This window comes from Miscanthus floridulus, chromosome 3 (genome assembly GCF_019320115.1).
Source record: "Miscanthus floridulus cultivar M001 chromosome 3, ASM1932011v1, whole genome shotgun sequence".
NCBI classification, from domain to species: domain Eukaryota; kingdom Viridiplantae; phylum Streptophyta; class Magnoliopsida; order Poales; family Poaceae; genus Miscanthus; species Miscanthus floridulus.
The window spans coordinates 118,312,299-118,373,246 of record NC_089582.1 but is presented as its reverse complement, the minus strand read 5'-3'; the positions used below and the strand labels follow the sequence as shown (position 1 = coordinate 118,373,246).

The window sequence follows — 60,948 nt, the reverse complement described above, 5'->3', positions numbered from 1 at the left end:
AAGGTAGGGGCGAATGTGCTCTCCAGCTGCTGCAACAATAGACTCTATGTTGCACACCCTCTGAGATCTAAAAATAGCTCTATTGTTAAGATATGTATTGTAGAAATCCTCCTACAGTGATATGTAGAAGCCATCTGATGCACGCTCATCTTGCCTCGGCGGAAACCACTGCTCAAACTCCACAAATCTGAGCTGCTGCACCTACTTGGCCGTGGTGGCCCTTAGATCTGGATGAGTCACTAGAGGCGGACCTTGTGGTCTGGGCGGTGGATGAGAACCCCTCCACTGTGTATCTACCCTCGGTGTGACTAGAACACGGGTATGACCAGAGTGGTGAAGCTGTGGCTGAGGTGCCTGCCCTATCTCCTATGCCTGTTGTTCCTCTAGAGTCTGCTCTGCTGCCTATGACTCCTGCTGCTATGACTCCTCCTAAGGCTAACCCTCATCAATGGCAACATGCCATCCTCCAATCATGAGAGTCCTAGGTAGACCACCATGAAGGTGCTCAACCTGCTCAAGTGTAGCCCTCGCTTCTGGTGAAAGCTGATCTACGATCCAGACTCCACTACGAGCACCTCCTCTCTCGGCACGCTCTATAGCCTCTGCAACTGTGGCTGCTCTAGCTATATTTGCATCTAGATACTTATGCTTCTTTGTTGCCAGCTTCTTTATCGCCTTGCCTTTTGGATCTATAGGCAAGCGAGGCGGACGCTTCGGATCCTCATCACTCGGACCGCCTCCAACATTCTTGACATGAACCATCGGTTGGATCTGAAAAGAACAACTGCCGGTGATAAGAAACAACTGCCAACTATCACTTCCGAGGCTTGGCCTCAATCTGTACTCGCGAGCTTGGCCTCGAGTTGACTGATAATTGCAAGTATGACCTCAACGGCACCGACTCGCTGCACGATAGAATAGAGGATATACATATAATCTTAATTAATCATTTAGAGATACGAAACCCTAAGAAAGTAAGCAATTAGGTATGAAATAGAAACTGAGGGCTTGCTACCTGATGAACCGATGATCCAAGAAGCAGAGGAATGATACATGAGGGAAACCATCGGGAATCCTAGGGTTAGGGTTGCGGCGAAGCAATGTAGCTTGGGATCGGCCATGAAAGAAAAATAGATGGCAGTGCAGGTGCTAGGGCTTGATCATGGCGACGTTGGATTGTTGCAGGCACGAGCGTGGATGGCGCTGGAACTTGGGCAGGTCACTGACACGGTGGTGCACGGGGGCAGCGTGGGCGAGCGGTGGTGCGGTGGTGCGCGGGAACAGTGCTGAAGCACGACGCGGCGGCGAGCGGAGTGGAGGCGCTGAGGCACGGGCACGCAGCAACGCTAGGGCTGTGCGGGCAGCGGCGTGCGACGCGCGGAGGTAGGGCAACGCATCGAGCGGCGCGGGCAAGGATGGTGGTGATGTCAGTGGGTTAGGTCAAAAAGTGTGCGTGGCGATTGAGTTATATGGGTCCCCCGACAGATTAGATTAGGAAAGAAGAAAGAATCTGGGTCCCAAATGTTTCCTATTGACCGAACGCTCCAGCGCCAGCGATTGGACGCTGCCACCTAGCGTCCGGTCAGTATTTGACCCTCCATTCACTTTCAACTCTCGATCATACGTGAATGAAGTTTACTCCATTGGATTTAAGGGCTATTTTGGAGCTACCTAGTGCTTGATTTAGCAAGTGTGCACCACACCTAACTCACTAGACTCACATAGGTCAAGCTACCCATCCATACCCCCCCCTTAATAGTACGACCAAAGGAAAAATAATATCCTAAACTACTCTAAGTGTCTCTTCAACTCCAGACGACACTTAGAACTAGTCCATCCTTAACCTTGTCATCCATCCTTTGAAAACCGAAATGATTTTTATCGTAGGGGCATGACCACCATGATTGCCCAATCGATCTCATTACCGTGACCTAACTCAATTGCCTCTGTAAAAACACACGTTAGTCACAGTAATCATGTATTGTCATCAATCACTAAAACCTAACAAGGGGCATAGATGCTTTCACTCACAATAGGTGATTATTATTATCACTTATGATAAAATGGTGAAAGGAAATGGAGACCAGGCAGGGATATGGTATGGGTATTGGTGGGTGCAAGGTGTTATGTCCCGCGGCCAATGGGGCATAGCTTAGTTACATTGTTTTTCCTATCCGTGTCGGTTAAGGACCGGCTGTGGCATTGGATTCTAGTTGGGTCACAAATTTATTATCCTAAGCACATACTTGTTTATGGGAGCAAGGAAGCCTCGTTGCTCTCTTGTCATGGGTTCCAACTCTTTTTGGACTGACTGAATGGAGGTGGAGATGGTGGATGTCTAAGAACCACACTGAGTCTGGGACTTAGGTGTGGGAGCTTAGAGTCCAAGTTTGAATGGGGATCTAGACCCCTTGATAGGGGTGTGATGGGTTGGTCCTGTTTGTGCCTGGGGTACAAGCGGAGCGTGTGTTTTGGGGTACCCAGCTGGGCACATTGATTCGCTAATCACCGTGTAATCCGGTATGACTTGTCTAAAATCTAGCACCGTAGTAAGAACTAGAATATGAAAGATGGTGAAATGGATCTGTTTGCTCAACTCTTTCTTGAAAGTAGAATATGTGCTTACCTAGAATGGTTAGATAAAGAACTAATCATGACTGCTAATAAGAACCATAGATAAGGATTCACTACTAGTATTGCTTTCCGGAAAAAGAAAACCCATCAACCCAAAGAGCTTATCATCTTCTTTGGAGTCATGAAATTATTCTCACTAGTCGGATAAGTCTTGCGAATACATTGTGTACTCATAGTTTATTTACCCTATTATAGGTGCAACATTTAAGAGTAGCTGTTGTGTGGAGGATTCTTCTGGTGGGCATAAACAGATCATCGTATTCTACCGTTAGATGTTTATTGTAATTTCGTTGTTTAAATTCTGCACTCTAAATTTGGTACTGTAATAATGTATTTCTAAGAACTCTATTGGTATGAAATGGCCTAAGTATTGTAAACTCGTTCTCATTATTGAATTCTGGAGAAAAAACGTGGATTATTCGAGTTCTTCCTTAGGGTGTGCTCAACGGAACCCGCCCGATGTAGCTTGCTTTCGGGGTACTTAGGTTGGATTTATTATGGGCTAGGCCCATTTATATATCTAATAAATCAATAACTCTATGGCTTGTAATTGTGGGTATTATTATTTGTACCGGATTGGAAGTTAAAAGGACGTTGACTCAACTTAAATGATTGGAAGAGATCCGTCTAATTTGAGAAGTTGAGAAACGGACAAGGGCGTGCCACACGCGCGCGCGCGCGGCCGCCGCCACCGGCCGGGCCGGGCTCGGGCTCGGGCTAGGCCGGGGCGTGGCATGGCGTGGCATGGCGTGGCGTGGCAAGGCAAGGCGAGGCAGGCAGGCAGGCGGGCAGGCAGGCGGGCGTGGTGTGGTGTGTTAATTTTTTAGCACCCACTAACTCATCCTGACACTTGATCTCCTTGAGGCTCTCGATCTTCTTGGCGCATGCCTCCGAGGCTTCTCGGCTTCTCTTATGATTCTTCCATCTCTAGATAAAAGAGAGACTCATTCCAGAAACACGGTTCAGTTGTTCGATAGCTTTCCTCATCTCGTAATTCTGCACGCACGGAGGAGTGAGAGGGCAGGTGCCTCTAAAGCCCTTGTCGTTCGGGACCTTACACGGGGGATCAGCAATTAGGTTTTTGGGGAGCGTCTACGTGACTGTCCAAGAGTCTTCGTCTTCTTCCCGATCACCGGCGTCTTCTTCGTCGAGGATTCTTCTCCTACAGCATGTCGACTTCAGAATCACGGACGGGAGGGTATGATCGTTTCATCCTCTCTCAGTCTGTTCCCTATGTCTAGTATTACCAGTCTGTTTCTGTCAAATATATGCTCCATGTATGTGCTTTATCGTTACAGTCATGTTGCTTCATATGTAGCCTTATGCTTGTTGCAAATCTAAGATGTATATATCATGCCAGTTTCTCTCTATTATGATTTATGAATCAAGTTCACATGTTTCTGTTTTTATATGTTTCACATGATACATGATCTAGCATGTATTTTCACCATGGAGATAATCAAAATCATGATTTCAATGATTAATATTTCTTTATATGTCATCATCATGCTGTTAAATTATGGAATTAAAATGACATGGAAATTGCCTATTATTCTAACAATCCAAAAACCTAATTATAGGCATTTTTCTATCAGAGGTTTTGCTGCTGTGTTAAAGCCTGATCCTTTTGATGGTAAAAACTTCTTGGTTTGGAAAGCTAAGATGGAATTGTGGCTCACTGCAATGTCATGTTATCACATCTCTGATGGCAAACCTGCTAACTTGCCTCCTGAGGATGAGGCTAAGTTTAAGGTTGATGACAACCTCTTTCGAGGTGCAGTGATTAGCGCACTTGATCCAAAATTCCAGAAAAGCTATATCATCCTTCCTACAGGGAAAGAGCTATGGGATGCACTTGTGGGAAAGTTTGGAGTTACCGATGCTGGTAGCGAGCTGTATCTCATGGAGCAGCTGTATGACTACAAGATGGTTGAGAACCGATCTGTAGTGGAATAGGCTCATGAGATTCAGGCACTAGCTAAGAAACTTGAGCTCTTTCCATGTGTCTTACCTGACAAGTTTGTGGCGGGTGGTATAATCGTCAAGTTACCACCTTCTTGGAAGGACTTTGCTACCTCACTCAAACATAAGAGACAGGAGTTCAATGTTGAAGAGCTCATTGGTACTCTTGATGTTGAGGAGAGAGCGAGAGCAAAAAACAATGGAAAGAGTGTTGAGACCTCTACTGCTAATGTGGTACAGAAGAGAAACTCTGGATTCCGCAAGTATAAAAAGAAGAAAAACCAGAACAAGCAAGAGAACACAACTAAGCCTGTTCAAACAACACAGTTTAAAAAGAAGAACAACAACAAGAGAGATGGAGGCTGCTTTGTTTGTGGTAGTGAACAGCACTGGGCAAGTGAGTGTCCTGTGCGCAAGTTCAAGTAGGAAAAGAAATCAGCAAATGTTGTCACTACTGATACTGGAGAAGGAGCAACTGGGTATGGTAATTCTTTACCATTTGTTCTTTTAGTATGTAATTCACCTGAGTGGTGGATGGATAGTGGTGCAAATATTCATGTGTGTGCTGATGTTTCTCTGTTTTCTTCCTACCAGGTCAAGAGGTCTGGCGCCTTGTTGATGGGAAATGGGTCGCGTGCTCATGTTCTTGGTGTTGGTACGGTCATTCTGAAGTTTACTTCAGGAAAGACGGTGCCATTGAAGAGCGTGCAGCATGTGCCCTCCATCAAGAAGAATCTTGTTAGTGCGTCTATGCTATGTCGAGATGGCTACAAAATTGTTCTAGAGTCGAATAAATGTGTTGTGTCGAAACATGGTTCCTTTGTTGGTAAAGGATATGATTGCGGAGGCTTGTTCCGCTTATCACTGCATGATGTGTGTAATAAAATGGTGAATTGTGTTAATATTTCTGATGAGTCGAATTTATGGCATTCACGTTTCTGTCATGCAAGTTTTGGCTGTCTTATGCGGTTAGCAAATCTAAATTTAATTCCTAAATTCAATTTGGTCAAAAAGTCTAAGTGCCATGTATGTGTTGAATCAAAACAACCCCACAAGCCTCACAAGGCTGCTGAGGCGAGGAATTTAGCACCTCTAGAACTTGTCCATTCTGATTTATGCGAAATGAATGGAATTTTGACTAAAGGCAGTAAAAGATACTTCCTCACGTTTATAGATGACTCCACTAGGTTTTGCTATGTGTATCTCTTAAAAACAAAATATGAAGTGTTTAATTATTTTAAGACCTATAAAGCTGAAGTTGAGAACCAACTTGAGAGGAAAATAAAGCGGTTAAGGTCCGATCGAGGTGGAGAATATTTCTCTAATGTTTTCGATGAGTTTTGTGTGGAACATGGTATTGTTCATGAGAGGACACCGCCATTCTCACCACAATCCAATGGGATTGCTGAAAGGAAAAAACCGCACTCTAACAGAGTTAGTGAATGCCATGTTGAGTATAGCGGGATTATCTAAGGAATGGTGGGGTGAGGCAATTTTGACAGCATGTCATGTCCTGAACAGAGTTTCAACAAAGAACAAAGAGATCACACCATTTGAGGAATGGGAAAAGAGAAGATTAAATCTCTCATATTTGCGCACTTGGGGTTGCCTGGCTAAAGTAAACGTGCCAATCAACAAAAAGCGTAAACTTGGGCCTAAAACTGTTGATTGTATTTTCCTTGGTTATGCATTTCACAGTGTTGGTTATAGGTTCTTAATTATAAAATCTGAAGTTCCTGATATGTATGTTGATACAATCATGGAATCTAGAGACGATATATTCTTTGAGAATGAATTTCCAATGAAGAATACACCTAGTGAAACAAGTCATGAGACTATAATTCCCCATGAACACGAACTATTTATTCCAACAGATCATGCTGAAAATTCTCATGTGCACATCCCTGAGGAGGATGACACTATAGTCACTCGAAAGAGCAAGAGACAGAGGGTTGCAAAATCCTTTGGTGATGACTATTTAGTGTACCTTGTGGAAGACATACCAACCACCATTAGAGAAGTATATTCTTCTCCTGATGCTGACTTGTGGAAGGAAGCAGTAAGGAGTGAGATGGATTCTATTATGTCTAATGAAACTTGGGAGGTCGTTGACCGTCCTTATGGTTGTCAGCCTATAGGTTGCAAATGGATTTTCAAGAAAAAGCTTAGGCCTGATGGTACAATTGAGAGGTACAAGGCAAGGCTTGTGGCCAAAGGATACACCCAGAAAGAGGGTGAAGATTTCTTTGACACCTATTCACCAGTTGCTCGATTGACTACAATTCGCACCTTAATTGTCGTGGCTGCCTCTTATGGTCTTATCATTCATCAGATGGATGTTAAGACAGCTTTCCTGAATGGAGAGTTAGAAGAGGAGATCTATATGGATCAGCCAGAAGGGTTCATTGCGGATGGTCAAGAGAACAAGATGTGCAGGTTGTTAAAATCATTATATGGCCTAAAACAAGCACCAAAGCAATAGTATGAAAGGTTTGATAATACTTTAACATCTAACGGTTTCTCTGTGAATGAAGCTGACACGTGTGTGTATTATCGATATGGTGGGGTGAAGCTGTTATGCTGTGCCTATATGTTGATGACATCCTGATCTTTGGATCAAATCTCAATGTGATTATGGAAGTAAAGAAACTTCTGTCGAGCAATTTTGAAATGAAAGATTTGGGAGAAGCTAATGTTATTTTAAACATCAAGCTTATTAGAGAAGGTGATGGTGGGGTAACTCTGTTACAGTCCCACTATGTGGAAAAGGTATTAAGTCACTTTGGTTTTAGTGACTGTGATCCTGCTCCCACGCCTTATGATCCTAGCGTGCTATTGAGGAAAAATCGAAGAATAGCAAGGGATCAACTGACATACTCCCAGATCATTGGCTCACTCATGTACCTTGCGAGTGTGACAAGGCCTGACATCTCATATGCTGTGAGCAAGCTGAGTCGGTTTGTGTCAAACCCGGGAGATGATCACTGGCGTGCTCTTGAGAGAGTGTTGCGTTATCTGAAAGGTACTATGACTTATGGTATTCATTATACTGGACATCCAAAAGTGCTGGAAGGCTATTGTGATGCCAACTGGATTTCTGATGCTGATGAGCTGTATGCCACGAGCGGATATGTGTTTCTGCTTGTAGGTGGCGCTGTTTCCTGGAAGTCTTATAAGCAGACTATCTTAACGAAGTCTACAATAGAAGCAGAACTCACTGCATTAGACACTGCTGGAGCTGAGGCCGAGTGGCTTCGTGATTTCCTGTTGGATTTACCGATAGTTGAAAAACCGATACCGGCTATTTCAATGAACTGTGACAACCAGACTGTGATTACAAAGGTCAACAGTTCTAGGAATAACATGAAGTCCACAAGGCATGTTAAACGAAGATTAAAGACTATCAGAAAGTTGAAAACCTCCGGAGTTATAACGTTGGACTATGTCCACACGTCGAATAATCTGGCAGATCAATTCACTAAGGGACTGTCACGAAATGTGATAGAAAGTGCATCGAGAGAGATGGGTATGAGACCCACGTGAAAGTCTACTGTAGTGGTAACCTGCTCTATGCGATCGGAGATCCCATGAAGTAGAGTGGTGAAACAAGCTATAAGTAGATTGAGAGGAAAGTTCCCTATGAACCTATCTCTGATGCATATCTTTCTTTCTATAAGGCAGGATGGTGTTTACCTTAATGTATTTCGAAAGTCTAATAAAGATGAGATGTTGTCCTACAGAACATCTTTTGAGAAGTACACCTATATGAGTCAGTCTATTGGACCTGGGTTATCCCTAAACACTCATGAAAGGCATAGAAGTGTGACTTATATGCTTCAAACAGCGGGGATGCTTGTTGCAACCTAGTACCAGCAAAGGACTTGAGTGAATCTCACCTCACACAAAACTGTCAATTCAAGGCATAGTCCATTGTTCAGTTGTGACTGAGTGAAACTCTTGTTCTAGGTAGATGTTCAACTTAACAGTCTTCATCGAAACACTGGTATATCAAAGAATTGTGATTCTGGAACTATACAGTTACAAACCCTAGAGTTTGGTGGGGATTGTTGGATTTATTATAGGCTAGGCCCATTTATATATCTAATAAATCAATAACTCTATGACTTGTAATTGTGGGTATTATTATTTGTACCGGATTGGAAGTTAAAAGGACGTTGACTCAACTTAAATGATTGGAAGAGATCCGTCTAATTTGAGAAGTTGAGAAACGGACAAGGGCGTGCCACACGCGCGCGCGCCGCCGCCGCCGGCCGGGCCGGGCTCGGGCTCGGGCCGGGCCGTGGCAAGGCGGGCGAGCGGGCGTGGTGTGTTAATTTTTTAGCACCCACTAACTCGTCCTGACGCTTGATCTCCCTGAGACTCTCGATCTTCCCGGCGCATGCCTCCGAGGCTTCTCGGCTTCCCTTGCGATTCTTCCATCTCCAGATAAAAGAGAGACTCATTCCAGAAACACGGTTCAGTTGTTCGATAGCTTTCCTCATCTCGTAATTCTGCGCGCACGGAGAAGCGAGAGGGCAGGTGCCTCCGAAGCCCTTGTCGTTCGGGACCTTGCACGGAGGATCGGCAATTAGGTTTTTGGGGAGCGTCTACGCGACTGCCCAAGAGTCTTCGTCTTCTTCCCGATCACCGACGTCTTCTTCGTCGAGGATTATACGCTACTGCCCAAGAGTCTTCGTCTTCTTCCCGATCACCGATGTCTTCTTCGTCGAGGATTCTTCTCCTACATCATGTCGACTTCGGAATCACGGACGGGAGGGTATGATCGTTTCATCCTCTCTCAGTTTGTTCCCTATGTCCAGTATTACCAGTCTGTTTCTGTCAAATATATGCTCCATGTATGTGCTTTATCGTTACAGTCATGTTGCTTCATATGTAGCCTTATGCTTGTTGCAAATCTGAGATGTATATCATGCCAATTTCTCTCTGTTATGATTTATGAATCAAGTTCATATATTTCTGTTTTTTATATGTTTCACATGGTACATGATCTAGCATGTATTTTCATCATGGAGATAATCGAAATCATGATTTCAATGATTAATATTTCTTTATATGTCATCATCATGCTGTTAAATTATGGAATTAAAATAACATGGAAATTGCCTATTATTCTAACACTTAGTGTCTGATGGAAGACGAGCGTCTCCAAAAATATGTTATTTCGAACGGTTCTACCATAGTTAGCAACGCTTAGTCCAGATGCCAGCAAGCAGTAGGCCAGTCGTCTTTGGCCGGATATTTAGGAAAGTATCAAGATATTTCCTCGTGATCTCGCATATCTAAGTACTTCTACTTGTCAATCGGCGCCACCAGAGAGAACCGAGGAGATATTTTCCTCATCGTTCGGTGGCGTATCTCCGGAGATATGCGGTGTGGAGCGATCAAGCACTCACCCCGTAAGCAATAACCACCTATAAAGTGTGTGTTTGGTTTACTGGAAGCGGTCATGATTCCAAAATAAACCCCTCTCCTCCACGTTTCCACTCATCACGCACGCACGGATCGCGCGATGGACCGATGGTGGCCAGACGCCAGAGTCCGGGCCAGCCACAGGCAGCGGCCCGACGCAGCTCCACCTCTCGTTTCGCCCTCTTTTTCGCTGGTCTGCGCCCGGATCCGCTTTTGCCTCCGCCTGTCCAGCCTCCTCCTCTGCTCCTCTTGAGACTGAACGTTCGATGCTCGGACGGCAGACAAGTCGACGAAGCCCCTGGCGTTCTGAACCACGGAAAGTGTAGATATGGCCCGGCCTCGGCTTCTACTTCTACCACGATGGCGACGTCCAAAGCCAGCTCTTCCACCAGTCGACCCTCGACCCGTCCGTTCAGAAGTGCCGGAAAAAAGATCTTGCGCCCGTTAGGGGAAAAATATCTCTGCGCGAACTTTCAAAAAAAAATAAAAAACATCTGCGCGCGTCCACGGAAGCCGATGCAGCTGGGTGAGCGTGAGCGTGAGCCTTGGGCACGAGTGCCGCCCTGGAGGCCGGAGCGCCACCCACTGCCACGGTTTGGTTCCATGATTCGTCTCCTCATCATCTACGAGGCCACCCCCGAGATATTTCCCATTTTCCCGCGAATGCCAGCTGCCGGGGCGCGCGCGATCGTGCGCTTGTGTTCGTGGGCGCTCGGGCACGGCGCCGCGCATATGCTTGGCCTGTGGTCCAGCGTCATCCACGGTGCTCCACACGAACGCCGCGGTCGAAACGCAATCCACAGGGCCGGAAGGGTGGAAGTTACGGTTTGCTTGGCGCCGGACACCAGCGGAAGAGAAAACTTTCTGAACCCCTCTCGCGTCTGGCCTGCAGTTTCTCACACAAACAGATGGTCACGGAAAATTGAGAAATTTATCAGAGCGACAGGTCCACGCCGAGCCACGTGAAGGCACTAGGCGTCCCTAGCTCCTATCCGACGACCGATCTCTCGGCGAGATCTCAAATCAGGTAGGCTTGGGAACAGGATTCTCACGCACATACTCCGTAACAATGAGTGACATGATATATCCCATCGCGACCGATTGGTCCGTCTTAATTTGCCGCAACTTGCAGCGGCCCATGCGGAAGGCAGGCAGTCGGGGACCGCGACGACGACTATGCAGCACAGAGGAGGGAGATATTAGTGCGCCACGTCGGAGCCCGTGATACTTTGGAGAATCAGAAATGACCAGAACCAGACGACGGTACCGACGGCATTGTCTCCTCCGATCCAGAATAGTCGCTGAGCCTCCATCGCCCACTGGTTTGGCTGAGTGGCCGTGGGTTATCCGCCGCCTGCGGCCAATTGCCTTCGTTCGCCGGTGCGCGATTGTGCGCGCTGGAGGCAAAAAATATCTTTGCTTTTTGGAGACCAGGGTCAAGAGAGAAAAATATCTAGTAGCTCTCAACAGAGCGAATATCTCGCTGCAGTGCGTGTTTTGGTTTCTACCAAGTGATTATGAGCGAGTGGGTTACAGCTAGCTAGCGCCACGACTTTGGATGGAGCTCGTGGCGCGGACTCGAGTGGCTGCTGGGATAGAATTTCGTTTGTGGATGCTAGTGCTCCGGAAGCATTTTGTTCCATGTTCTGCCGTTTCCCTTTTCCTTTTTTATTCAATGTTGATGCGATGGACATATCTCCACCATTCTTTTCTGCAGTCGTCTATTCACCGCAGGGCTTGTTTGTCGACATTTCGACGACAACTGTTTCACTTGAATTGAGCTCTTCTTTACGTGGGCATTTGCAAAATTGTCCCTCCGTTTCGTTATTTTAAATTTGTTCTAAGATAAATATTTTTTATTTTAATCTTTGCTTTGTAAAATTTATATAGTTTGATATCATATTATTTATGTTTTAAGATACATCATGAGAGTTATTTTTATAGTACATAATTTGCACGTTGTTAAACTATATGAATGTATAGAAATTGAAGGTAAAGATATAGCTGCTTAACTTAGAACAAAGCTAGCATGAAAATTATTTTTAAAAAGGGAGAGGAACTCAAAACACCCAGTAATTTAGAGCCTCTTTATTAGGAGAAAAATATTGCAATGTGGATTTCAACATATAGTCTCTCTTTCAATGTATATGCAACCACTACAAACTCAACATCATATTAAAAATTTTCTTGAAAGCAAAACTATTTATGCAAATTTTGTACATACACTAAACGCGTATATAATTTGATTTGATTAACAGTTGGTTTGGATTTATAAAAACTTTTTAAAGGTATACAATAGAACTAGATTAATGGAACAGAAGGTCGGACAGAAGGAGTATCACCCCTTTCCCTTTACACCTAAAGCGCGGCCTAAATGAATTTAATAACTTTTTTATTTAGTTTGGCAACCTCTTAAGGCAAGTTACATTGTCATACTTATGTTATGAGTACCACACAAAGTAAAACTATTTGTAGCATGAGTTTTAAGAAGAGAGAATAATGTAGTTAATACATAGATGATACAAAATTGACATAAAACTAAGTTTTAGAAATTGCACATCAACTTTGGGGCCATGGTCATGGACACATCAAATGCAACAAAATAATTATTAACTAGTACTACCTCACTCCTAAAAAAGATATGAATGATCTGAGTTAAACTATTTTATGTTTAACTAAGTTTTAAAAACAATATCAATATTTATGAATCTAAATATATATGTATACTATGAAAAATATATATCATGAAAGAACTAACATACCTATTTAGTAAGATAAATATCAATACATTTTTTTATTAAAAGAATATTCAAATTTAAGAAGTTTGACTTAGCACTATATTAAAATTGCATTCTTTCTAGAAAGGTGGTATCTTCATACGACATGGCATCTTTAAAAAACATTACATGAAACAATGTATTGAGAACAAGCTTACTGAGTCGAGTGACAAACTTGTGATTTACTCCTTTTGATAAACTTGCAATGTCACGAGGCTTTCTTATGTACAGTGCGAAATTAGGATTCTACACCAGGGTATTATTTCAAGAATAATTTTCTCCAAAATAACAAGAAGCTAAGAGCACCGATACAACTGGACATACTTATGCATGTTCACGAAACTAAAACAAAGGCCCTTCAGCGAGCGTAGTTTTTTTAGATAAAGATCAGCGAGCGTAGGTGCACGGCCACATAATACTACACTTACTAAAAAACAATACACTTATAAAAGAACATTTATACTGGATAGTGGATGTACACCACCCTACATGCATTTATAATGCCGTGACTCTGCTCTATATGCCCTTCAGGTGGGCAAATCTTAAGTACACGAAGGAGACTAGGAGTGAAAAGAAAGATAGAGGTCTTGAGTGAAACTTCAGCGATATCCAACGTTACAAACGACACGCAAACAACACAAAATCCATCCATGAAGAAAAAAAAAAAGAGTAGCTATCGCGCCGAGCCACTCAAACAAGCCAAACGGATATCCGCATCTACTTAAACCATTTTCTTTACGACGTGCTCAGCAGGCAAACCAACACCAACCACGAATTGTACCGAGCACAGGCGCAAGATATTATCGCGGCCGAGACGAAACGCCAACCACCAGTGTACCAGACACCGCCGAATAAACATTCCCGCCACAACCCCCCGTGCCCTGTGGGGGTTTGCGGCTCTGCACCACAACCGCACGATCCAACGAAGAGAGGGGCCACCCCATCCTCGACCACACGATCCCCCTGTTCGGCCCTCTCGATCCACCACGTGTCGCTGTCCCGGCCGTAGATCTGGTCCTTTAGCTCCGGGCCTACCACGTGTCCCTACCGCTCCAGAAAATATCGGCCTCTCACCGCCCATTGCGTGAAATATCCCAACCACTGATCAGGCTCCCGCCACGTCATCGTGGGACCCGAGGGGCCATGGGCCCGCGGGCCAAACCACTCGATCGCCTGACGTGGCGGGCGCGCCCACCGGTGGAGTGGCCGCAGATATTTCATGGCCCCGCGGGGGGAGCTCGAGCTCACATGCCCACCTGCCACCGCCTCCAACGCCCACTGGTCAGCCGGGACAGCGGGAACATGGCCCACTTGTCTGTGGCAGAGGCTGGGTGTATGTATATAGGCCGCGGCCCTTCGGCTTCGTCGTTCTCTCACAAACTGGCATTTGATTTCGCAAAGCCCACCACCAGTTCCGGTTTCTTCCGGCTTCCAACTTCCAAGTGGCGACTGCCGAGTTCGAGAAGAGGGTAGAGAAGTGGTTGTCGGAATCCACTCCGGCGAGGACTGCTGACGGAGGTCGAAATGGGGGGAGGAGTGGATGAGGAGGTGGTGAAGGTGGTGGTGGATTTGGAGGACGGTGAGGGGGAGGAGGGGTCGAGCAGGGAGACGCGGATGCTGCCAAGGATGCCGGTGCGTGTGCTGCTCGCCGAGGGCGACGACTCCACGCGCCACGTCATCTCCGCGCTGCTCCGCAATTGCGGCTACCGAGGTTACCGCCGTCGCCCGCGAGTCGAATCGTTTGATTGTCTGTGCAATTGGTATTTATTTTAGGCTGCGTATGGTTAATTTAGGGGTTATAAGAGAGGCTAAAGCGTAATCTGAGTCTCATATGGAATGGAGGTTGCCGGTGTTGGTTTGTTGGAACCAATCGAAGAGCAGTTTGGCCTTGGGTGGACTTGCCTGTTTTGGGAAGTGCTCGAGTTTCTGGGCAGTAAATTTGGGAGATCTCACTTCTGCTATATTGCTGTGCCTGGTGTGATACGCCTGCTTTCCGCGAGACAATGTTATTTTTGTCAGTGTGGGTAATTCCGTAATTGTGGTTTTTAGTTGACAGTGATCTTGAGATATTGACGGTCACCTCCCTTCCTGAATCTTCTAGTGTGAAACTGCTGGCCTGCTGCAGTAGATGAATGTTAAAAAAAATATTGCTCTATGCGACCATACTGATGTGATTTGGTGTATAGCGGTGCTGCCTGCTCTTTAGGTCACTGAAGTTCACATGAGCCAAGTATCAACTAGGATTCCTATAATTATAATATATAAAAAAGTATCAAGTAGGACAATAATTATCGCTACCTTCATGATTGGTGACATCTGCCTCTAAACTCCAAATGTAAATCCTGTACTGCCACAATTCTTTAGCATAGTCAGAATTGTGGTTAGGGTAGATGATCTTTTTATAATAATTAACTTAGTTTTTTAGGTAATTTATCTTATTGTTTACACTATTGGGTTTGTTCAGGTAATGCCATTTTTAAATTTTAGAAATGATATTTTCATCAGCCTCATGTATTACATTTTATTCATGCAGTTGCTGCAGCCTCTGATGGTGTGAAGGCGTGGGACATATTAAAGGAAAAATCTTTCAACGTTGACCTTGTTTTAACTGAAGTTGATCTGCCTTTGATGTCTGGGTTCCTCTTGTTATCCACGATCATGGAGCATGATGCCTCCAAGAACATCCCTGTTATAAGTATGTCACTCTTCTTGTGTTTTGTTTCTTTTTAATCTAATAATGCCACTACTAAGCCTAATGCTGTTTTTTTTTGTCATCCAGTGATGTCTTCGCACGACTCAGTAAGCATGGTTTTCAAATGCATGCTAAAGGGTGCTGCAGATTTCCTTGTTAAGCCGATAAGAAAGAATGAATTAAGGAACTTGTGGCAGCACGTTTGGAGAAAACAACTGGTAAGATGGCATATTAGTATCTTTTCGGCATGGCTGCATTTCTTTTCTTGCTTTATCCATTTATACTTAGATTTGATACCTGTGATGAGACATAAGTTTTCGCTAAATTTATCTTACCTTATCTGCAGGCAAACGGTGGGCCTGATGTGCAGCACATACAACAAGAAGAGAATCTTGCAGAAAGAATGGAACAGAAGACTGGTGTGACAAAAGCTGATAATTTGAACAGAGATGGCCCCCGTAAAAATAGAGAATGCAGTGAACAAGAAAGTGATGCTCAAGTAAGTTTTAAAATCAGTGAACGTAATGTTGTCTAGATGCTGTTTCATTCTACTAATGGTAGCCTAGATTTTACTATTGCCTTGTAAATGGTACCGTGAGTTACTGAGTTACATATGGCATTTGCGCTGTTCGTTTTACTTTGCCCAGTAAGGATTGAACGATAACATTTCTATCACCTGATATTTGGTACAAAGACAGTTTCATTACCCACGCAGCATAGCCGATAGTAGGTCATGTCAGAGACATCATTTAACCATTTGGATATGTGTTAATATTAGGCAACTAATTTATAAATTTTCCGAGTCAGGTGGGTAATGGAACTGTTTGTTGAATGAGAGTAATGTTTATTATTGGCAAAGTATCACAGTTCGATCCTTTTGGGCATGGTAAAATGAAGCGCATCTGCCAAAAATTAACGTAAGTATCTTTTGGCTGCTTGCAGGATCAGAATGTGGTACACATGCATAGTTGTCATAGAAACTTTTTTAAAGTATTAGACTGTTGACGTAACATTAAATCAGTTTTGCGATATTTTTCGAGCTGTCATACCACATAGTCTTTAATTCCTGATAGGTGGTAGCAGGGATTGTGGTGTTGTTTGCCAAATTTGGATCTTTCTTCACTTAGTTCTTCATGGACTGAATTTGATACCCCTCATGCAGAGTTCTTGCACACGGTCAGAGCTGGAGGCTGAAAGTAAGCAAACTAACAACATTTTGGAGTATAAGCAATCTACTGAAAGGCATTTGTCTATTCCTAGCCACAAGAATGTTGAGCTAAATGGACAGACCAAAATACGAAGTAATTTTTTCCCCATCTTTTCAACTTGTTATGTACAATTTGTCTGCAAGAAATTTACTAATGTAACCTGCTTGTGATGTGGCAGCAGCTAAGGGTAATAACTTGATTCCAACAAGAGAAGATGATTTATCGCCAAAGAAAAGAACATGTTTGAATGACAATAATTCTGAGAGAGCTTCCAAAGATATGGAGCTAGTCCACATTATGGACAATCAGCAGAAGCATAACACACAGAGGGAGGTGGATACTATGAGAACAACATCTATGGGAAATGATGAGAAGGGCTCCATCCCAGCACACCAGTTGGAACTTTCTCTTAGAAGAACTGACTACGGAAAATTGGAGAACCACGAGAAAAATGATAGAAGAACACTGAACCATTCAACTTCGTCTGCATTTTCCTTGTAAGTGCTCCTTTCTTTGGTTTTTCATAATAACGATACTTTCACAACAACAACAACAACAAAGCCTTTAAGTCCCAAACAAGTTGGGGCATAATAACGATACTTTCGTCATCCTAAAAACTTCTGTAAAGTATGTAGATAAGTCTAGTTACAGATCTGGTTGTTATTTTTGTGTCAGAGTTTTTTTTGGCTCCTAGTGTAGGTACAGGCTAACAGAATTTTTTCCAATAACTTTTGACATTTATCTTTTCTTTTCCAAGCATATTTAAGAGACTTCTTTTAATAGTGGCTTACCATGAGATGATCTCAAAGCATAAAAGATCACTATTGTAGCCACAACATAAACTTTGACATGGAACTTCAAGTGCCCATTGCTGTAGCTTACTGCACAATTTGCTTGTTTTCGAAGTTCCACAAGTGCACATTACTGTATCTTACTGTTGGAAGTATCTTGTTGACAGGTATAATTGCAGGGCTGTGTCCACCTTAGGAAATGCTGGTGATGGTCAATTATGCAGCACCTCAGAAACACTAGTGGATGTTGAAAATAAAAATGGAGATTCGGCAGCTCCCTCTCAAGACATGACTGAAACAAATCGTCCTCCTATTAGAGTCGTACCATTTCCTGTCCCTGTTCAAGGTCTCACATTTGATGGGCAGCCATTCTGGAATGGTACACCGATGGCATCTCTATTCTACCCACAATCAGCTCCTCCCATTTGGAATAGCAAAACATCCATGTGGCAAGAATCAACCCCACAAGCAACTTCACTACCACAAAAATCGCAACAGAATGAGCCAAATGAAACGGGTGCTAAACCAGTTGAAAATGCAGAGGAACAATTTGTCTTAGGCCCCCCCAATGCCAGTGGGAAGCAGCTGCGTGTTGAAATTCCTAAAGATGATCCACGGCATGTTTCTCCTATGACTGGTGAAAGTGGAACTAGTACTGTGCTAGACAGCACCAGAAATACTCTGAGCAGCAGTGGCTGTGATAGCACTTCCAACCTGATCACTGCCCCTACTGAATCATCCAATGCATATAAGGTTGTTCCTGAAACCCCAAGCGCCGAAGGTTCACGACACTTGAGCCAGCGTGAGGCTGCACTGAACAAGTTCCGGCTAAAGAGGAAGGATAGGTGCTTTGAGAAGAAGGTAAGCAACTAATTGCACATCTTTGTTTCAATCCAATTCTTGATGACACCTACTAGGACCTGTGATTTATGCCTTTACATTCATTTGCAGGTTCGATACCAGAGCCGGAAATTACTTGCAGAGCAGCGTCCACGGGTCAAGGGCCAGTTTGTTCGTCAAGATCATAGCATCCAAGGAAGCTAAGATCCTGTCACTGAGCATCTAAAAAATGTCACTGCAAGTGACTCCACTGCGGGTATCCTGATGTCTGATTTTGTTGAAGAGTTGGAAGCAATCACACTGGGTTATAGTTTGCTCTGTATATTTGCTAAAGCTTGCAATATATGTATGTATAGGCTAACGCTGTTCTTTCCTAGGTTAGGCACAGGACCTGGCACGTTTTAGAGGGTTTGTCAGTAGGCGTTAGAAAATACAGGCATACTTTGTTTCAGGTCAAGATGAGATGTGATCTCCAGTAGCCCACGTGTGCTTTAACTATTTAAGCCTTCTATTACGTAACTAGCCAAGTTGTTTGATGTTTTGGATTAGATGTACACTCTGGATGGATGGTGTAAAGGATGTCCACCAAAACACGCTCGTTTCTGTGCAGCTTGTTGCTATGAACATTGTTGGCCTGGTTTCTGTTAATGCTCTCTTGCCGTGAGTACTACTGTGAAATTTTCTACAGACGATATGGAGTGCTACTCTGTATTTGAATGATGGGTTTTGTGAGCAGATCATGTCTCAAGAGCTGCTTCGTAGTAAATCTGCAAAGTTATTATATTCGGTTTGCAGGGAACGTCTGCTTGTTTACAGTGGCCTCGTCTGCTATCGTCTACGCCACTGCCCTGCCCTGTTTACCGGAGCCTCAGCGCCAGAGGCAGCCCGTGAGCCACGCCACCATCACGCTCGGGGCCGGGCCGCCACATGCGGCTGAACTAGGCTTCCGCCGCAAGTCTTCTCAAGTCCTTCGTCCGCCCCGCGGTCCATCTCATCATCCGCGCAGCGTCCACGACGGCACTTGCCATTCGGAAAGCGCAGCCAGCCCATCACGTTTTGCCTCCGCCGCAGCCTGGTCGCGGGTTCGGCTGCTATTGAAGATTGAACGCCACGGTGATTTCCTAACCGTAGGCCGCCGCCGCGATCGGATTTTTTTTTTGTGCATACTGTATCCATAGCTACGCCATGCATATATGGCGTGGATGCCTGACACGTGTCGGACTTCAACGATCCAACGCTTGTCAGGGAGTGATCCTATGCTAAAAATAGACTCGGCTCCAGCCAAGATTGTTCGCGCCACGCCCATTTGCCGCGTGCCCGCATTCACCATAAAGACCAACATGTATCATGCATCCACGTATGTATGCATGGCGCAACTATGGATACAGTTTTCAGATAATTGTTTTCCCCACGATCCCATCATGTGGCGGAAGTAAGAGCATCTCCTAGAGTTCCTTAAATCCCTTCCTAATACTTGGTTTTTAGAAAGATGAGAAAAAATCGTTCTCCAACGACTTCTAATCCATCTTCCTAAACTTTTAGCAATTGAGAAAAAAAAACCCACATCCGCGTAAAGTTACGTGCTGTCTCCGTAGCGCGTATATTGTTTTCCCGTACGGTCTCCTCCGTCGCGTGGACTTCTTGCCGCGGGGAGCACGCCAGGGACGACGACGTACATAGCGCCCAGGCTGATGAGCTGCTCCACGCCCTTGCCGATGGCGTCCACGATGGTGGCGCTCTGCCCGCTCGCCTGCTCCGGCGTGTAGCCGCCGAAGATCGACATGCGTGCATGCTCGTTCAGCAGACTTGGAACATGGTGCCGCGGCGGCGCCATGGCTACCCGTGGCATAGTTCGCCGGCGAGACGGGGATCTCATTGTACAGAGCTCGAGAGACTACAAGGGTGAGTTGGATTAGGGAGCTCACCACGCAGGCACAGGTGGAGTCCGCGGCGTCCGGCTCAGCACGGCGAAGGGAGGCGACGCGGAGGGGCGGACGGTGGCGGGGAATACGCTCCGGACCCGTCGCGAGGTCGTCGATGACGTACGCCCAAGCGGATTTGTGGCTCGTGAAGCACGCGAGCACCGCTGGCTTGCTCTGCGGCGGCGGCGGCCGCTCATCCATGACGGCCTGCCAGTGTCCGGAGGTGTCCGTCAGGATGGCATTCTTTTTTTCTTCCAAATTTGATTTTTTAGAAGTGAAGTATTAGGAACTATTGAGGATGGTATTCCTTTTTTCTTCCAATATCTTTTTAGGAGTTGAAAAACATAGAGTTTTTAGGAAGAATATTTATGAAACTCTTGGAGATGCTAACGTGTCCAAACCCACTGTAAAACATAGCCTTGGGTCTTTTTCCGGAGTGGTCTGGAATTCAAGATGGCTAGTGAACCTGCTAACTTTGCATCTGCTTTGGGCCAAAATCGTTGGGAAAAATAAAACCGTTTGTGGAGGCCAAGAAAAGAAAACGACGCCTCGTCCGCTCCCTTGACTCGACGGGCCCAGCGTGGATGAAAGCCACACGTGGAGTCCATTACCCGACCAGGCCTGGTGCGGCTCCTCCACCCTTCTCGTCCCTTCCAAAGCGCTACAGTTGAGAGCGGCGACCAGGGGTGATCTCGCGTTTCCCCGTCGATTCGCTGTCGCCCTCGCCGGCGTCAGAGGAGGAAGGGGGCTGGATGAATTGACGAAGGATTTGTATATACCCGTATTTATTAGGTTTAGGTTAAATAAGTTAGGGTTAGGTTTCCCCGGGCCGGGAGTGTGGCATGAGTTTGTCTTCATGGGCAGCGTCTCCAGCGGGCGACGGCGTGGACGTGCAGAGGACGGCTCCGACATCTACGATAGCTTCCCTAACTTCGCTGGAGGCGACTGTATCAGTGAAGAGCACGAGCTTGTCGGATCTGGAGTTTTGTGCCTCCTCTGGATCTGTTCAAGTTCGTGTTTTGCCCCTCATGTTCTCTGGCACTGCGTAACTCCTTTAGCGAAGATCTTGGGAGGTATGTCTACCGACTTGTTGTGAAACCAGGTTGGTTCTTACCTACCACCTGCTCTGGTGGTTTCATTCCCCTTCTGGGTGTGCCGCGATTCAAAGTGTGGGGATTGTTGGTAGCTCTTGAGGCGCCAGATTCCTTGTACTCCGGCGATGTGATATGGTCGAGTGCCATCTTTTTTGGCCTGGGCGTTCAGCGGTCACAAAGTATGTCGATGATTTCGACATACTGTTTTTGGTGCCAATAAAAACTTGTGTTCAATCATCGGGATGGTGGTCGGCTTCAAGCTCCAAGTTGCTCCGACCGCTGGTGACGAGGACTTTTTTGGCCTGGGCGTTCAGCGATCACAAAGTATGTCGATGATTTCGACATACTGTTTTTGGTGCCAATAAAAACTTGTGTTCAATCATCGGGATGGTGGTCGGCTTCAAGCTCCAAGTTGCTCCGACCGCCGGTGACGAGGACAGCTGGGAGGATGACTGTGCAAGGACTATGTTGCAATTTTTTCTTTCTTCAAGGGTGTCTTTGCAAGTCTTGGAATGTAAACTTTATGAAATATATGAATGCAAACCCGGTTTCTCAAAAAAAAACTTTTGCTCATCACATCGGCTCAGGTGCAACACTATGGGAATCAGGAGATTTGCGGAGTGCCCCTAGCACTCGGCAAAGCCTAAAAAACACTCGGCAAAGGGTTTGTCGAGTGTTACACTCGGCAAATGACACTCGGTGAATTTTTATCGGCAAACAGACTTTGCCGAGTGTTTTTTATCGGACACTCGGCAAAGACTTCGCCGAGTGCCCAAAATACACTCGGCAAAGACTTCGCCGAGTGCCCAAAATACACTCGGCAAACATTTTTTTTTGAAAAATAAAAAAAGCCACCACAAAAAAAGCCACCTGGATCCAGCGGCCACGAGCCACCACCGGCCACCACCACCACGCCACCACCCGCCATGCCGGGGAAGAGAGGGGGAGGAGGGGAGGGGCGCCGGCGGTGGGAAGAGAGGGAGAGGAGGAGGCGGCCGCGCTGGATCTGCCGCCGGGGAAGAGAGAGGAGGGGGTGGCCGCGCCAGATCCACCGCTAGGGAAGAGAGAGGAGGAGAGAAGGGGGAGGGGCACCAGCTGTGGGAAGAGAGGGAGAGGAGGGGGCGGCTGCGCCAGGGCCGGATCCAGGGAAGAGAGAGGAGGGGGCGGCCGCGTCGGATCCGCCGTCGGGGAAGAGAGAGGAGGGAGAGGAGGGGGAGGGGCGCCGGTGGTGGGAAGAGAGGGAGAGGAGGGGGCGGCCGCGCCGGGGCCGGATCTGGCCTCCCTGTGCGCCACTGTCGCCGGATCCGCCCGCGCGGGGGCTGGATCTGGTGGAGGCGGTGGAGGAGGGAGGGAGGTGCGCCGGCGAGGGAGGAGGGGAGGGCGGGCCGCGCCGGCGAGGGAGGAGGGGAGGGCAGGCCGCGCCAGCGCTGGAGAGGGAGGAGGGGAGGGCGGGGCCCCGCCAGGGCCGAGAGGGAGGAGGGGGCGGAGCAAGGGAGGTGCGTGGGGAGGAGACGACGCGTGCCCGTGCGTGGAGAAGGGGAGGGGGCGTGCGGACGGCGCGGGGAGAAGGGGAGCCCGCGGCGCTGGGGTTAAAAAAGTTTTTTTTTTTCGTTTGCCGAGTGTCCCAGATCCGGGCACTCGACAAATTTTTTTTTTCATTTTTTTTTCTTCTCTATCTTTCCCAGAAAAACATATTTTTTTTACTTTGCCGAGTGTCCTAGATCTAGGCACTCGGTAAAGTTTTTTTTTCATTTTTTTTCTTCTCTTTTTTTCCCAGAAAAAAAATATTTTTTTACTTTGCCGAGTGTCCTAGATCTGGGCACTCGGCAGAGATTTTTTTCTTCTCTTTCTTTCCTAGAAAAAAATAATTTTTACTTTGCCGAGTGTCCTAGATCTGGGCACTCGGCAAAGATTTTTTTTCATTTTTTTCTTCTGTTTCTTTTCCATAAAAAATATTTTTTTACTTTGCTGAGTGTTTTTTTTTGACACTCGGCAAACCACCTGTTTACCAAGTGTTTTTTTTCGAGTGTTTTTATGGTAGCACTCGGCAAAGAACTTGTTTGTCGAGTGCCTGAGAGAAAACACTCGGCAAATACAAAAACACTCGGCAAATTTAACATTTTCGGTAGTGCAAGCAGGAACGGTCAAACACACAAGCTTGATTGTCTCTTGGTTCAGCAATAGTTTCTTGTAGCCTGTTCTCCTAGGCTATAAATATTCTAAATTATTTTTTATGAGTTGTTCTTTTAATTGTACTAGTTGATTTTTTAACAGATTTTTGTCTACAAAATTCTTAAAAAAATTAAAAACCTGAAATATAGTAACTTCCCACTGTGACTCGTCCGAATCAAAAGTTTGCCCGGAACGCCAAGAGCTCCTTGTCCAGTGTCCACCACTGAAGCAGTGACGGGGCCTGACGAAGCAGTGATGGGGCCTGACGATTTGCATCGATCAATCGCCGGGATCTTCTTCGGTGGTCCTTGAATTTGGGTGTAAAATGGACTTGGTGCCTGTTTAGTTCTTAAAATTTTATAAAAAATTTTAAGATTCTTCGTCACATCGAATCTTTGGATGCATGTATGAAGCATTAAATATAAATAAAAAATAAAACTAATTATATAGTTTAGACGAAATTCATGAGACGAATCTTTTAAGTCTAATTAGACTATGATTAGACACTAATTGCCAAATAACAACGAAAGTGCTATAGTACCCTTCCCAAAAACAAATCACCAACTAAACAAGGCGTTGACCCTGCCGAGTACTGTAGACAGCTGCGACCATGGAAGTGGGCAAGTGGCATACGGAGTACTCGACTTGATTGTACCGTTTTACGTACCGTCTTGGAATCATCCATGCACAGTTTTTTTCTGTCACTTCTTCTGTTGCTTGATTATTTTGTTGCTCAGGCAATAGTTAATTTTATCATTATTTGAATATAAAAATATGAATTGCTTTTTTGTGGGTTGCATGCTATTTTTAATTGTGCTAGTTGGTAAATCATCTAAAAATTCAGGCATGTAAAATATAGAGTATTATGTGCACTGTTCTGAATTGATTCAAGCTGATAGCTTGACGATGGAGTTGCACGAGTCTGAAACTGTCGTTCAATTATGAGATAATTAGATTCATATACTACGCTCTAATCTGATTCTGCATTATATCTCACCCAACTTTACCTAATAACCTAGATTACTGACGGAAGCATATGCAAACAGAAGTTCTCTCCAGTCCCCATACAGATACAGCACTTGCCAAATGCCCAAAACTGCTGTTGCAAGTGTTCTCCACAAACGACAAGGGAACAGACAGCCTAATCCTATCTCCCGTTCTATCCATTCCTACCATCAATCGATACAAAGCAAGATAGTGATCGAGCATGCAAAGGGGATGGTGACAAAATGGTGTGGCTTTTTGCGTGCCTCACAGTCCCAGCGTTAGATCCAGGCAGCTGCTGCCGCCGGCCGTGATCCGAGGCAGCCGTGCTGCCGCTGTAGGGGCCGACGTCGTACAGGACTCCCCTGAACACGTGCCCGGCGATGGTGACGGTGGTGTAGTACGCGACCTCCGGCTCGGGCCCTCCTAGCCCTAGCCGCACGCGGCGGAACACGGCGTCCATGCTCACTTCCCGCGCGAACCTCTCCAGCGCCGTCGTCGCGATCGGCTGATCCACTGCACACACGCACGCGCGCACGTGGCAGCAGAGCAAGAAGAGGCACGGTGCAGGACGGACAAGAGTTAGCTATTAGCGAGAGCTGGGCGAGCCAATAATGCGTCGAGGTGGAGGTGGAATACATGTACCGTACCGGACGACGTGGTGGTGGAGGCGGCGGCGACAGAGGGAAGCGCGGCCCGGCGTGGGCGCTTGGGGTTGGGCTCCACGTCGACGGCGGCGGTTGAGGCCGCGAGCGTCTGCTGACGCTCGCTGCACTGCTGGGACGTGGGGACGTGAGATGTCTTCACGTGGCCGGGGCAGACGGAGCCGCGGTTGCTGCAGCAGTCGGCGGTGCCGGCAATCCTGGCATCTGACGCCGGCGTTTTCCCCGCCAGCTCACGTGGCACGCGACGGCGACGGCGATGACGCGGCTCCACCTAGCTCCTCCTGCTGCCGTGGCTCGAAGCTTCCCTCCGCGCTGCCAGGAATATCCAATAGGATCACATGACCGTAATATTTGGTCGATTGATGGTTGATTGATGCCTCCTGAAGATTGGTTGTGCGCTCAGGCTTAGATTGTGGGTGAAGACAAGTATCACGGCTTCTTTGCCTTTGTTCTTCTTGCCCCTCTTTGTGTAGGGGCAATTGTCTTGGTCCGCGCGCTTGGCCTTACCTTTGTCCTGGTCTCCATTGAAGACCGCTCTGACTGCCTCCTCGCCGGAGGCATGGTTAGTGGTGACATCGAGCAGGTCGCGGGTGGTACGGGGCTTTAGGCAGCAAGCTTGTGGATCAGGGACTCACAGGTCATCCCATAGAGGAATGCGCTGATAACGTCCGCATCGATGACATAAGGGAGGGAGTTGCATCGTTGGGAGAGCCTATGGATGTAATCCTGCAGGGACTCGCTAGGCTCCTGCTGGCAGCTCTTAAGGTCCCAGTAGTTACCAGGGCGGACATATGTCCCCAGGAAATTTTCGACGAAGACCCTCTTGAGGTCCGCCCAGTCGGGGATGTTGTCATGTGGGAGGAATTCGAGCCATGCTCAAAAATGTTCCCCTACGCAGATGGGAAGATACTGAATGATGAAATAGTCATCATCCACCCCTCTGGCTCAGCAGGCGAGTTGGAAATCTTCAAGCCAAATACCAGGGTTTGTCTCCCTAGTGTACTTGGTGATGTTGATGGGTAGTCGGAAGCGCGGTGGGAACGACGCTCTCTGGATACGCCGGTCAAAGGCCCATGGTCCCGGGCCCTCAGGGCTAGGACTCCGGTCGTCTGGCCGGCGACCATGTCTGGGGCGTGTTTCACCGCTCCCCTCGATGGTTTGGCCGGGACCCACGTCGCCTGCCCTCATCGCCACTCGGTGGTCGTCATCATCATGTCGGGCCTGATGTCGGTTGCTAATGACGCTACGAGCGTCTTGGTGTGGATCGGGCCGTCCATGTACCGACGGTCGGTGTAGAGCAGGCTCTAGGTTAGACCATGGTGCGGCCACTGCCTCCCGAGACGCACTTGGCGGTTGTAGCACCGAGCGGACAGAGTGATCCATCTGGCACGTCCCCACTCCCTCGGTGGGGATAAAGGGCATGTGTCGGAGTCACGATGCGGAGCTTTCTGCCTGTTGAACGGTGGTGGCTTCTACCAGCACTCGGAGGTTCCGGTAGACCGCCCGCTCCTGGGGGTCGATGGGCTCGAGAACGACGCGCAGAAGCATTGCGCAGCAGCGATGTTCTGGATAGCCCAAGCGAATTATGGGAGATTGTTCCCCTCGTTCATGATGTTGTGTTGGACCTGACAGACGTGACCCCGGGCGCCGCCCACCGAGTCATGCACATGGGGCGCAACGTGCTGTACCGAGCGTGCTGGCATAGGCGGCGGTTGGTTTTACCGCCGTTGTCGTAGTTCCTCGGCGTGCACTTGCCCAAACGTGAGGGCCCCTGCACACGGGTCTAGAGGGGTGTGAGTCTGCATAGACTTCGCAACGACCGGTGGCTGTCCCGGAGCGTCCACCATAGCTCATTCCTAGGACGGATGGTGGCTAGGTGCTACGTTGCCGATGCTGGAGCCGTCTCTCTCACCCTCATCATCCGAGAGTTCGTGAAAAGTGGTAGGAGCATAACTCGCCATTCCCACGAATTCGGATGTGAGAGGGGATGGCGGCAGCGTCCTTTGGAGCCCTCGAGTGGACACGTCTGTGGGAGACGCGAGGCCGTAGGCGAACCGGTCGTACGGTGTTCGTGGTGCGATCAATACAGTCCCTCCAGATAATCGGCGGGAGATAGTAAATAGAGAGTAAATAACAGTATGCATATTACTTACAATGGGGTTTGAGCAGAGAGTTTGCTTAGAATGAAGCACAAATGCCTCATCGTTGAAGTCATCGAGCATCCCGTAGCCGATGGAGGGCGCCCCTTCGACGGGCGCCGAAACGAGTGCCTCCTCACGGAGGTGTAGTACGTCGAGCCAGTCGGCGATGAAGTCCAGGCTTCCGAAGAGAAAGGCCTTGGACGGCTTGAAGACGGGTGGAGCCCACATCCCAATAGGTGGGAGTGTAGGAAACTCCAGTGAGATGAAGCGAGTCGTATCGCCTGAGCCCGCCATGGCGAAGGTCGCGGAAAAGTGGGTCATCCGATGACAAAAAAGTGTTGAACATACAACATCTTCCCCACGAATGACGCCAACTGTCGGTGCAGAAAGTGACCAACAAATAAATATTTATAGTTTTGCCATACGTTGTGATTGGAGGTGGCCTAGCACTCAATGACATAGGGTTTATACTAGTTCAGGCAACATACCCTATGTCTAGTTTGAGTCGGTCGATGACTTTATTCCTGAGCCTAGGTGCTCGAAATTTGCAGTGGGGTTACAAATGAGAAGGAGAAAGATGGGGGGTACAAGAGGTCTGGCCGGACTCCGGTCGGAAGGGCCGAGAGCGATGGGAGCTCTGTTATGAGCTAAGTGTTCGAGCGTGTGCTCATGGTTTGAACCTGGTGGTTCTGCTGTTGTGTGCTAGTGAACTCGATCGATCTAATGAATCTGAATCGACTTTCATGTTGAGAGAGAGCGCATCCCCTTTTATAGATGAAGGGGATGGCCTTACAAGTGACAGGGAGAGAGTACGTATGCTTCTAAGTCGTGTTGCCCACGTCAGCGGGTATAGGATGATGGTAGGCGTCCACAACACTATTGGATGTCAGATGCACGTGGGAGGTTGTGTCGTCTTCTTCGGGTATGGTAGACGTTGGCGCCTACCACACTGTTGATACCTGGAGGTTTGTGAGGGTTTTACCATGTTTGCCTGGTACGGTAAATGTCGGCGCCCACAACACTGTCGATGCCCAGAGGCATGTGGGGGGCCTTACCGTATGAGAGTTAATGACGCCCACAATATTGTAGAGGAAAATGTTGGAGCCTACAACACTGCTTGGGCTCTGTTGTGTCAGGGAGGTTGCAGAGTATGATACCTGGTATTGCGGTTTGACTTGTGCGCCCTGCCTTACTTTCCTCATCCATTTCCTGGTCCTTACCAAGCGGGCGTCCCCGGTCGGTTAGTCCCAATCGGCTCCGAATGCGCCAGTCGGAAAAGAGCAGTGAGTAGGGGTTTGGTGCATCCCTAGTCGGAGATGCGTGTTGGAGTCCGAAGTAGTGCTTTGGCCAGGCCTTCTGGTCGAAGAGTCCGTCCAGAGGCAGGCTGGAGACCGAAGCGAGCACTCCGGTCGGAGAGGTGGGATGAAGTCGGAGAACAAGCATCGTTCCTCCTTGGCCAAACCTTCCGGTCGGTGATTGGATCGCCCTTCTGGCCTATCGTTTAGATACTTGGGTCGGCCCATGGGTTGCACATTGTTTCGCTTGGGCCGAGCCTTTGTTGGGAAGCTGGTCCACAGGGGACCCAGGTTTATGAACCCGACACTACCTGTCGGGTACCTTAGAATGGGGTACCCTGAGCGAACATCAAAGGGGTCACTTAAGTCCCATAAAAAACAAAGCTAGAAGGTAAGCCGTGGGCCCTCACCCGCCACAACCGGGCCCACCAAGCCCTCCGCCTCACCTCGAGCCTCGCGCAGGAGGTCTCAGTGTCCTAACGCAATCTCCGCCTGGCGCGAGGCCCTCCACGGGAGGCCTCGGCAGGGAACACGATCTCCGCCTCGCGCGAGGCTCCCCACGAAAGGCCTCGGTAGGGGGTGCATTCTCCGTGTCGTGCGAGGCCTCTCACGGAAGGCCTCGGCAAGGAGTCCGATCTCCATCTCGCGCGAGGCCTCATTCTCCGTGTCGCTCGAGGCCGGTTCATTCGTAGCCCGTCGCCCCCCCCCTCGCCTCGACTGACCCTCCCGACAGCGCATCGTGTCTCATTAATTCTTCAACCACTCTAGCAATCTCCGCCGGGCGAGGGCTCGACGCCATAGAATGGCCGACAGGACCTGAGGTCGCATCAGCGCCATACTGGCTGGGACAAGGCACGCCGGGGATTACTGGCCACTGTGTTCTGACGCTGTGCCCACAATCAGCGCCCACACTATACTGTGTCCCGCGATCCCCGCCTTGAAAACAACATCGCACGGACAACTTGTCTCGGGTCATCACCGCCTCCAAGCCGATGCACCAGATTAGTCGCCTACTCGGGGCCTCGGCGCTGTGCACCAAGGTCTCGGCTATCTCGGAGTTCGTGACCGCCGAGACCCCCCATTGCGGTGTAGCCTCAGCACCGACCAAGCCTCGGCCTCGCACATAGTCCGTCCACAGCGGTTTGCATGTCCACCGCCGCACCCACTCTGAGGCAGTCCTAGGGCTCTCACGACGCACAGGATTGGATGGGACTAGCACGCCGCCCTAGTGCTCCAAGGATGGACCACTCTGACGACCACTCCGATGACCACGCCGCCATAGGAATAGGCCACAGGGCTCGGACATGCTGCCCCTGTTGGCACAACGCCGCATAGTTAACACATGTACTGTCCTTGTCCTCCCTTCAACTATAAAAGGAGAGGACTTGGGCCACTTAGAGAGGGGGGGGACGGAGAAGAACGCCTTGTAACACACACACGCACACATCCCAGCCGCCTGAGAGCAACGTCTCAAACGGCCCACATGACACCTTGCCGAGACCTGGGACTAGCTCCCTCTCTCTCCTAGCTTGTAACCCCCTACTACAAGCACTTCGATGCAAGGAATACAAGATCGATCTCTCAGACTAGACGTAGGGCATCGATTGCCTAAACCAGTATAAACTTGTGTCTCTTTGCATCACTATCCGGGATTAGGGGCACGTAGTTCAAATTCACTGGTTGGTTGAGGACCCCCCGGTCTAAAACACCGACAGTTGGCACACCAGGTAGGGGCCTCTGCGTGTCAGTTTCATCATCCCAGCAAGTCCCGGATGGTAGACCTCGTACGACCATTACGCCTTAGCACGGTGGTTCGGTTTGGGAGCCTAGAGTTCATGTCTCTAGGGCATGAGTACGACATGGTACTCCTCACTCCTCGAGCCCCACCAACCAACGATGAAGTCATGCACCGGCAGCCCAGGCACAGGCGGCGCCTGGGCGGCCACTCTCGCCACGCTCGCTAGGCACGACGCGAGCAAGACCACCCCGACGCTACGCGAATCTGGGGTGGCACGCTGCTCCCCGCCGATATCCTATGACCAGCTGTTGGCACAGGGTCCCTGGCTGGGGACCTGTCTAGCCTGAGCTTGGACAAAGGCAAATCACCGGTGGCACGCGGTGATGCCTAGTCGTCAAGGTCCGCTCCACCACTCCCTGAGGAGCCGATCCCGGTGGAGCAAAGTCGGGCGACGGCACCATCCCCATACCCCTTTGGGTTGAGAAATGCCGCCACCTCTTATGCCTACGCTTACACTGCCACTCATGAGGATCCCCCAGAATGCCGCCAGCGCTTCGCTCTCGACCTGAGCACCTACACCGACTCCTCAGAGGAGGACGAGGCATGGCCCGAAGTGGATTTCTTCGGACTCCACGACCCTAGGGTTATGCGCCAGTTCTTGGCCGCAAGCGATTACTGCTTTGGCTACTCTGACTCCAACAACGAGGGTACCTACGACCCCACTCACGAATGTTTTCACATCGAGCTCGGGATGCTGAGGGCGGGCGAGGAGGACGAGGGGGCAGGTAGCCGTTCCCCGCTTCGCCCAGGTACAGGCGCTGCCACACCTCCACGCGTTGTCCTGCCGGCCGCATGAAACGAGACCCCCGCCCTTGCGCGACCTCAACGCCCAGACCTGGAACAACTCCGTGAGCTCCAGGCCAAGGTCGAACAAGACCAACTCCTTCTGCAGCAGCTTTGAGACACTCTCAAACAGGAACAGTGAGGTCGCGGCGAAGGCGAGGGAGCCCGACGGAGGGCCCGCGATGTGCATCACTGCATCCATGACGACGAAGGGAGTGAGCAACCCCCAGTCTTCAATCACGCTAGCCAGAATGTCGCGGCTGCGGCAATGCTGGTCCGCGCAATGCTCGAGCCTTCTACCACGGAGGGGCGGCGGGTTCGCGGTGAGCTCCGGGATCTCCTAGAGACCGCCGCGGTTCAGTAGGCCAAGAGTTCCGCCTCCCGACAGCACTGGGGCATCTCGAACCTACCCATGGCACCGCCTCGGTAGGACAGGGAAGCCTCGGCTCGTCCCGAGCCCGCTCGAGCGCCGATAGCCCACAGGGTCCCTGTGCTTCTAGACCACCTCGGTAATCGACGTGAGGTGCAGGGAGACCATGAGGTGGTCAGTAGGCGATGACGCCATGACAATGAGGGGCCCGCTCAGGGCTACCACCCACACTGAGGCGGTCGCTACGATAGCGAGGAGGACCGTAGTCCTTCTCCTGAACCGCCAGGCCCTCGGGTCTTTAGCAGGGCCATCCGCGCTGCCCTTTTCCCGGCCCAGTTTCGGCAACTAGCCAATCTCGCGAAATATAGCAGAGAGACCAACCCCGAACTCCTTACCGATTACTGCCTGGCCTGCCAGCTAGGTGGTGCAGATGATGACCTGCTCATCATCCACAACCTCCCCTTGCTCTTGTCAGACTTAGCGTGAGCCTGGCTCGAGCACCTTCCTCCCTCATAAATCCACGACTGGCGCGACTTGGTTAGGATCTTCGTCGGGAACTTCCAAGGCACATATGTGCGCCCTGGGAGTTCCTGGGACCTTAAAAGTTGTCGCCAGAAGCCGGACGAGTCTCTCCGAGACTTCATCCGGCGCTTCTCCAAACAGTGCATCGAGTTGCCCAGCGTCGGCGACTCGGAGATCATCCAGGCTTTCCTCTCTGGCACCACCTACCGAGACCTGGTTCGAGAGTTAGGTCAGAACGTACCACGCTCCGCTGCTGCAGTCCTCGACATCGCCACCAACTTCGCCTCAGGCGAGGAGGCTATCGGAGCCATCTTCCCCAACAGCGACTCCAAGGGAAAGCAGAGGGATGAGGCCCCCGAGGCCTCGGCCCCCCACCTCCCCAAGAGAAAGAAAAAGGGGCGCCTAGGGAAGCAGGAGGTCCTGGAGGCTGATCTGGTCAAGGCAGTAGAACGCAAGAATCCCCAAGGCCCCAGAGGCCCTAGGCCTTTCGACAATATGCTCAAGAAACCATGCCCTTATCACCAAGGCCTGGTCAAGCATGCCCTCGAGGATTGCTCCATGCTGCGACGTTACTATGCCAGGCTCGGGCTCCCCGATGATGACGCCAAGCAGAAGGGCACCGGCAACCGAGATGATGACAAGGACGACGGGCTCCCTGAGGTACGCAACGCCTTCATGATCTTCGGTGGGCCCTTAGCATGCCTTATGGCACGGCAGCGCAAGTGGGAATGCCGAGAAGTCTTCTCAATCAAGGTGGCCACCCCCCAGTACCTCGACTGGTCTCAAGAGGTGATCACCTTCAATCAAGATGACCACCCTGACCGTGTTCTGAATCCCGAGCAGTACCCACTGGTTGTCGACCCAATCATCGGCAACACCTGACTCTCCAAGGTGTTGATGGACGGAGGCAGCGGCCTCAACATCCTCTACATCAATACCCTGGAGCTCTTGGAGATCGACTGGTCGAGGCTCCAAGGTGACATCGCCCCCTTCCACGGCATCGTGCTAGGGAAGCGCACGCGACCCATCGGGCGCATCAACCTTCCCATCTGTTTTGGCACTCCCTCCAACTACCGCAAGGAAGTCCTTACCTTCGAGGTAGTCAGGTTCAGGGGAGCCTACCATGCCATCTTGGGGCGGCCATGCTACGCCAAGTTCATGGCAGTCCCCAACTATACCTACCTCAAGCTCAAGATGCCAGGCCCCAGCGGTATCATCACGATTGAGTCCACGTACGAACATGCATACGACTGCGACGTTGAGTGCATCGAGTACGCCGAGGCTCTTGCGGAGGCTGAGACCCTCATCGCCCACCTCGACCAACTCAGTGGCGAGACGCCTGACTCCAAGTGTCGCACGGGGGCATTCGAGCCCGCGGAAACCATCAAACTCGTCCCGGTCGACCCTGCCTGCCCCGACGACCGGGCGCTGAAGATCAGCGCCACCCTCGACATCAAATAGGAAGCCGTGCTTGTCGACTTTCTCCGTGCGAATGTCGACATATTCGCATGGAGTCCCTCGGACATGCCAGACATACCGAGGGAGGTCACCGAGCACGCCCTGGACATCTGGGCCAGATCTAGACCGGTGAGGCAACGCCTGCGCCGCTTCGGCGAGCAAAAGTGTAGGGCCATCGGTGAGGAGATACAGAAACTCTTGGCGGCCGGATTCATCAAAGAAGTGTCCCACCTAGAGTGGTTGGCTAACCCCATGTTAGTCAAGAAGAAAAATGGGAAATGGAGGATGTGCGTAGACTACACCGGTTTGAATAAAGCCTGTCCAAAAGTCCCCTTCCCATTACCCCGAATCGATCAAATCGTTGATTCCACTGCAGGGTGCGAAACCTTGTATTTCCTTGATGCATATTCTGGTTACCATCAAATCAAGATGAAAGAGTCAGACCAGCTCGTGACTTCTTTCATCACACCATTCGGCATGTACTGCTACGTAACTATGCCTTTTGGCCTCAGAAACACGGGTGCCACATACCAGCGGTGCATGACCTAGGTCTTTGGCGACAACATTGGGCGGACCGTCGAGGCCTACATAGATGACATCATGGTCAAGACCAGAAAGGCCGAGGATCTCATCGACGACTTGAGGATAACCTTCAAATGCCTTAGAGAGAAGGGCATCAAGCTCAATCCCGAGAAGTGTGTGTTTGGGGTCCCCCGAGGCATGCTCTTGGGATTCATAGTCTTGGAACGCGGCATTGAAGCCAACCCAGAGAAGGTCTCGGCCATAACCAGCATGGGACCAATTAGAGACCTCAAGGGAGTACAGAGGGTCATGGGATGCCTTGCGGCCCTGAGCTGCTTCATCTCGCGCCTCGGCGAAAAAGGTTTGCCTCTGTACCGACTCTTGAGGAAATCCGAGCATTTTTCTTGGACCCCCGAGGCCGAAGAAGCCCTCGACAGACTCAAAATGCTGCTCACAAATCCTCCTATCCTGGTACCCCTGGCCAGGGACGAGGCCCTCTTACTCTACGTCGCCGCAACGACCCAAGTGGTCAGCGCTGCCGTAGTGGTAGAGAGGCAGGAAGAGGGGCATACTCTGCCCACCCAACGACCTGTTTATTTCATCAGCGAGGTGCTCTCCGAGACTAAAGCACGCTACCCCCACATTCAGAAGCTGGTCTACGCCGTGGTCCTGGCCTAGCGCAAACTACGTCACTACTTCGAGTCTCACCCCGTGACTGTGGTATCATCTTTTCCCTTGGGGGAGATAGTTCATAACCGGGAGGCCTTGGGCAGGATAGCCAAGTGGGCCATCAAGCTTATGGGGGAAACCTTGACTTTTGCGCCTCGAAAAGCGATCAAGTCTCAGGTCTTGGCCGATTTCATGGCTGAGTGGACAGACACCCAACTGCCACCAGCTCAAACTCAGACAGAGTGCTGGACCCTGTACTTCGACAGATCCCTGATGAAAACCGGGGCGGGCGTGGGTCTATTGTTCATCTCGCCCCTCAGAGTACACATGCGCTACATGGTGCGGCTCCACTTCGCCGCCTCCAACAACGTGGCAGAGTACGAGGCCCTCATCAATGGCTTACAAGTCACCATCGAACTTGGGGCATGGCGCCTCGACATCCGAGGTGACTCGCGGCTCGTCATAGATCAGGTGATGAAGGAGTCAAATTGCCTCGACCCCAAAATGGAGGCTTACTGCAAGTTGGTACGACGCCTAGAAGACAAGTTCGACGGTCTTGAACTAAATCACATCGCGCGGAAGTACAACGAGGCCGCCGACGAGCTGGCAAAGATAGCCTTGGCATGGGCCTCGGTCCCTCTGAATGTCTTCGCCAGAGACCTCCACAAACCTTCCATTGGCTACACCTCAACAGCAGAGGAGGGCCCACCTGTGGAACCCACGGCAAAGCCCGATGCCCCCTCTGCTGCCGAGATCCCCTCGACCGAGCATGAGGTCATGGAAGTCAACACCGAGCCTCCGTAGACTGATCAGGATGTGGATTGGCGAGTCTCGTTTCTCGATTGGCTTGATTGGGGGGAGCTTCCTGGCAATAGAACCAAAGCGCGATGGCTTGCGCACCGAGCCAAGACCTATGCCCTCTACAATGACGAATTGTATAGGCGAAGTCCCTCAGGTGTCCTCCAACGATGTATCACTGCCGAGGTGGGCCAAGCCCTACTTTGGGACTGCACGTAGGCTCTTACGGGCACCATGCGGCGCCTCGGACGCTCGTAGAGAATGCTTTCCGCCAAGGGTTCTACTGGCCAACGGCGGTCACCGACGCTACCAAGCTAGTACGCTCCTGCGAAGGATGCCAGTACTATGCTCGGCAGACACATCTCCTAGCCCTGGCCCTGCAAACCATCCCTATCACATGGCCATTCACCGTGTGGGGGCTCGACATGGTCGGGCCTCTGCAAAAGGCCCCCGGGGGCTACACCCATCTACTGGTATCAATCGACAAGTTCTCCAAATGGATCGAGGCTCGTCCGATCAATCAAATCAAATCCAAGCAGGCGGTGCTGTTCTTCACTGACATTATCCACAGGTTTGGGGTCCCCAACACCATCATCACCGACAACGGGACGCAGTTCACCGACAAAAAGTTCCTGATGTTTTGCGACGACCACCACATCCGTGTGGCCTGGTCGGCCGTAGGACACCCAAGGACCAACAGCCAAGTAGAGCGTGCCAATGGCATGATCCTACAAGACCTCAAGCCAAGGATTCACAAACGGTTAAAAAAGTTTGGCAAGAAATGGCTCGCCGAACTCCCATCGGTCATCTGGAGCCTGAGGAACACTCCAAGCTGAGCCATGGGGTTCACGCCTTTCTTCCTAGTCTATGGGGCCGAGGCCATCCTCCCCACTGATTTGGAATATGGTTCCCCGAGGCTACAAGCCTATAACGAACAAAGTAACCGCACCACTCGAGAGGACGCCCTCGATCAACTGGAGGAAGCTCGAGACGTCGCACTACTACACTCGGCCAAATACCAGCAGAGCCTACAGCGCTATCAGGCCCGACGCGTCCGAGGCCGAGACTTGAAGGTAGGCGACCTGGTGTTGAGGCTAGCACAGAGCAACAAGGGCCGCCATAAGCTGACCCCACCATGGGAAGGACCGTACATCATCGCCCAAGTACTGAAGCCCGGGACCTACAAGCTGGCCAACGAGAAGGGCGAAGTCTTCACCAACGCTTGGAACATAGAACAGCTACATCGCTTTTATCCCTAAATTTCCAAGCATTGTATATGTCATTTCTCAAAATACAATTAAAAAGCGTTCTTTAGTTGGTCTAATTTTTCGAGTAACCCCCCGAGCCCATCGTAGGTCTCGGCAATTCAGTAACACGGCAAGGGAGACTCGGCTCTGCCTCGGCAGGACCAAGCCTCCCTCAGGGGCTAGATGGGGGACTCCCCCTAGGTCCCACGCACCATTCTTTAGTTGTTTTTCACAAAAATTCCTACACCGAGACTCTAGCAGGCTCTGATGAATCAGTTGTAAAAACTCCTCGGACCAAGGTCTGTTTCCTAAGCAAAAGGCCGGTAGAGCCGCGAGACGGCCTACGCCTCTGGGCTACGGCACTCTCTCACTACCTCTCGCCTAAGGGACGGCTTAGGCCCCAAGGGGGTGTTTTGCAAACGAAATCTGATCAGGAGCAACAGAGGGCAGAGGCTCGGAAACATAAGAAAAACAACTAAGAAACACAAATACTTCAGAAATAGAGGCCTCGACGGCCACAAGCGTTATGATACAAAAATAACTCCTACTCTATTTTTACATAAGCCCCTAGGGCCTAAATCAAGGCTCAGGGCCTTCAACACCGGTGGGTGGTAAGGGAGGAACCACCTCCTCTTCAAAGAGCGTCGCCAGCGCCGTGCTAGGGCCTTCCGCTGCCTCGATCAGCTTCGTGACCACCGCGTCAGCCTCCTTGTCATCATCAGGCAGGACATACCCATCGCTGATGGCCGGGAGGTCGACGCCGATGTAGTGAGAAGAGATGATGGCCAGCGCGCACTTGACACCTGTGTGCAGCGCTCCTCGGAGTCGCTCGCGCATCTGGTTGCTCAGCACGATCAAATGGCTCCCCAGGGAGCTACCTGACTGAACCCCTTCAACCTCCAGGGCCTCGTAGGCAAAAAGGGCAGCACACTTCAGCGCCTCGTGCTCCCCAATCTCGGTCTCGAGCACCGTCTGCATCGCGCTGGAAGCCTCGGTGGCCCGAGTAACCTCCACCTCTGACTCTGCACCGCGGAAAATGGAATGAGGTCAAGCAAGGAAAAAACAACCTAAGTTAGGGGCGGAAACCCATGGAACTCACCCTTGGCCTTCTGCTCCCAGCGTCGGGTCTCGACCTGACAGGCCTCAGTTTTCTCCTTCCAGCATAGGGCCTTGGCCCTAGAAGCCTCGGCCTCCTCCTTCAAGCACTGGGCCTCGACCTAAGAAGCCTCGGCCGCCCTAGAAGCTTCACTCCCCAGCTCTGCGTCACACAAGGGAGTTAGGGAGCAAACATAAGAAAAAGAAAACAAAATGAGGGGACTAAAACTCACCCTCGACCGTCCCCCTCCAAACCACAGCCTTAGTCCGCGAGGCCTCAGCTGCAGCAAGGGCCTCATCTAAGGCACCTTTCGTCAGTTGGTGCGCCCTCTGTTCCGCCCCCAGCTGCCCCGCGAGATCCATGGCCGAGGCCATAGCTTCAACGGCTCGGGCCCCTGAAGGCATCCCGATCCCTGACTGCGCGGGTGAGCCCCTCCTCCAACTCCTTCACCTGCGCCGCCAGAGGGGCGAGCTGCGTCGGGGCCATGGCCGCCTCGACCTTCGCGTCAGCACAACGAAGGCGGAGGTCCTCTACCTTTGCGCTCCGTGCCGATAGGAGCTTGTTGGCACCAGTAAGAAGGCCCTTCTGCCGCTAAAGCTGGTCCCAGACGCCCCTCTCCCGCCAGAGAAAGACCGACTTCCCAAGCGACCGGGTCTCGAGCTCCTGGGGAAGCAGAACAAGGGTCATTGATTGCAACAAAACCAAAAAAGGACAACGTCGTGCGAGAAAGGAAAACGCAAACCTGGGCGACTCCGGGCAGTTCATCGGCCACCACGGATAGGGCCATCCGTAGCGACCGCTCTGCCAGCTGGCGGTATTGCTCGAAGGTGCCCCAGCGCCCGCCCTCGGCTACGTCCTCAAGGGCGAATAGAGGTTCCCCCTCAGGGTCATCCCGGCTCCGCCATAGTACCCGCGGGTGATCCCACCCGTAAGGCTCGGGTCGCGCCTACACGAGGGCCGAGTTTCCCTTGTCCAAGACCAGCGCTGGCTGTTCCACGACACCGGCATCCTTGGCGTCGACCACCTCCCGCGCCCGGGAAGTATCGTCGGAGGAGATCGGATAGACCTCCGCCTCCTGGGCGCTCTCCCACAACAACAGCGACCCCTGAACCAAGGGCGCCTCTGAGGCCTCCCCCGCCTTCATCTCCGCCTCCTAGGCAGATGGCCTCGCCGCCATTACGGCGGCATCGGTGGCCTCGGGGGCACCAGCCTCCACCACTGTGGCCTCGGAGGATGCAGAAACACCGACCGCGGCCACTGCGGTCTCGGCAGTCTTAGGCGCCCTGTCCTCCGTCGCCTCAGCCTCGGAGACCCCGGGGGCCTCGGCAACCAAGGGCATGCCGGCCCCATCCAACTCGTGAGCCTCGCCCCCCCTGAGCGGAAGCGCTCCCTCCCTCGTCTGTGTAGGGGCCACCTCGGTAGCCCCCCCTTGGGTGGCCGGCTCCTTCGGGTCGACCCTCGCCGATGCCGCGCCGCGTTGGATAGCGGCTTGTGCCTCTGCCACCCAGTGGGCAGAGGAGCCGGGGCTCGCCTTAAGCGCCTTAAGGGGCGCCAAGGGGAGCTCATCCGCAGGCCGCTTCCGACTAAGGAAAAATAACCTATAGGGTCAGCGCAAGACCAAAAAAGCGAACGGAATGCACTATGACCCTGCCAAAAATACACTTACCTTGAATGGGGTGGCAACCGCTTCGCCACGACAAACCTCGTCCGCAACGGTAGAGGCGGTGGCAGAGGCATCGCCTCCATATCCATCGGCGCCGGTCGGTCCTCAATGGACCCTGGCGCCCCTTCGGTCCTCTACGGGGGCAGTGGCGTCATCTCCACCACCACTCGCTCCACCACGGCCACCGAGCCCACCAGGCTGACGGCGTGCTTGCCCAACGCCCGCGCCTCGGGCGTGTCGGCCTCGGCCCTGGAGCGGGCGATCACCGGCCCTGGGTCCGCTTCTCCTCCTCCTCCCGGGAGTGCCGGGCTGCTTGCCGACGCCCCAGGCGCCACCCCCACTACGTCAGGAAGGTGGTCCAGGGGACCTCGCCCCATCTCGCCCCCATCATCCCTGTCCGAGGCCTCCGTCGATAGCGACGTCGATGGGGATTCCTCCAATGGGAGATCATCCTTCCGTTGTTGGCGGCGACGCTTATCCAGCTCCTCGCGCGCGAGGATTTGCTTCGTGCGCTTCGCCGCCTTGGCGTCTTTCCGCTTTTTCTACGCATCAGCATGCGCACGGTTGATCACCCACCGCCTCGTGTCCTCGGGAACCGGCAGCGGAGAGGAACGCACGTCCCTCATACCCTATAGGAACGACGGACGCGCATAAGGAAACAAGGGGTAAGGGGAGATTAAGGAGGCTCGGAGGCTACAGCGGCACACGGCTTACCAGCGAGAGGAACCCCCACGATAGCCGCATCGCGATAGGGGTCAAATTGCCGCCCCTCAGCTTCGCCTCTACCGTCTCCCCCACCCGATGAAGAATTTCCTCGTCGGGAAGGGTAGAGGATGACATCCGCGTGCCCTCAATAGGCTCACCCGGCTTCATCTCGAATAGCCGCCGCCGCCAAGCCATCAGCGGCAGCACCCTCCGATGGTGGCAGGCGGCCACGACCACAGCCACGGTGAGACCGTGGCCCCGCAGCCTCGCTAGCCCCTCCAGAAGCGGTTGCAGCTTGGGCTAGTCGTCCTTCGGGACGCCGTACTTCCATCTCTCCGGGCAACTCCCCATAATCTGCCCAGTGTAGGGGGGAAGTCCTCCATCGTCGTTGCGAAGGTAGAACCAACTCGTGTACCACCGGCGATTGGAGGATGCGAGTTGGGCCGGGATGTAGAGGTGCAGGCGGTCCTGACGCACTTGGAGAGTGCAGCCGCTGGCCCTCGTCACCTTCCTCTTACCCAACGTGCCCATCGGCTTGGTAGTATGCCCCGCCTGAAATAGGTGGAGCCACAACTCCCAATGGGGAGCAATCCCCAAATACCCCTCGCAGATGGCAACAAAGATAGCCGCCTGAGCGATGGAGTTGGGATTGAAGTTGTGGAGCTCCACACCGTAGTAGTGCGGGAGCGCCCGCATGAACCGGTCCGCCGGGACACCGAGGTCGCGCTCGTGAAAGGAGACGAAGCTCACGACATAGTCGTTGCGAGGCCTCGGCTCTGGCTCACCGTACGGAGCAATCCACTCTGGCCTGGTGGGGTCTGTCACCGAGCGAAGGAGTCCACTGTCGACAAGCGACTGAAGCATCTCCTCGGTGATGTCCGACGGGTCCCAGGGGTCCGCCTCGACAACGACGATGTCGCCGGCCATGGGTGCGATGGAGGAATCGGGTGCGGCGGTGAGTTTTTTCTCTCTCTCCCACGCTCTCGCTTTTTTCTCGCTTTCTCCCTAGGCTCGCTCTCCTCTCCTCTTCTTCCCAGCACCTGCTGCTCTAGCGATGGCTCGACGGAGGCGGTGCTAATGCAGGTAAGGTAAGACGAGGAGGGGCGAGACTCTTCGGGTATTTATGCAGGGAGGAGGCGAAACGAACGGGCGACGAAATCGGGGAGGTTTTCCCCCCGATCCGGCGTAGTTAACCATGAGCCGATTTCGCCGGCCCACACGCCCACGTCCCCCGCATTAAATGCGAGGACAATTACGTCCCATCCACCACGTCACGCTTGGCTGCTACGGCAGCTGGTGTCATTTCCTCTCCCCATGAAACCGCCTCAAAAGGTGTGCCACCTATTGCCGAGCCAATAGGGAAGATATTCCCCACGGCCTATTCCTTTCGTATGAAGGAACCAGGCTCTGAGCCTATTATGATCCAGGGGTTCGAAGACTGGGCCCCAAAGGGTTTCGACAGCCGCCCCAGGATAACAGAGTTAGGGACGACCACGGGCGAGCCTATATGGGACCGAGGCCCAAGCAAACGAAACGCTTGGGACACCCAAAGTCGTGTCCGAGATCGGTAGGAAAGTCTCCGAATGGGATCCCACCGTAGGGAAGCACCGAGCCACCGAGGCCCAGCGAACGGCCTTGGCACCCACTAGAGACATCCTCTGGTACTCTTGGAGTGTGTCTCTAGACTGCTAGCCGTCCCCTAGTGAATGGGGTTTGGGCCTCCACTCGGACTACCCGATAACAGCTCACCGGAAGTGCCACCGCTCGTGCCCACCGAGGGTAGCGAGGCACATTCCACCCCTCCTTCCGAGTGAAATGGAAGCATGAGGGTCGCACAAAAAGTCAGGGGAACCCCCGACGGCCTTCTCGCTCTATGCAGAGGCTAAGGGGTTCTTCCTGCAACCTTGCCGAGACCCAGCGACCTCGGCTCGCACTCAAAGGGGCTCGGCAAAACAAACCCTCCTTCCGAGCGAAAAGGAAGCATGAGGGTCGTACAAAAAGATAGGGGAGCTCCTGACGGCCCTCTCACCTTATGCAGAGGCTAGGGGGCTCTTCCTGCAAATACGCAGAGACCCCACAACTTGGGCTTGCGCCCAAAAGGGGCCTCGGCAAACAAACCCTCACGCGCGAGGGGCGTATAAAAAGCCAGGGGAACTCCTGACGGCCCTCTCGCTCCACGCAGAGGCTAGGGGCTCTTCCTGCAACCTTGCCGAGACCAGAATGGGCTCGGTAAACAAACCCTTCGTCTCAACGAAAAGGATATGTGAGGGTCGGATGAAAAAGTCAGGGGACCCCCGACCGCCCTCTTGCTCTAGGCGGAGGCTCGGGGGCTCCTCTTGCACCCAAGACCAAGACAAATGGTCCAAGCCTACGCTAGAGGTTTCATTACAAAATACGATAAAGGGCACCGAGCCCGTTATGGTCCAGGGGTTCAAAGGCTGGGCCTCCAAGAGGTTTCAACAGCCGCCTCAGGGCAACAGAGTCAAGGACAACTTTGGGGTGAGCCTACGAATGGCCAAGGCCCGAGCGAGCAATCGCTCGGGGCATCCTAAGTCGTGTCCGAGACCGGAAGGGAAGTCTCCGAATGGGATCCCACCGTAGGGAGACACCGAGCCACCGAGGCCCAGCGAACGGCCTCGGCACCCACTAGAGAAACCCTCTGGTACTCTTAGAGTGCGTCTCTGGACCACTAGCCGTCCCCTAGCAAATGGGGTATGGGCCTCCACTCGGACTCACCCGTTAACAGCTCACCGGAAGTGCCTACACTCGTACCCATCAAGGGTAGCCTGGCACATTCCACCCCTCCTTCCGAGCGAAAAGGAAGCGTGAGGGTCATACCCAAAGTCAGGGGGACCCCTGATGGACCTCTCGCTTCGTGCGGAGGCTAGAGGGCTTTTTCCTGCAACCTCGCTGAGACCCCCGCAACCCGAACTTGCGCTTAAGGGCTCGGCAAATGCGATAAGAACTACTCGTTCAAACGCAAAAATAAAAAAAAGCCCCTGAAGGAGTAACTCCACTCCTCCAGGGCCTCGGGGGCTACACCCGATGGGTGCGCTCGCGCGCACCCACCGGAACCTCAAGAAACAAAACCCAATTCCTACGGGAGCGGGTATGAACCAAGCCTCGACAAACCCTCAGGGAGAGTGCACGCACTCCCCTAGAGGCTCGGGGGCTACTGTCGGGTACCTTAGAATGGGATACCCTGAGCGAACATCAAAGGGGTCGCTTAAGTCCCATCAAAAAACAAAGCTAGAAGGTAAGCTGTGGGCCCCTCACCCGCCACAACCGGGCCCACCAAGCCCTCCGCCTCACCTCGAGCCTCACGCAGGAGGTCTCGGCGTCCTGACGCAATCTCCGCCTTGCGCGAGGCCCTCCACGGGAGGCCTCGGCAGGGAACACGATCTCCGCCTCACGCGAGGCTCCCCACGGAAGGCCTCGGCAGGGGGTGCATTCTTCGTGTTGCGCGAGGCCTCTTGCGGAAGGCCTCAGCAAGGAGTCTGATCTCCGTCTCGCGCGAGGCCTCATTCTCCGTGTCGCTCAAGGCCGGTTCGTCCGCGGCCCATCGCCCCCCCCCACCTCGGCCGACCCTCCCAATAGCGCGTCGTGTCTCATTAATACTTCAACCACTCCCGCAATCTCTGCTGGGCAAGGGCTCGACGCCACAGAATGGCCGATGGGACCTGAGGTCACATCAGCACCATACCGGCTGGGACAGGGCACGGCGGGGATTACCGGGCACTGTGTTCTAACGCTGTGCCCACGATCAGCGCCCACACTACACTGTGTCCCGCGATCCCTGTCTCGAAAACAACATCGCATGGACAACTTGTCCCGGGTCATCACCGCCTCCAAGCCGACGCACCAGATCAGCCGCCTACTTAGGGCCTCGGAGCCGTGCACCAAGGTCTCGGCTATCTCGGGGTTTGTGCCCACCGAGACCCCCCATTGTGGTGCAGCCTCAGCACCAACCAAGCCTCGGCCTCGCGCACAATCCATCCACAGTGGTTTGCACGTCCACGCCGCACCCACTCCGAGGTAGTCCCAGGGCTCTCACGACGCATAGGATCGGATGGGACTAGCACGCCACCCTAGTGCTCCAAGGATGGACTACTCCGACGACCACTCCGACGGCCACGCCGCCACATGAATAGGCCACAGGGCTCGGACATGCCGCCCCTGTTGGCACGACGCCGCATAGTTAACACATGTACTGTCCTTGTCCTCCCTTCATCTATAAAAGGAGAGGACTTGGGCCACTTAGAGAGAGGGGGGGGGGGGACGGAGAAGAATGCCTTGTAACACACACACGCACACATCCCAGCCGCCTGAGAGCAATGTCTTAAACGGCCCACACGACACCTTGTCGAGACCTGGGACTAGCTCCCTCTCTCCCCTAGCTTATAACCCCCTACTACAAGCACTTCGATGCAAGGAATACAAGATCGATCTCTTAGACTAGACGTAGGGCATCGATTGCCTGAACCAGTATAAATCTTGTGTCTCTTTGCATCACCATCCGGGATTAGGGGCACGCAGTTCAAATTCACTGGTTGGTTGAGGACCCCCCCCGGTCCGAAACACCGACACTACCCATTCTACATATTTGTATTGCAGGATCATCATCCAGGTGATCGAACCACCAGTGCTCAGACTTCTTCACCGATCAACTAGTCAGACCGCTAGGTTCATGGACTTCGTTGCCGACCAGTTGATCGGACTGTTCGTCGGTCGCTTCTACTCAATGCTCACTTCATCACCGACCAGTTGACCAGACTGTTTGTCGCTCGTGCTTCATCGCCAGCTACGCCGAGGGCTCCTCAGTGCTCGGACATTGCCAGATATGTTGGGGACTCCTCGGTGCTCGGACATCACCAGCTACGCCGGTTACTCCTCGATGCTCGGATTCTTCGTGCTCGGGGACTAAGTGGGCACAACTCACCCCACTTCACCTTAAGGACATCACCATCTACATCGGGGACTCCTCGGTGTTCGGACATCGCCAGCTACGCCGGGGACTCCTCGGTGCTCGGACATCGCCAGCCACGCCGGGGACTCCCTTGATGGTCGGATCTTGCTATGCCTCATCGGTGTGCTATCAAGATGCTCCATGTTGTTCAAATCAGGGTGCTGATCTTGGGTAGCACATCTGGGGTCCTAATACGCGCATGTTAGACGACGTCGGCAAGCTTTCAGACTTCTTTTTCTTTGACCTGCTACAAGATTCATTCTTCATCTTTCAGTAGGCTCGGGGACTAAGTAGGCACACTTCACCTTGCGGTGAATGTGCGCTTTTCAATTCAGGGCTCTGCTCGTGGACTGGTTGCCTGCTCGGCCAGTCTTCTATCTTTCTTCTACTTTCTAACCTTGGTACCACGAGACTACGTCACCTACTATCAGGCTCGGGGACTAGCTGTGGGGGTATGACCCCCGGTATCCACAAGACACGACATGGGCCGCACCCTCAGAGGTGGCCCAGCCCACAAGATCAAGACATGCACGACACTGGTCGACGTGCACCACAAGATATTGTATAGTACCAAATAGGATACTTTCCTTGTAACCATACCCCTCCAGAGTATATAAGGAGAGACAGGGGTCTCCTAGACGACATCTCCATCAGATCTTATATTCAATACAATACACCAAAGACACAGGACGTAGGGTATTACGTCGATCAGACGGCCCGAACCTATCTAAATCGATGTCTCTACGCCTTGTGTCACCATCCGGTTCCTGATTACGCGCACCTCCATCGATCAATCTACCTTCGTGGAATATCACTTGGAGGACTGCTGAGCATCTTTTATCGACAGTCACCATAGCCGAGGCAGACCTCCACCCATGCTTGCTAGATGCGGTGAACGAGCAATTGCTAGTACTAACTCTAAGCTAGTAAATATAAAGCGAGAGAGACTATAGCAAATAGCCCTGAATATCGTGTTGTGAGATAGATACATCGTGAAATATGTAAGACACTAAGACAGTAAGACTATCTATTAAATGAATGCTAGTCTCTTACTTTTTATACTATTTAATAATTACAAAAACTGATTTAGCTATCTCTAAGCTAGACTTTCGGAGACGCTCTTAGACTGTCTCCAACAACCGTTATCTAAAATACAAGACCAATCCCACGTTTGGGTAGCGCTACAGGCAAATAGTTATGAATGTATAGCAGCAAACACCACGTTTCAGAAGCAAATTACCATAGTTATGAGTGTATAGCAGCAAACACCATATCGAGTAATCTTCACAAGCAATAGCGAACATCAAAGAGTGCCTTTCAGGAAATGAACCAGAGATCTAAAGCCTGTTCGCTTGAACTTATCAGCCGGCTTATCGGCTAGAATCTACAGTATTTTTCTCTCACAACACAACAACTTTAGTCTGCTTATCAGTCGGCTTTAATACGAGTCGAACAGGCCAAGTTCCCCACGTTTCGAACCTTCCTAGTACTTCCTTAACACGTCAGTCGATGCCCACCAAGCGGCACGGAAATGATCATGCATTCTCGAGTCTTGACATGTTTGTTTTAGCGTTGTCGCCTTGGTCGTCGATTATACGTGAGCGAGGAGACACAGTCAGAATCCGGCCGAACGCACGGAGAATGCGCGTCAGGTAAACGCTCTTGGACGCCGATGACGCTGATTTTCACCGGCGAACGGCGAGACGGGAGAGGCCATGGAATCGGCGATCCTCGCGCCGCTGCTCAGCCTGCATTCAGCCTGTTCATTTGGCTGTGGCTTGTCGTAAACGATCGTAAATTTTTAGCCGGAATAATATTTTTCTTTCACATAAATCAGCCAGCAGTACTTCTTCACGAACCAACAACGATACGAACCAGCCAATCGAACAGGCTGATTAAACGCTGATGGTTAACAATTAATAGTACGTTCTGTCTACCACGAAGGGCGCTGAGACACGAAAGTATCATTGCTGGTTGCCTGCTGCTGGCCTGCTTCAAGGGCGCGACAGATATGGCGACGACGGCCTGCCCAGTTGGCAGTTGCCAAGGGCCAAGTACCGGCGCCAGTGGACTGGTCACCGGCTCAGGCATTCCGCAGTGTGTAGGCGATGCTCAAAAAATAATGGGCCCCACAATCAAGAATAGACATCGGTGCTTCCTATGTTTGCAGTGTGGTGCAACTTATGACATCACTTACAGAGCCCACTAGATATAATAAAAAAATAAATAAAGAAAGGTAAAGGACATCGGATTGGTGCATGCAGAGTTTTCACTTGTTGAGCAGCACCGACACAGAAGCATCGACACAAGAAATCTTTCTTTAATATTTGGACATCAGCGCAACTATATGTTTCGCTCCGAGTTTTTCTAGCATCACTCAGTTTTGGGCATCGCCAGCTACAGTGGTAGAAGTGATGTTCCAAATTTCTCTCACCTGGGCATCACTCTCGGCTCACACTGCCGAAGGTCTCAGTGGCTCACCCTCTTCCCGAGCCTTTTTCTGGGTCAATGGCTCATGCCAGACTCAGCTGGATGATGCCCCGGGGCAGGAACGATGGCACACGCCAAATGACCTGACGGAGCAGCACAATGCACAAAGCAAAGGAGAAGCATACAGTACGTAGCGTAGTACGTACGCCTACGACGTAGCTCCTACGTACGTGAGGTGACTAGGCATCGCTATGCAAGATTGAGACAACCGAATGCATGCCGCTCCACTCGTACCCTACGGTCTACGGATTTGCCTACTCCCTGCCTAGTAGCAAATTCAGACAGAGCGGCAAGTAGTAGGTGGTAGAGGTCTACGGATTTGCCTACTCCCTGCCTAGTAGACCGTGCTGTCTCCTGCTCCTGCCTCCGCGATTCAGGCAGGCAGCCCTGTAGCTCCAGGTCCAGGCCTGACTGCCTCCTTGTTTGCTCGGGCATCGTGGGTGTTCAGTTCCACCCAAAATCCCAAAAAGAGCTATAGTAACTATCACATCGAATATTTGCGATCCGTGCACGAAACATTAAATATAGACGAAAAAAAACTAATTGCATAATTTGGTGGAAAATTACGAGACGAACGTTTTGAGCCTAATTAATCTATATCTGAACATTAATTACCAAATAAAAATAAAAGTACTACGATAGCTCAAAATTCTAACTTCCTAAAACTAAAGACGCTCCCAAGCAGAGAGGTAGGAGAGTACTAGGCGAAGGCGAGGTCTGCAGAGAGGCAGCAGTCAGTCCTGTAGCTCCAGCTCCAGGTCCACGATATCTTGGGCCCCGTTTAGGCCTCGTTTAGATGCAAGCCAAAAACCACAAATTTTTAAGATTTTTCGTCACATCAAATCTTACGGCACATGTATGGAGTACTAAATGTAGACGAAAAAAAACTAATTACACAGTTAGTCGAGAAAACGTGAGACGAATCTTTTAAGCCTAAATAGTCCATAATTGGACAATTTTTGCCAAATAAAAACGAAAGTGCAACAGTTGGATGGCAAAGTTGGCGCCGCCCGAATTTGTTTTCCTGTAGCGCATTGTAGTATTTTGTTTGTATTTGATAATAATTGTCCAATCGTTGACTAATTCGACTCAAAACGTTCGTCTCGCAAAGTACAACCAAACTGTGCAGTTAGTTTTTGATTTCGTCAACATTTAGTACTCCATACATGTACCGTAAGTTTAATGTGACGGGGAATCTTTTTTTTCATAATGTCAAAATTTAGATTTTGGGTAACTAAACAAGGGCTTGCTGTCTCCAGCTAGGCCGAGGCGGCCAGTCTGCAGTAGCAGGGTGATATTTCCATTTGCCCAGGGCCTTGTTTAGATTGCAAGTTTTTTCATTTTCTCTCCATCACATTAATTTTTTGGACACATGGAGTATTAAATGTAGATAAAAAAATAACTAATTATACAGTTTGATTATAAATTACGAGACGAATCTTTTGAGCCTAGTTAGGCCATGATTGGACAATAATTGTCTTATAGAAACGAAAATGCTACATGCCAAATACTAATTCCTAACCCCAATCTAAACAAGGCCTAGGACGGAGTAGTTGTTTGACCCTGCTAAAATTTACTATCACATCAATGATTTAAAACGTACAAAGAGTATTAAATATAGACTAATTATAAAATTAATTACATAGATTGAAACTAATTTATGAGACGAATTTATTAAGGTTAATTAGGCTTATATTCAATCTTTCTAATTAGTATCTAAATACCGATGTAATATTTACTAAACGATAAACAATAGTCCCTGGATCAAACGCCCCGAAGCCGGAGATACGCAGGGCGTGTTTGAGACTAGGTATTGCAGGTTCCCCTCGCCTCCCCTTCGATGGCGATTGGCGCAAGCACAAGCCACAGGACGCTTGCCCAGACCGGGAGGGGAGAGGCGATTTGGCTCTCTCGAGGCAGCAAGAAATTTTTTTGCTAGCGCAGAAACTGAGACAGGGAGACACAAGATCCAAATGGCTTGCTCCATTTCTTGTTGGGTCAGGCATAGGATCCGGTAAACTTCCAAACACGCCCTACTTATTTGTTTGCCATTCCCGCATTTGGAGTAGCCATATTTTGTTTTCATCACCCGGAATGGGCGAATGGCAACACACTAGTAAACGTACCATGTTCCATGAAATCGAGCTACTCCGTACGTACGTACGTACGTACAAAACAACTCAGTGACATGAACTTCACCTACACTACACTATTTGTCATGGACATGGATGGGAAGCAGATAGAACGCAGAAATACATCGTAGTAGAAGGTTTTTGTGACTAATTTGGCGCAGAAGACAGCCAATTGTGTGAGTGGTGGGCCTTGAGCCCAATTACAGCCCATGTGAACGGGCGGTGCTTCACAGCAAAGCATATAAGCGATCCTCTTTTTTTTTATCGGATAAGCGATCCTTTTCTATACCTAATAATAAAGACAGTCAAGAGTTTCTTCCGTCCGGACTTATATATATAACTCTGTGTTTATACAAATTAGAATAGCTCTTATCCAGTGCGATATGGAGTCCGATTCCAAAACGTATTAGGTCATGTACGTGACCCGGATTCATAAGCCGTGCTCATATGTGTTAGAACAACTCGCGTCTACCAATGAGTCCGATTCTAATATATATTGGGTCAAGATCCAAAATTTCTTTCTAAAAGACTTTCATCCTATTTTTTCTTCCACCTCTCTTGTATTTTTTTCTCGGCCAGTTACTATGTCCGCATGATGGCACATAGTCCATAAAACATGGATCCGTTTCTACGTCCATGTGGTGTCATAGTCCATGACGTGCACGTCAACAGGAATCATGTACGGTACAAAATCCAGTTAGAGTTCGAAGTGGGCAATCCAAAGATGTGGACAAATCGAGCGAATAAAAAGGGAACTTGCCGAGTCCCAGGAGAGAGAGGAAAGGCAAATCGACAAAATAAAGCCTATTTGACAGGACTAAAAAATAAATTAAAATATTATTCTAATTGATTATTACGAGAAAAAAAATACGGTTCTGTCTTAAAACACTGTTCACGTAAACATTTGTTTCGTGGGTGGGCTGGCCGGCCAGCCAGCCGAACACCCTAAAAAAAAAAACGTGTGGAGGGTGTATCATATCGCCGAGTTGCGAGAGAGGCAGGGCGCATTAAGGACGTGCACGTTGTCGCTCTCCTCGTCGTCGTCCATGCCGCCGCGGTGTACCTCATCTCCGCTCCGGCGCGCCTTCCAGCTCCGTCACGTACAATGCTTCTCCGCCTCCCGGCCATGCGGCGTCGACGCGAGCTTCTTGAGCGGGAACCGGGTGCCGGGGCGGGTCGCGGTGCCGCACGAGCGTCAGAGGGCGGCCACCCAGCGTGCTTCTCATGGAGGAAGTGTGGCCCCGCCGCCGCTCGAGCGCCGAGAGCGGCCACCCAGCTTCGTTGCATCTTGAGGCACCTGAGACACACGGTTGCAACTTGCGAGTAGCAAAGACACTTGTGTTGTGAAGAGAGTGAGGAAGACATGAAGCTAGGCTGAGATGTTTCATCACAACGCCATGGACCAGCTCATGCCCAACAATGGGACGCTTCAAGACGTATGCACTCTCATGTCTATTTTGTGAGGTTGCTAGCAGGAGAGGGGAGAGAATGAGCGACCATTGACCAAACAAAGAAGACACTGAATGAAGGTGAAGACTTCGGGGGCAACGGGAAGAGGATAAGCATATAAAGAAATCATAACGTGTGGTCTTTTTCTTACGGTGGAAATTGATATATGCATGTCTATTAGATATTATAACAATAGTATACTTATTGTCTAATTGGGTCTAAATAAAGATATATCTACAAGCCTATGGTCTAATAACTAATCAAATTGTGAAATGAAAATCTGGAACAGTTTGTTGTCTAATTGAGTCTATATATATATATATATATATATATATATATATATATATATATATATATATATATATATATATATATATATATATATATATATATATATATATATATATAGGGAGAGGCTATTCAGTAGGCAGGTACAGAATAAGTTATTCTGTAGCCACCTCCATTTACCATAATTTTATATACTAATTTACGATAATGTCAATATATATTTACTATAGTTAGGTTACTATAACATATAGGGATATTTACCATAATGTTATAGTAAACCGCTTAGTAAGGAGTTACTATAATCTCATAAATTAACATAGTAAATATAGTAAACCGCTTAGTAAGGAGTTACTATAATCTCATATATATGCAAGCCTATGGTTTAACTAATCAAATCGTGGATTGAAATCTTGAACGGTTTGTAGTCTAATTGAGTCTAAATAAATATATCTATGCAATCCCTAACGTGTGAAAATTCAAAGATGTCTTCTGTCACAATCATCGACAGGCGGACAGACCATTTTTTGATACGTCGGCAACTAATTTCTTGATGACTTTAATTAAACATTAGAATCACATATTTTTATGGATGTAAAAAAAGTCAAAGAACTCGATATTTAACTGTAGCAACACATGTATAATATAAAAGTTAAAGCTATGATATATATAAATATAAATATAAATATATATTTTTTGTGTTTTGTAACATGAGAAAATAAATCTATCAAGGTCGTATTTTAATTTAATACAGGATTAAGAGGACATTGTCATATTATTGTTGTCAGCATCAACTTATATTATGGGTGTCATGGTCATCATAAAATAAATTATACTCCCCTATTCAAATTGTAAATCATTCTCACTTTTTAAATACATAGGTTATGTTATTACGTACCTAGGTATACATAACTTCTATAGATTTTATAAAAAAAATAAACATAAATAGATATTATGATAATTCATCGTTTTCAACGAATGTTTGATAGTTTTATCTCTCGCTGCAATGCACGAGTATTTTTGCTAGTTTTTTTTAAGGCAAAGCATATAAGCTGCATCACCTATAACGAGAGAAGACGATTAATAGCTGAAATCAAATTCTCCTGAGATTCTATTCTTCTTGGCCTCTCCCATACTGTTCTTCTGTTCCAGAATTCTCTCTTCTCCTGCATATCTGCTGTGGCATTTTATTTGTGAATACTTTCTATCTTTTGGAGCGTGCATGAATTTGGGGTCGTTTTAGGGAAGACAAAATTTCCTATTTGGCCATATTAAAATCAAGTCTTCCCTCCTTAGCCTGAGCCAATTTGAACTTACCTATTTGATCCTAAATCTATCTTTGATTCCTCTTATGGCATTTCCGTCAGTTTACTCCTCTAGCGTCAGTGTTATCCTAAACGCTATATAAACAGTAAACAGTCGGTCACTTACCGTTTAGCCCACTATTCGGGCAAAACGGGTGTTTAAACGGTAAAACAACCGGTTAAACGGAATCGGTGTACCACCGTATAGCGTTTAAATGGTGTGTAAACAGGCTAAACGGCCGTTTAGACGAACAGTGTCTAGCGGTGTTAAGTAGGGACGAAAAGACCATTTTACTCGTGTACGCGAAATTAACCTTAAGCAAATCATCACAAAGTAAAAAGACCATTTTGCTGACGAACACTCGGGCCCATGTAAAAAAAGTGGTCGGAGAAGTGAATACTATCTTTTTCTTTCTGAGTATAGATTTCTTTACGATGGATGGTATATATTTTTGTTAGGCACAACAAAAGATTGAATTTATTCTTCTCCAACACACTGCCAGAGGTTTGGCCGTAAGAGGAGAGCGCACTAATATCCAAAAATAGAGTGATACACTCACACCTCGTGTCCACACAAAAGGAAAGCACGGGTGGCGACCACGCCTTTCCGCCGAAAGCAAAAACCAGAGCGCATGCACATCTAGAATTCTGTCTTCTTCAACAAAGAGGGACCTTGGCCGCTAGGATCTCCTTGACAGCCCACTGCTCCCTCGCACTATGGGCACATTTGGATCTGCCCTCGCGCTGGACGTGCCTGCCAGGCAAGCGACCCTAGCCCCAGGGGATTGAAATCGAACGCATGGGAGGCAGCATCCAAACAGGCCCTCTATCTGCAAGCAACAACACGCTCTGCACGTCTACCCCCGTGACCCTCTCCAGTGTCCAGAGCTACAACAGATGTTCGTCAGTTATGTCCGCGGCGATGTTGTGCACGAAACACCGAAGCAAAAGAAAAAGAGAACGACGCCGTTGCCGACCCAGACGCCATAATTCCATAAAGGAAGCTTTCTCCGCACAAGAAACCAAACCGTGACGCAGCCATGGGGCAGCAGCTCTGCGAGATGCACCGCGCGCGCCGCCGCGCCCGCATCATCGCTACCGCCCTCCTCGTCGCCTCCGTCGCTACCGCCACCGTGCTCGTGGTGTACCTCGTCTTCCGTCCGCTGAAGCCGCAGGCCTCCGTGGTGCGCGCCGCCGTGTACCGCATGGCCGCGACCGCCGGAAACTCCTCGGAAGGGAGGGGTCCGCCATACACGCTCGCGGCGAGCGTGCGATTCACGACGCTGCTGCACAACCCGAGCGACCGCGCCACGGTGTTCTACGACAGCCTCTTTGCCTACGTGACATATCGCGGGGAGACGGTGGCGCCCCCCGTGCCGCTGCCCGGGATGGTCCAGGAGCGCGGTGCCGACGTGGCGCTGTCGCCGCGTTTCGGCCTTGGCGGCGCGGTGCCCGTGCCGGTGTCGGCAGACACGGCGCAGGCGCTGGAGGGCGACTGTGCGGCACACCGCGTCGAGCTCCGCCTCGTCGTCATGGGCCGGGTCAAGTACAGGAGCGGGCCATTGATGACCGGGTGGCGCGGGCTGTACCTGCGCTGTGATGCGACCGTCGGCCTCGGGGTGGACGCCACCGTGGGCGGGGACGAAGCCGGGGACGTGCCACTTCTCGAGTACCCCAAGTGCTCCGTCGACGCTTGAGTTGATCCTTGATCGGCGCAATGCATGCGCGCTCAGATGATCAAATATTCAGAGTTCTTGTGGAGAATAAGGAATTGGGAAAAACATATTTGTGTGTCCAGGCATGCTGATTCATACATTTGTACGAGTCGCTTAGTTTTTGTCGCTCCACTGTTTTCTAGCCTGGGAAATTTGATCCGCTTTATAACATTTCAAAAAAAAATTTGTCCTGCTTAAATCATAAATAAATTCTATATCTAAACAAACAAAAATGTATGCGCGCTTCAATGGGAAGTGTAGCTTGCTACACGGTCATTTGGTCCGTCCGTGTCAATGATATGAGTTAGGTGCAATAATAGATTAATCATCTATGATAAATTGACCCACATGTTGACTTAGCTTAGGCTATTGTGTGTACTTGTGCTGAGGTTAAGAAAGGTGAAACGTGAGCTGCACGCTCGTGCACGCTGAGTCGCGATGTGTATGGACTCGGTCTTGGACAGCCAGGTTACGACACGAGTGGTGCATCATTATTGAAGGTTTTGTAGCTCTAAATAATAGCAGGCGAACGATGTAGGATTTTTTGGGACTTAAGTCCTACCATGTGTCTATGTTTGCCGTATGTGAAATTGAGAAGGGTGAAAATAAGGGATGACAAAAATCAAGGGGCAAAGAAGAGGTGTGTGCATGAGTGAGAGGGGCAATTATTTGGATAGAGGTGAGACTAAGGATCATGAGATGAGCGGACAGAGGAATAAAGGTTGATAAATGAAGGACGAAGAAAATGTATGTGTATGAGCGAGAGGGGGCAATTATTAGGAGAGGTGGGACTATGAGATGAGCGGATAGGGGAGAGATCTATGAGTGAGAAGGACAAAGAAGATTATTGGGAGAGAGGTAGGATTGTGAGATGAGCGAATAGGGGAGATAGTTTGAGAGGGGGATGGATTTTTTTGCACATTTTAATATTACTATAGATATAGATGAGAGAGTTAGAAAGAGAGAAACAAAAGAAATCTACATATTTTAATATTATTAGTATATATATATATATAGATATAGATATAGATATAGGTAGAGATAGATACATATATAGATATAAATACAGATACGGATACAAATACAGATATATACTAGACCAAAGTTGTTGTTTGAACTCCCTCCCTTACGGCCTTATTGGGTCCGATGTCCTCTATTTTCTTTTCCTTCCATTCTACTATCGTCTTCATCTTAGCAATCGGGATTAGGGCGTGTTGGCTTTCGACGTCAATTGGGTGGCAGGACTTTGGGTCAGGCCCGGTTCCGTCAATTTATAGGCCTAGAGCGAAGCAACAGAAATAGGCTCTTTAATACAACTTTAAGAATATAATGATGTTTCTAATAAGTGTAATGCGTGCCAAAGAAACATTGTTATCAAACAAGTTATACATCTTATTTTACCTTAAAATTTTATTCTGAGATTTACTGATGCGAAGTCATTGATGGTGACATCAATATCAATTTCATCTTATAATTTCTTCTCGATGCATAAAGTTGCTAAACCATTTAATCTTTCTTGGGACATTATGGACCTCAAATAATTCTTTGGTAATTTTAGCTTTGAAAAGGTTCTTTCAGCTGAGGCCACAATCACAAATCACTGGTTCTTCATCAACACGAGTAGACTCCGCCGTAGGAGAATTAAATATGGGCTCATGGTCACTCACATTATCATCATCCATGTTGATGCCAACATTATCTTCTATAGGGTCTTGATCTTCTGGATGCATAGTTTGTTCCTCCATAGCAACTATTGCCCACTCGTCTGGATTTCTTGAAGTGGCTTGTATTACTCTTAAAAAAATTATCAATAGCTCTGTCCGTCTCTTCTTTTTTATTTTCACTTTCAGATGCGTGTTTTTTGGGCAACATGATCGAGTTCAGTGTGAATTTATAAATTAGTAAGTAATTTACGGAAATATGTCATACTAGATTCAATTTAACACTATAATAAAAATGAGTGCTAGTAAATTACCAAGTTGAGAACTAGAGAAAATGATTATTCAATGTCCTAGCTTACGGCCTTACTGGGTCCCATGTCCTCTCCTTTCATTCTACTATTCTCTTCGTCTTAGCAATCGGGATTAGGGCGTGTTGGCTTCTGACGTCAATAGCATGGCAGGAGTTTGGGAGTTTGGAAGTTTGGGTTCAATTTCAAGTTGGGGTCGAAGACGGTACAGTGAGGAATTCAAAAAGGTCAAAAGGTGCCTTACATGGATGTCTAAACAGGCCCTTACATGGATGTCTGCCTCAAAAGGTGCCTCGGGAACTCGTCGAACCAGCGTTGAAGACGGTACAGTGAGGAATTCAAAAAAAAAAAAAAAGACGGTATAGTGAGAGTGCCACCCGCCGAGGAGGTGGGGATGGTAGTGGGAGCATCGAGGTCCTCCAGGATTAGAATGGCTAATAATTAAGAACACCAGTAGCAGTACCATGTCGCATGCCAATACCATGTCACTTAAACCTTCATCCACAAAGACTTGTATACAGGCCGGTAGGGTTGGCTATACAGAACATTTAAATATGAGTTAAATACACCAGAGGTTTATTAACTTGTGAGGAGGTTTTAGTTAGGTCTATCAACTTTCAAAATAACTTTTTGGGTTCATAAACTTTGTACGTCGTATCACCTAGGTTCATACCTCTCCACGTTGGCTTCTTGTGCTGACGTGGCAGGATGCCGTGGCCATGTAGGCCAGCCGCAGCCCCGTGGGCGTGCGAGCAGAAGCCGGTGGACGGCGCCACGCCACCCCACTTTGGAAGATTGTATCTGTCCAACCAGGCCGAATTAGACTTTGGCACTTTAAGCAAAGTTGGAGATCTCGCGTAGCTCTACAACATTTAATTGTTGGCGTCTGGTAACAACCCTGGTGTTATGAGCTTGCTTAGCACCGCGATTTAGGCCGAAGTAAAGTTTTCGAAGCGAGTTTCTCGGATTTTTTTTGAATTAAAACGTACTTGCCGTGATAAGCGTATCCTGTGTGATTTAGTTTTGTGAACTCAAATAAACGCTCAAGATAAATTACGCATTGTGTAGAAATATTTAGCAATGTCCGATAATGATTCTATCAAATAAATAGCGAACAGCGTGTTTAATTGATTAAACACGAAAAACAGTTTTGTAAATAAAATAAAATATAGTTTGTATTTAGTACTTAATAAATCAGGAGCGCAAGTTTAATTAAGGAAAAATGCAACTCTTGTTTTGATAAGTAAAAGTTATTCAATAATATATGATAGCTCGAAAATCAAAGTTAGAATTTAAAAACTATCCAATTCGTTTGTGTCACGCCCGTGTTGCTTTGCTGGCCACGCTGCGCTGTCGTGTCCACGCCCCTGCTACGCGTCACCATCCAACTGTCGGTTCTGTCGCCTCACCTTGCTTCACATTGAATGCCTTTGCTTGTCCTTGCTGCCTGCCTTTTTCCTTTGCCCGTCCGTCCTTCTCTGCTATGTCTGCTGGCCTCTGCTTGGACGCCCAGGTGGCCATGTTGGGTCGGCGCCTGTGCTGTGCGGTCGTTTTCACAGTCGCGTCGCGCCTGTGACGAGGCCAAGCTATGCCAGGCCTGTTCCTCTCTCTCCCTTCCTTTTTGTACTGATTTCTGGCCGTCGTCGGTCGGCCACAGCGCAAGCGCTGCCTTCTCCTCCCTTTTCTACTTTGCTGCTCATCGACGCGCCGAGCCGCAGTGCCACCCTCCTTTCCCTGCTCCCTGCCTCGCTCGCGAGCAACCGCAGGGCCATGGCCGTCGGCGCGCTCCATCGTCGTGCCGCCCCTCTCCTTCCCCTGCTCTGCTCGCCTTGGTCACCGGCGCGCGCCATGCCCACGGCCGCGAAGGTGCGCCCGTGCTCCGCTGCTTTTCCGTGGCCCGCGCTGGTCCAGCAGCACCGCCGTGGCCATGCTCCCGTCATCGGCCGTCGCGCGCGCATGTGCGCCCTGGGTTCCGCTCTGCCTGCCTCGACCATCAGCGCCAATCAGGCCCGTTTTCCCCCTCCGCTGCACTCACCATGGTCGCGTGTTGCTGCATCTCGGGCACGCGCAGGCGCGCCGAGTCCACGTGTCTCCCGCTGAAGTGCCACACCATCGAGCCTCCAGCGCCACCGCACGCACGTCACCGTAGCCCACGCGCCGTCCTACCGTCCTCGCCTAGCCGGCATTGTTGCTGTCGGCATGCTCGCCTCTACGGCTCTTGTGGGCAGGCAGCCTGGGGTCGGCTCAGGCCTTGCCGCGGCCAGGCGTGGTCGTGTGGGCTCCCCGTGCAGCTCACCGGCGAGTGGACCGCTGCTACCGTGCCTTTCCCGGCTCCTCAGCACCCTTGCCGCCGCCGCCAGCCGTTGTCTTCGTCGTGCTCTATTTCTGAGGAAGGGAAAAAGTGAGAAAAGAGAAATAAAGGATGTCCCACGGTCCTTTGTGCAAAGTGCGTGACTCATATGAACAGTGGTAGACTAAATAGATAGAATAACAGGGACGCTTTTGCAAAATGGGCCGCTGCCGCGTTGGTTCTGCTAGGCTACGGCCTGTCTACGCCCGCTGGGTCGGCCGGTCGCTGCCCCACCTGGGCCGTCGGTCGCGCCCCCGCTTGGGCCGACCTGGGCCGTTCCACCGCGCGCGCTCCGCCCTACTAGGCCGAACGCCTCGCGTTGGGCCGCCGCCTGCGGACTATGCCTGTGCTGGCCGTGTGTTGCTTTCGCTGGGCCGAGTAGTGGATCGCTGACCCAATTATTTTTCTAAAGCAATTTCTAAATTCGCGTATAAGGCAAATTTGTAAAATCAATATAAATCTATGTAGTGGTCCAAAAAATTGTGAAACCAATTTTGTTAGTCTCCTAAAATCATAATCTACCTGTTAGTATATTTTGTTCACATAATTTGATAATATTCTTAGAAGCTATATAATTAATTTAAGGTATTTAATATTGTAAAATATGAACTTGTAGGAATTTTCATGATAAATTGGTAATACTGTTGAATCCAAAATTCGTACAGTAGGCTCCTAGCAATATTAGGTACTCACTGTGATTTTTCTAGCTCAATAATAATTAGTTTGCTAGCTAGATAATGATGCTCTATTTTAAATAATAATTAAATTGATAGGATGAAATAATGGAACAACTTGGGGTTTGTATAACTAAAAATAATTGTTGAAAAATAATATCTTATTCGACAACATGAATACGTAGACCAGCGTTAGAACTAGCTCGTTAACTTGAGAGGCGTAAATCGTATTTTATGAGTCACGATTGCAGTCGGTTAATTATGTCTTTGCATTGCATCGCATTGCATATCATATAGGTACGATGATAGATCAACAGATCAATTGAAGGATGATTGGGAATTCGAAGGTGGTGTAATGGTATTCTCTCTAGGAGATGATGCAATGGGCTTGCTATTCAGTTGCTGGTGGATGATCTGAAGATGCAGATACTAACTTTTAATATATCTTACCCAGGTAAGCCCCGGTGCATAACCCCTACTTTTCTACAGTTTAAATTATATTTGTGCATTAAGTTTTAAGGAGTTGAATGAAACCCACTTGCATATATATCTTTATCCTATGGGTCTTACTAGTATGACAGGATCATGTAGATTGCTAAGCTACAGGACTCCGGTAGAAGTCGAGTGATTGCCTGTCACTCGCGAGAGATAGAAAATATATTACTGTATTATTATCACTTGGAAAATATAAATGATGGAAAGGTAAAATGGTGACCGGGCAGGGATATGGTTTGGGTATAGGTGGGTGTAAGAAGTTGTGTCACCGCGGATGTGGGTCATAGCTTGGTTACAACGTTTTTCCCTATTTGGTTGGTTAAGGACCGATCGTTGCATAAGGCTCTAGGCAGGTCATAGACTTATTATCCCGAGCACATACTTGTGTATGGGCGCTTGGAAGACTTGTTGCTCTCTTGCCGCGGATCCAGCTCTTTTGGACCGACTGTTAGGGTTTTATTTTGGTGGAGCCGTGGAGGAGGTCCTTGCACCGCACTGAGTCCGGGACTCAGGGGCGGGGGCTTGGAGTCCCAGTTTGGACGGGGACCTAGACACCTAGGACAGGAGAGTGATGGGTTGGTCCTACTTGTGCCTGGGGTACAAATGGGGCGTGTGTTTTTGGGGTACCCAGCTGGGGGCATTGATTCGCGAATCGCCGGGAAATCCGGTACGGCTTGTCTATGTTTTAGCATCGTAGTAAGAACTGAAGATGAAAGGTGGAAAAAGGAAATTTGATTGCTTACCACCTGCTTGAAAGTAGCACAGGTGCTTACATAGAATAGTTAGTTAATGAATCAATGCGGCTATTAATAAAAATCGAATATAAGGACACACACTTAGTAATGCTTACTGCAATTGCAATAAACCCACAAGTCAAATAG

At 49.8% G+C, this 60,948-nt stretch overlaps 2 protein-coding genes and 1 long non-coding RNA gene across 4 annotated transcripts; all 3 read left to right on the top strand.

Annotated features, from left to right (window-relative positions):
* The first annotated feature begins 9,769 nt into the window (after positions 1 to 9,769).
* On the top strand, positions 9,770 to 11,668 carry LOC136542185 (uncharacterized). The gene is made up of 2 exons (XR_010780614.1): positions 9,770 to 11,053; positions 11,159 to 11,668. It is a non-coding gene; the product is annotated as an uncharacterized lncRNA (long non-coding RNA).
* Positions 11,669 to 14,078: 2,410 nt separating this feature from the next.
* LOC136542183 (two-component response regulator-like PRR95) lies at positions 14,079 to 18,982 on the top strand. 2 transcript variants are annotated; one of them, XM_066534503.1, is made up of 8 exons: positions 14,079 to 14,514; positions 15,337 to 15,498; positions 15,583 to 15,713; positions 15,842 to 15,994; positions 16,658 to 16,796; positions 16,882 to 17,200; positions 17,662 to 18,355; positions 18,446 to 18,982. In XM_066534503.1, exons 1-8 carry the CDS (start codon positions 14,328 to 14,330, stop codon positions 18,536 to 18,538), a joined length of 1,878 nt encoding a protein of 625 aa, XP_066390600.1. In that variant the 5' UTR covers positions 14,079 to 14,327; the 3' UTR covers positions 18,539 to 18,982. The 2 variants fall into 2 exon arrangements, with proteins under 2 accessions (XP_066390600.1, XP_066390601.1); XM_066534504.1 differs by having other exon boundaries at positions 14,080 to 14,514; positions 16,885 to 17,200.
* A 34,897-nt stretch (positions 18,983 to 53,879) lies between these two features.
* On the top strand, positions 53,880 to 54,724 carry LOC136546650 (NDR1/HIN1-like protein 1). The gene has a single exon (XM_066538615.1). It carries the CDS (start codon positions 53,905 to 53,907, stop codon positions 54,559 to 54,561), a length of 657 nt encoding a protein of 218 aa, XP_066394712.1. The 5' UTR covers positions 53,880 to 53,904; the 3' UTR covers positions 54,562 to 54,724.
* The last annotated feature ends 6,224 nt before the right edge of the window (positions 54,725 to 60,948 follow it).

Excerpts from the sequence above, each read along its gene's own strand:
- LOC136546650 (XM_066538615.1), top strand. The coding sequence starts at position 53,905 with ATGGGGCAGCAGCTCTGCGAGATGCACCGCGCGCGCCGCCGCGCCCGC.
- LOC136542183 (XM_066534503.1), top strand. The coding sequence starts at position 14,328 with ATGGGGGGAGGAGTGGATGAGGAGGTGGTGAAGGTGGTGGTGGATTTG. Across the intron at positions 14,515-15,336 it reads CCGCAATTGCGGCTACCGAG|TTGCTGCAGCCTCTGATGGT; the intron begins GTTACCGCCGTC and ends TTATTCATGCAG. Across the intron at positions 16,797-16,881 it reads TGGACAGACCAAAATACGAA|CAGCTAAGGGTAATAACTTG; the intron begins GTAATTTTTTCC and ends GTGATGTGGCAG.